The sequence below is a fragment of the Leptopilina boulardi genome, unplaced genomic scaffold (genome assembly GCF_019393585.1).
Source record: "Leptopilina boulardi isolate dan_hultmark-lab unplaced genomic scaffold, ZJU_Lbou_2.1 LbouV2_353, whole genome shotgun sequence".
NCBI classification, from domain to species: domain Eukaryota; kingdom Metazoa; phylum Arthropoda; class Insecta; order Hymenoptera; family Figitidae; genus Leptopilina; species Leptopilina boulardi.
In genome coordinates, this window is record NW_026137922.1 from 886402 (window position 1) to 958490 (window position 72089).

Below are 72089 nucleotides of genomic sequence, written 5' to 3' on the forward strand. Positions count from 1 at the left end.
CACTATTTGCTATTTGACATAATTCACAAAACACAGAAAATTCAAATGTCCTTAATTTTGTTTATCCGATATATAATTTTTCATAATCTCTATTTCTTACACTGAAATATAATACTACTGGAACAGGAACGCACGGTCTCGCCTGTAAGAAAAAATCGGTTCTGCGACAGACTCTATCGAAGGTCTAGCTTTCTCTCTCACTAGTATTGTGCGAACGCTCAGAACGCGTCATCACAGTGAAGTCCAAAAGTTTTAAATGCTTTTAAAGTGTCACTGTTTGTTGTAGTTTCGAACCGTTCGCCAACACAAATTTCGAAAAAAAAATAAAAATGGTAAGAGCTTGCTGTATAAAAAATTGTTACAGTGTGTGGAAGCCGGATGAAAATGTAACATATCACAAGTAAGTAAGTGTTGCATTTATTAAATAATATGTAAAAATTCCTTTTATTATATTTCATTAATATTATGTTAAATAAATCGATTTTAATTATAATAAATTAACTTGTAATATACGTTTAATAGTAATATATTATTAAAAATTTTATTAATATGTATTAATTTTTGTTTTTTATCGTTGTCAATGTTTTTAAATTTTATATATCTGTTTAAATTTTTCAAGTAAATGACTAACGTCATACTCATTATGACAAAGTTATTATTGCTCGGTTCTATTGTTTCGGAAAAGTAATGCCACGCATTTATTGAATAAGAAATTTTTATTTTGTAATAGTAATTTGATTCACTTACAAAAATTTGTTAAATTCAAAACTGAAATTTTATTTATATTGATTCAATTGAAAAATAAATAATTTAAAATTGTCAAAAAAATTATAAAAAGTAAGTTTCATATTGTAACGTATGGTCCTTGATTGAATTGAATCATGCGCGGAGAGACGTAGAGAAATTGTCGTCGAGGTTAAATGTAAGGTGGCGATAGAGATATCATGTAAATATTGAGAATTGGCGGGAGTTAAAGTTAACTTTGGGAGAGAGATTAAAAAGAGCATGGTATCATTGAAATTGTATATAGAAAGAACAAGTTCATGTGGAGTGATTTTCTTGTTTTTTATTGGAAATTTCAAATTGATTAAAATTGTTCTAATTGATCGCTACAGCAGCGTTTTTTTATATATATATACGTTTTTCTATATTATGATTTTTTCTTTGCATAGAATTACTCACGAAGATATTGTGGAGACTAAATAAAGAAAAATTTGTAACAATATTAATATTTAATTTATATTATATTCAAATTCGTTAATGCAATTTAGATTAATACTTTATCAATAGTTTTTTTGACACGATTTCAAATCAATTTAATCGAATTTTAACTTCTTTAAATTATTTAAATCAACTAAATTTAAATTCAGTGGTCTATTTATTTTTAAGGTTTCCTTTTCATGATAAAGATCGTTTGAACATTTGTTTAAGTTCTGTGGAAACCAAGAATCCTTTTGAAGTGGACTGTTCTGAGAGAGAAAGCAATACCTTCGTATAGTTTGTGCAGCGCCTGTTTCAGTAGTATTATATTTCAGTGATTTTTTATAATAGTCACTGTACATAAATTCCCTTTTTCGAATTTTCAAATAACATATGATCCTAACAACAGAAATTCCATTTTATCTAAAATATCACGTCTTTGTTTTTAAGCAGTTGTTTCCCATTTATGTGTTTTATATATTTTGATTAAAATTGTCGGTAAAGAAAATAAAGATATTTTTTTGTTTATGTAGAATCTACATCTACTTTACCGACTATTTTAATCACAAAATATAAAACACATAGATGGGAAACAACTGCTTAAAAACTAAGACGTGATATTTTAGGTAAAATGAAATTTCTGTTGATTGGATCATATGTTATTTGAAAATTCGAAAATGGGAACTTATGTACAGTGACTATTATAAGAAATAGAGATTATAAAAAATTATATATCGGCAAAACAAAATTTAGGACATTTAAATTTTCTATGTTTAAAAATTAGAATAAATGATTATTTGAAAAAATAAAAATTATGTTAAATGGTATTTCGCAATATAAAAATTATGTGGAATGACATTTCGATGATAAGAATTTCGATGTATTGAAAATTATGAAATTGAAGTTTTGGGAATAATCATGCGCCCCGATTGTTTCCAACAATAATGTCATCAATTCGGCGGGCGACTTTTCTGTTTCGAGTTGCTTTGCAAGTAACAGCTTCTGTTGTAGAAGTACGGCTAAGGTTCCTTTTACCTTATTGTTAGCATCTGAGAATACAGCGAGCCGTGTACTATTCCATCTCGAACAAAGGTTTAAATTCTTCCCAAGTGAGAGAGAGAGACATGTCTTTATAGATGACTCACTATTTTTGAGCTTATCCGCGGAGGCACTTGTTGACGAGTAGTGTTTTCTGACTGTCATCAGTTCGGGCTAGCGAGAAATAACGTTCACAATTATCTATGAATTCTTCCGCAGACATGTTAAGAGACACGGCTGTTGGTAGTTGTTGGCCCAGAGAGACGGCAGGAACGTTGTTTTGACCACTTGGCCTCCTTGTTCGTTGGCCATGACGGGATAACCTCGCGGGTGGAGAACTAGAAGTTGAATCAGAACTGCTTTCGTTTGCCGTAGGGATCGTTAGCTGTACTAGGCAGCGGCGAGACGGCAAGTCCTGGAGATTGTGATCCGCTTTTCCTATATTAAGGGATATTACTCATTAGAATTGTGCAAAATATGTCAAAAATCAAAATTTTTTTTGTCGCTTAGTTAATTATAAAATTTAAAAAGACTTTTTGCGTATTAAAAAGTATAATTAGTAGGTAGTATTAAAAACAATTCAAATTTTTTTAATTTTTGTATTGTGTTAGGCTGTAGAGGGCGTCATAGTCGACGCTTCGATTTTGAGGCGCTCTGCGGTTGCAGACCTAGCGCACTCCTCATTGATTTAAAACCAAAAATCAGAAAATAATCTTTAACCCTTTCATGGCCAGTGGGACACATACGTCCCACCTACTTCAAAAAATCATAACTTTCTTAAAACTTAATCGATTAACTCCACTAAGATCTCATTTTGAAGGGGAGGGATAGAGTAACAAATGTAAATACATGTATTTTTTTAAAAAACTACCCTCTTTGAAATACACCCCTTCAAAAAACCCGAAAAATGAGAAAAATGAAAAAACAGGTATAAATTTCAGAAGAAATTTTTTTTTCAGGCTTTCATAGTAACATATGTTTAAAAATATTGCAACCTTTGTAAAAAAAAATTAATATTAAAAATTCAACCCGAGGGTGCAGAAAAATAACTAAAACTACCCCTAAAAACCAAAACCTTTAAAAATTAATAAATTCGCTTGAAAATTGTTACTTGGGGGTTTTCGGGGTCGCTGATTACGAATCCGATGTCCGTTTTCAAAAATTCAAAATGGCGGATCCAAAATGGCGACCGATAATTATAAAAATTTACTAGATTCCCGTGAAACTTATTACTCGGGGGTTTTCGGGGTCGCTGATTACGAATCCGATGTCCGTTTTCAAAAATTCAAAATGGCGGAACCAAAATGGCGACCGATAATTATAAAAATTTACTACATTCGCGTGAAACTTATCACTCGGGGGTTTTCGGGGTCGCTGATTACGAATCCGATGTCCGTCTTTAAGAATTCAAAATGGCGGATCCAATATGGCGACCGATAAATATAAAAGTTCACTAGATTCATGTGAAACTTGTCACTTGGGGGTTTTCGGGGTCGCTGATTACGAATCCGATGTCCGTTTTTAAAAATTCAAAATGGCGGAACCAAAATGGCGACCGATAATTATAAAAATTTACTACATTCGCGTGAAACTTATCACTCGGGGGTTTTCGGGGTCGCTGATTACGAATCCGATGTCCGTCTTTAAGAATTCAAAATGGCGGATCCAATATGGCGACCGATAAATATAAAAATTCACTAGATTCATGTGAAACTTGTCACTTGGGGGGTTTTCGGGGTCGCTGATTACGAATCCGATATCAGATTTAGAAAATTGAAAATGGCGGATCCAATATGGCGGACGAAATGATTAACTTTCATTAGATTCATCTGAAACTTATTACTCAGGGGTTTTCGGGGTCGATAATTACGAATATGATGTCAGTTTTTAAAATTGCAAAATAATGCTGGTGTCATTATTGCCTATTAATTTTGTAGCTTTTAGTGCCTGTTGTTAGGAGTTTAGTATGAAAATGAAAATTACAGACCCAGGCTCAATCGGTGAGGTAGTGGGAGAACGCTACACAGAGAAAACGAAACGACGCGCTGATTGCCTTATAACAGCAGTTCCACATGGGAGCTTCTTTGCTACTGTCGTACCCCCCCCCTTTTCATTTACCCAATGCACTCCCCTCTACGCCATCGTGGAGGGGAGTGCATTGAGTATGCACTCAATGCATTTCTCAATATGATAATAATCAGTGAAAATTATTTTTTTGATTGTTGAAAACTGAATTCAGTGTCTTATAACTTATGAATTAGGGGTGGATTTCAAGGGTAGGGGGTGAGTTTATTATTATTATCCATATCTGTGAAACATTGAAATATTTTTTTACAATTCAGAAGCACTTAGAATCCATATAATTTTTTTCATTTATTCACAAAAACATTTATCATTAAGGGGTGGTTATTTGACTTAAGGGTTGTTTTTCAGGGGTTGTTTATATTCAGTATTAATACTTAGTTATCATAGAAAATTTTTTTTTTCATATTTTCGAAAATCAGTGAAAATTATTTTTTTGATTGTTCCAAACTGAGAATAGTTATGAATTAGGGGTGGGCTTCAAGGGTAGGGGGTGAGTTTATTATTATTATTATTATTATTATCTATGTCTGTGTAACTTTCAAATAATTGTTTATAATTTAGAAGCAATTAGAATCTATAGATTTTTTTTAATCATTTACAAAAACTTTCACCGTCAAGGAATGATTATTTGACTTTAAGGGTGTTTTCAAGAGGTTATTGATCCTTTTCAATTTTTAAGCAACCAGGCAATGTTTATAAATAAATAAAAAGTAGATAAGAGCTGAAAAATATTTAATTCATCAATTTGGTTAAATATCAGTTTTTTGGGGTAGTAATGTACCGTGGGGGTGGTTTTAAGGGGTGAGACATGTTAAAAAAATTTTTTTTCTCATACTGAATACTTTAGTAATTAAATCTAATATACATTATAAGCCTAAAGTAACGACAAAAAACTCGGCCATTAAAGGGTTAAGTTAAGGTACTAATGTAGTGGTTATACCTAAAATTACCTTAAAAAATTAAAAATTTTAAAAATGGCACTACTTTAAACAAAAAAGTTTGAAAATGACGTTTTTCCCGACATTTTATTGTTTAAAAACGTATTAAAAATTTTTTCATTAATTTTTAGGTTAACGCAGTTAAAGTTTAAGTTCGCTTTTTTGGCTATAGTGTTAAATCCTTCATATCTTTAAATTTAAACAAAATCAATATTTTTAAGTCAACTTTGATGAGTTTTCTTCCGGAAGTGTAGGACTATTAAATTATGTAGACTAGATCGTAATCACCGACCCCGAAAACATTAAGATACTAAATTTCATAAAAATGCAGTAACATTTTTTTCATAACATATGTACATAAATTGTACAATAACTTTTAATAGGAGTTAACCTTCGTCATAACATTTTTAATGTGTACTATAGAGATATTAAGAATTGTAAAAAAGCAAAATAAAAAATCGAAAAAATTTTTTTTCCTCATGAGTAATTCCTCTTAATCAAAATCAAGCAATCTTGTCATCCTATACTAGGGGCTTTTCATAAACCACGTGGTCCTCTTTTTGCAAATTTTTGACCCCTCCGTCTCCCAACGTGGCCAAGAGTGACTTTACACTGAACCCCCCACCCTATTGTGACACGTGACTTAAACCATTAATTTTATTCTATTTCACCAAGGCACTGTACATATACGAATGTTAGCATTTAATGATTTATTGTACTATTGTGAAAAAGAAGGATACTAAAAATTAGATTTCATAAAGCTTAAAAGACTGTTTTTATAATTATATTTAGGGTAAGTGCATCAATTACGGCGCGTTCATAAAAATTACTATTATTACTATTATATTTAATATAACTGTTGCAAAATTATTTTAAAAAATTTTTTTAATCTTTTTTTGATACAATTACTAATAAAGATGAAACATTTAAACAATTATTAATTTAATTATTTGAGATCAAATTTTTTTCCTCGCCATAATTGAAACATTTTGAAGATTTCCATTGGCTCCAATTACGGTGGGCAAAGAATCTTTAAAATATACGTAATTTTGGTCAGCGTAATTGATACACCGAAACTAGTAACAAACGCGTCGTAATAGAAAATTACAGTATTAGTTTTAATTTCACATATTTGTTTAAATAATCGAAATACCATACCATGAAGTATTTTTTAAAGTTAACAAGATGTATAAATTGCTATATTGTTTATTTTGAAAGGGAAAATAAAGCCACGTGCCCCGAAGTGAAACCCCTCCCTCCCACCTCGTGGTCAAGAGTAGCATTTTACTGACACCCCCCTCCCCCTAAATGGGCCACATGGTTTAAATCTAATGCATATCCATTTTAAAAAACATTTGTGCCTGTTTTCCAGCAGGGGTCCGAAGCGTCTTTTATAGTTTTATGGCTTTTTATAGTAAAATCAAAAGTAGTGAAGAATTAAAAAAATTATTATTTAATATGATTTTTATGGTATAAGTTGTTATTTTGTATTTAGTTTTTAAGAAAATGCATATGGATCCTCGAACCCTGCACTTGACAGGGAGAGTAAATAAACTTTATATTTACTGTTAATCCTTGCTTATTGTAATACTTATTTAGAAAGAGCATGCTCAAATAGATAAAATTTTGGATGTTTAAGAAAAATAGTGACGTTTTTTCGATAAATATCTAATCTTGAAATCAGTCTAATATTTAACACATTTGGGATTTACTGGGTTACACAGGTCAACACAGGATTCCAAAATTGCGTATCACGTCAGGATTTTAAGTAAAGTTGGGGTAAAGTCTCCAAAAACCGTGTTTTTGAGGGTATTTTTTTCTTAACCTGACGTTATAGAGACTTCTACATAAGCTTAAATTATAGCTTAGATCGTACACATTAAGACTCATATCCTCAAAATAAAAAGAAATTGGAATTTTGAAAAAAATTGGGTTCAAGACACCCAAATAGTTTATTTAGGTCATTACCACCATTTTTCAAAATTTCAAAAAAAATTTATCTTGCGTCCATGGGTTTTAAAGTGTACGTTTTAAGCTTTGATATAAACCTATATAAAAGCCTCTAGCACGTCAGGTTAAGAAAAAAAATACTGAAAGCATTCAAACACACATTTTTTGGGGTTTTCACCCCAATATTTTCCAAAATTTCTTTTATCGTGCGCCTATGGGTCTCACAGTGTACTATTTAAAGTTAAATTTAGGCCTATATAGAATGTCGGGTTTAGGCGAAAAAAATACTGAAAAATCTCAAAAACTCTTTTTTTGCAGACTTTACCCCCATAAAGTAAAGAGATATATAAGCAACAATACAAACATCAGATCTGCTCTTAAGCGACGGAATATCTTTCATATATTTAAGAAAAATATATTTATTATTTTATATAAAAAAAATGAAAATGATTAGATGAGCGTTAGCAAGCGAGAATAATTTCAGTAATCGTAGTAATTACCCATGTAGCAAACAAAAAAAGTAGCTCTGTTTCACACATTTAAATTATACTTGTATAGGTGAAGATTTAGGATGAACAGTAACACGATTTACATATTCTGCCAATTTCAGAATCACCCGCATTTATCTTCAAAACTTCGCTTACTTCTTTTTACCATCTCCAATGCAAATTACAATATTCCTGAACCTTTCTTTCGTGTACGAAAATTTATGCATCTTTCGATCAAAATAAAAGTTCCTCTCATATTTTTCTCTTCAACTGGAGTAATAACAAGACAAATACTTTGAAGTGTAAATCAATAATTCAAAATAATTTTTGCTTGAAAAACATATGAAACCTGAACTTAAAGAATTATTATAAATAACGTTTAATGTAAATAAAACAGTAACAATAAAACAATCGAGTTTTATATGAATTGACATTTATATCAAATGAAATATATGTAAAATGAGTTTTATATCAAATGAAATTTATGTCAAATGAGATATATAGGATGAATTGAGATTTATGTAAATGTAAAATTAAAAACATTAAGTTAAACTATTATAACTATTCACTATTAAACTTATAATTGACAACACATAAAACCCCTAGTATTATACTGAAAAATAAGAATAGAGAATGAGTCACCAATTTATTATTCAAGTGGAATATTGACATTTATATTCAAATATAATAAATAAATAAATATATTAATTATGTCAAATAAAATTTTTTTTAAATTACTAAAAGCATATAACATATTTCATGTTTTTAACATAACTTTTTAGAAATAAAATAATTCCCGTTTATACACGTTATCAGAAATATTAATCAAATCACTTTTTCATTAATAATTAAAAAAGCAACTTTGTCTGCCGTAAGCGGCTGACTACGTTCCTAGTGTGCATTATGCATATCTTTTATTCAATTCTTTTATTTTCAAAAAAATTTAATATTAGAAATTTTAAAAAAAGTTTTCTTCATATTGGATCTACCGTTTTTCATTAACAAAAATTTTTAAATTTGTCTTGAAATTCGTAATCAGAGATCTTTACAATACCCTAGTAATAAGTTTGAAGGAAATATTATAAATTTCATAAAACTTTTTGTCCATCTTTGATCCGCTATATTCTATCCACCATTTAGAATGTGAAAATTTTTTAAAATACAGCTCTCAAGTTGTTCTGAATTAAATGGTGTAACTTTTTTTGTTCATTATAAACAAATTGCTTCCTCCTAAAGATTACTTAATTTCTAATTTTACGTATTTCAAAATATTTAATTACCATACTTTAGCCCTAGGGATGAGTAATTTAACCACGAAGTACTGTAAGGTTTTTTCAAAAACTGTCGGAGAGGGAGGGGGTTGAATCCAATGAGCCCTATATGGACTATTTTGGATTTTTATAAACAATTGCCATGTTAACTAATTGTTTATTAACAATCTACTTATCCAAAATACTTCATATAGGGCTCGTTGGATGCGGAATTACGTTAACTTTCAATTACTAACTTCAGAATTACGGTAACTTTATTCGTTTGTAAAATATTTCATTTGTTATAAACATTAATTAATTAATTAATTAATATCTCAAAAACTTTAAAAGATCCCACTCTGAAAATTACATGTTTTGTAGGAAATTAGTCAAGCTTTCCATTGAGATAGTTAAAATAATTTTAAAAAATCCGATTTTGAGATAAACGTAAATTAACATTTTGACCTGGAATTTCAAGCTCAAATGTTATTTAAAAAAAAAAATTTATTAACAGCGTGTAGCCCGTCAAAAAAGCTTTAAAAATCATTATATATATGTTATTTTTATGCATTCTACTTATAAATATTGTACATTGTAAAAATTTTTTTTTTCTAAAGTCAAAAATTAAAAACGTTGTAATTCAAAAACTATTTTATTAAATTCAATAATAATTGATTTTTAGACTTTCACCAACAATAACAACATTTTAGAAAAGTATGGATTAAATTCGAGAACTTTTAATTTTTTTTCGGATATTTCAGGAATTTTGCCTCATATGGGGAAATCTCACGAGCTGGTTACGAATTGCGTACTGCGATATCGGTGCCGCAAAAAACCTCCAAATTGTCAATTCACATTTAATTTACATTTGTTAATACTACTCACGAGTGTGAAAAATAAAAAATGGTCTTGATAGGCAAAATTAGATATTTAAACAACATATTTCTTCACTGAAATCGAAGAAATAGAGAAAATCCTGATGTAACTCGCATTAAATCTAATTTTCATTTAACGATAACTTTTTGAGCAATCGTTTTTAATGCTTGGGGTTTTTTGACATTCATTTATGGATTCTGAAGGATTAAAAAATCTGTATTAGACAAGTGTGCCACTTGTGATATGCGAGATAATGAGCTATTCATAAGTGTAACTACATTTTTGCTGATTTTTGAAAATCATCAATTTTCTTATAATACTTTTGGAGCGATCATTATTTAACATTTGCCCATATGAAATTTACATTTTCAGCTATCCAAGAAAAGAAATAGGGTGGTATAAAATTGTGCCACTTAACATTTCTATGTAATCCTTCTGGGAAAACGAGCAACGAGTGTTAACTCGTCCCAAAAAATGGTTTTTCGACGAGCACAACAAATTATACGTAAAAAAATGTACATATCCTTTTGTAATTTGTTGTTTTAGTATAAATAAATATGTGTGAAAAATGCTCACCCCTAAAATTAACATTAAGGGTTGATATTGGACAATTTTTGACGAGAAAATTGGTACATTAGTCTGTTTAATGTGCCCTTGAAGAAAAAAATATATTTGAACGATCTCGGGTGTAATTTTGATGAATGTAGGTTTAGGCAAATGTAAGGGGGTGTTTTTTAAAGGGTTGTAAAGTATTTGTAAATTTTCGAAAATGAAAGAGATAAGTGAAATTGCCCTAAAATATCAAAAAAATGGAAAATTTGTTTGGTCTTAAGAAAGTATTATTTAAAAATGAATTATCTACAAAATTACCGATGGGGTGATATCTACCCCTATTTAGAAAAATTATATCAAATCCATGAAGTTTCATTATTATTATAATTATAGTTTACATCTTGTCAGGTACTTATAAAAATTTTGAAATTTATATGAAATTGTTAATTTCGACATTTTTTCCAATTACGAATTTCGTCATTCTTTCGCCACAGAGATGATTTCTTTCTTGGAGTAGCTTTTCTGAGTATAAAACGATTGATATGAATAAGGATATCATCACAGTAAAAATAAAATCTTCTATAAAGATTACTCGTAAGATTAATCAGTCTTAAAAATCAAGATAATTTAAATTTAATTGGAAATTAGTGTGTATCTTAAAATAAAACTCATTTTCCTCCTCGAAATAAAATTCTATTTTAATTGTAAATATGTTTTTACGTTTAAGATTAAGGAAAATGGAGTTAGGAACTTTGTTTGAAAACATTTTCTCTTAAAAATACGTTTTACCTGCACTCATAACCACAAAAATGAAAAATATGATTTAAATCGAGTAGCTATTAAGAAATATGAATTACGCGGTTAAAAATTTACTTATATTTGGTCGAAAAATAATAATTTATGGTACGACTAAATTGAAAATAATTTTTTTTTTAAACAAAAAGAACCCAGCTCGTGAGATTTGCCCATATTTACCATAGTTTTTGTAAATTTCATAATTCAGTTCAGAAATATAAATCCATAATTATTATATTACTCTTTCCAAATTAAGAATACTCACTTAGTATAATATTTAAATAGTAATTTTCACAAAGGTAACGCTATATCCTTGTTTACTATTGGCTTTTTGTAAAATTTACTATTATAATATCAAATTTTATAAACTAAAGTTTCTCCCTGTACCTGTGTGCGAAGGAAAGACATGCGTTATCAATACCAAAAAAATAAAATAAATTTTGTTTCACAAATGCTTTGTTTTTCACAATTCTGTTAACGTCAATAATAAGAAAAAATAAATTGTTTTTATATTCATTACTATATTTTACTAAAAATGACATTTTTTAATAAAAGTGGTATTGGGGACAAGTCATACCATGACGCTTTGGCACCTTGAAATACATATTAAAGCTAAATTATAAACTTTTAAATAAAACCGACTATGGGCTTTTGTTGGTAAACATAGAAATTACTTTTTCCCGATGGATTCATTGCAATATGTGCAATTGATTTTTTAAAAAGTACAAGGGACATTAAATTGTACGCTACGTGAAAATCACCCATTTATATATCATAATGGGTGGTTGGAGAAAAGGAGTAAAGCCACAATTTCATTGTTTTACAGAAAGTCAAAATACGCATTTAAAAATTCTCCTGATCATTTAAGAAAAACCAAAAAAAAGTTTAGAGATAGTATTATGTTTTATTAGTGGAAATACAATTTGTTGAGATAAACCTACAAGTTGGTTAGAAACTTTCTTACATTGAAAGCAAGTAGTACCCACGTTATCAAATGCAAACTATATTCAGGAATGTATAAAAATTAATATAACAATAATATTTATAAATTTTTTAAAACTAAAACTATGAAAAAATGGGGGAAAAAATTCCGGGAAAATTCAAAAACAATATCTAGATTTTTTACATTACACATTTATATTATTATATTATATGGGTGAATCTCTCGAAAAGGACAAATGCTGAATTAGGAAAAAAAAGTTCATAACCACTGTTATGACTATTGCTATGTGCATTGAAAGACCTCAATAAGTTTCTAAAATACGTTGTTACGATCTTTATAAACATTATTGTTTAAAAAATAATTGTTTAATGTAAAATAATTGTTTAATATTTTTTTTTGCCGATACAATGACCGAAACCGTTTAAATCTTGTTACTTGAGGGTTTTTGGGGTCGCTGAAAAAGAAACTGTCATGGTTGAATATTGTGTGCAATAGGGGGATTAATCCCTTTTTTCGAAATTTTGTTTATTTTTCTTTGACAACACTTTGTAAATCGATCTGAATTAACCCTTTTAGTCCAAGTGGTCGATATATCAATCACCTTGAAAGCCATCAATTTATTAAAAATAATTTAAAGTAAAATTTTAAACAATTGCATATTTTTCATTTTCATGTTTCTACAATTAGTATTTAGTAATTTTGTAACAAATTAATCTATATTTGTTCCGGGATTGCGAGTTTTCAAATAAAGTTGACACATTTATTATTATTAACAAACTAAATAACTATTTACTTAAATTCAACTGAATAATAATTCTTACATTAATAATTTGCATACCGGAATTTATACAAATTAAAGTAGAAGTCACGATATTGTCGAAATGTGATGCTAATCTTTATACGGTGAGCGATAGACTGACTATGATTCACAATCTTATGAAAGACGAGAGAAATGTCCTGATTATAGGCAAAACATACTACATTCAAGCAAAACTAAAGTTTGATTCCGAAACATTCCGCCCGCCTCGTTTTATACAATTCAATAAAGCGAAATAAACTGAGAGTGTATAGAAAGTTAAACTGCAGTAAAGACCTTATAATTATTGAGATTAACTGAGTTGAGAATTGAGATTATTACCTTATTAATTATTGACAATATTATTTTACTTATGTCTACATTAGTTCCAGATTTTAATCTTAAGTTAGACCTCCATTTTACTCAACAAGTGGCCGATAATTATTATCATGAGTTGGTAGCAAACATAATTTAGTAATAGGTCGTTTATAAACTGAGGATGCCGTCCTGACCTTGACGACACGCACCAGACCATCATCGCCCGGATGTATATCAACAATTCTACACAATGGCCATTTTGATGGAGGTAATGTCTCATTTTTTAGAACAGCAAGATCACCAACTCTGACTGATGATTTTGGTCGTTGCCATTTTGGCAAGGCTTGCAAGGAATGAAGGTATTCCTTTGACCAACGAAGCCAAAAGTCTTGGTACATTCTTTGCACCAGGGACCAGCGAGTCAATCTATTAATGTTTATTTCCAACAGAGAAGGTTCGGGAACTGTTGTCAAGGCCGTCCCAATAAGAAAATACCCTGGGGTTAAGGCCGAAAGATCTTCAGGATCATCCGAAAGAGCTTGCAGGGGTCTCGAATTTAAACAAGCTTCAATCTGAATTAACAAGGTTGAAATTTCTTCGTAAGTCAAGGTCGCATCTCCGATAACACGTTTAAGATGGAACTTTACAGACTTGACTGCTGCCTCCCAAAGACCTCCCTGATGAGGAGCACTAGGGGGGTTGAATAGCCAAGTAGTACCATCGTTTGCAAGGGTTTCGGCAACAGTAGTTGAGAACTTGGAAGCAGAAGAAAATAGCTTACGCAACTCTGAGTCCGCACCTACAAAATTGGTAGCACAATCACTACGCATAGTCAAGGGAAAACCCCTGCGACCACTAAAGCGATTAAATGCTGATAAGAACTTTGCGGTGGTGTATTCTGATACTGCTTCCAAGTTAACTGCTCGCGTAGTAAGGCAGACAGACACCGAAATGTATCCCTTTTTGGACTGTCGGCCTCGACCCGAACTGGTTCTAATTGGACTGGGTCCACAATAGTCGACGCCTGTATTTAAAAAGGCTCGTTTTGGTTGCACGCAATCGGCTGGAAGATTAGCCATCTGTTGTACGGCAGTTGAGGCTCGATAGCGTACGCAAGTCATGCAGTTTGAAATTCTAGATTTTACAGCCTGACGACCTTGCGTTATCCAATACTGGCGTCTGAGGGTAGCCAGGGTCAATTGAGTACCTCCATGCAGCACTCGCCGATGACAATGGTCAATAACGAGATCTGTAAGTGGAGATTTTCTCGGTAGGATTAACGGATGTTTCTCATCAGGGTCCGGAATAGAATGCTTTAGTCTTCCTCCAACACGCAACAAGTTGCTCTCATCTAGATATGGATTTAGTCGCATCAATGAGGTTTTCTTAGGGAGTGTTGGTTTGGGACGTGACAAGGTTTCTATTTCAGGACGATATGCCGTTTTTTGAACCGTACTAATCCATAGGAGTCGTGCATTATTGATTTCTGTCGGTGTGAGGTTTTTGGGCAATTGAACTAGTTTATTGACGATGGCGTTTCGAAATCTTGTTAAAGAAAAAAGCCAACGTTTACACCAGGCAGTAATACGAAGTAGTTTTAAGAAAGAAGATGCATAGGGAAAAAATAGATCCCAGGCTCCTTCATCTTTAGTTGGAATTGTCGTTTGATGTGCAACAACATTCTGTTCTAGTAATTCGGTTGGTTCGGGAGAGTGGTGATCTTCACTCCAAGGTTCATTCGAAAGAGTAAGACGATGGGGACCGAACCACCAAAGGTCATGTTGTGCAAGTTGTTCAGGTGATAGACCACGTGTTGCACAATCGGCGGGATTGTCAACACCTTCAATGTGATGCCAAAAGGTATTCGGTAGGGCTGTTTGTATGTAACTCACCCTATTAGCAACGAAGGTTTTCCACGTTGATGAGTGAGCTCGAATCCAGAACAGTACATTTTTGCTATCACTCCACAAGTGAATAGGAACGTCTGTCAAATGAAGAGCCCTGGTAACATGACTTGTCAAACGAACTAAAAGGTGAGCACCACAAAGCTCGAGTCTCGGGATACTCAATTGTTTGACTGGGGCTACTTTCGTTTTAGCACAAATGAGTCTGCATGCCATTTCTTTAGTAGATGAACATACTCTAGCGTAGACAGCGGCTGAATAGGCAAGCATGGATGAATCGGAGAATCCGTGGATTTCGAAAAACAATGAATCACCAGATGTTTCGATCCATCGAGGAATTTGAATGATATGTACATTTCTTAATGAATTATACATCTCAGCCTATTTCTTAAGAAGTTGAGATGGTAGGGTGGTATCCCAATCTATTCCCTCCTCCCACAAGGTCCTCATGAAGACCTTGTAGACTATCGTGAAAGGCGCTATCCAACCCAAGGGATCGTATAGTTTCGATATGCTCGAAAGTACACTTCGTTTACAACTAGCCTCAGGTAAGTCGGGCAAAGTTGAGCGAAAGACGAAGGTATCAGACACGGGTTTCCAATGCAATCCTATTAGAATATACTCTTCCTCGGACTTCCAACTCAGTGTTTGTGAAGATTCTACCCAATCTGTGGGGAGATGATCTAATAGAGACAAGTTATTGGAAGTCCATTTGCGGAGTGGAAGTCCGCCCGCCATGAGCAGATCAATGTACTCCTTTTGTAACTCAAGAGCGGAATCAATGTAATCGGAACCATCAAAAAGGTCGTCTACATATATCTGCTCTAGCAGCCTCGGTGTCGCTTTTGGAAAACGGACAGCTTTATCTTTTGCTAGTTGCTTGAGGACACGAATGGCCAAATAAGGCGAACTAGCCAACCCATAGGTGACAGTTGAGAGTTTAAATGTATGAGGGATGTCTGTGGGGCATGCTCTCCAAAGAATCCTTTGAAAGTCTCTATCATCGGGATGTATTAAAATCTAACGAAACATTTTCTCAATGTCCGCTGAGAAAACGAATCGAAACGTACGCCAGCGCAGAAGAATTTCTGACATGTCAATTTGGAGTTTCTGCCCTGTGTGTAGGAGCTCATTCAATGAGACTCCCGTTGAAGAACGTTGAGAACCATTATAGACTACACGTAACTTGGTGGTCGTGCTACTTTCTTTAAAGACTCCATGAAGTGGCAGGTAATAGCAATCTGTTTCAAGGAGGGCAGGAGCAGGCTCCATGTGTTTAAGGTCGGAATACTGGACAAAAAATTTATTATAAGCATCATACAACAAGGGATTTCGCTCAAACTTTCGCTCCATGCCTTTGAGTGTACGTAGGGCTTGCGTTCGGGAGTCACCCAGAGACTCAGGGTTGCCTTTAAATGGCAGGCGAACCATATACCTTCCTGTCTCTGTGCGTGAATGGGTATCGGTAAATATTTTCTCACAATCCTGCTCTTCTTCTGTTAAGAAGAATGAGCAAGAGGGCGAGACCTCTTCTTGTTCCCAAAATCGTTGTAGCAGCTGGGGTAGATTATTTTGAATTATACAGGGCAGGCTGATGACAGAATGAGATGGAATTGCAGCCTCATTAGACGGAATGGTCTTAGTAGAGCCATTAAAAATCCAACCCAAGGTTGTCTGTTGAGCAATAATCGGGGTGTAAGAGCCAGTTTTCAGTCCTGGTCTTAACATGGTGGCATAAGCTTCACAACCAAGTAAAAGCTCAATAGGTTGCCCTGAATTCAGGTCAGGATCAGCTAATTCAACTTCAGAGAGTTGATGTCAACTAGTTGATAAGGAACAAGTGGGAGGTAAATATTCTGTCAGCCGTGTTAATATCAAGGCAGTAGTTTGAAGTTGAAATGAGGCGTTCGTATGACGAGGCGAAACTATGAAGTCCACAGAACCTTTCGAGTTTCCAGATGGGGTTGCTCCTATTCCTGAAATACTTAGGTTTGTAGGTTTTCTGGGTAGTTTCAGACGTTGTGCGAGAGACTCTGAAATAAAGTTACATTCTGAACAGGGATCTAGCAAGGCTCTAGGTAGGGCAGAAGTCCCATCTTTTGATGAGATCCGAACCATAGCAGTGCTCAAGAGCATAGGAGTATGCTTGGTCATCGAAGTATCGATAATGTGTCCAGTAACCTTGCCATCTGATGACTCTAGCTTCGGTTCTGGGGATGTATCAAAACTATTCTGATTTGCTGTCGGAATAAAGCTATGTTTTACTTTATTTGGGTCATGAAGCAGAGAGTGATGTCGTTGGAAACAGGTACGACATACCTTCTGGGACTTACAGTCCTTAGTGTGATGTGTTCCCAAACAATTAGAACAAATTTTGATAGAGCGAGCGAATTCAAATCTTTGTGTGGTGGATTTAGACTTGAAGTCTGGACATGCTCCCAGGTAATTGTCTTGTTTACAACAAGGACATTGTTGCGGTTTCCGTTGTGGCTTCGAAGTGGATTGAGTTATAGGGTGAGCCATGACGGACTTATTAGGTTTATCATTCTTGTTGTGAGGATTAGCAGACCGAGAATTTGCATTTGATATAATAGAGGTGTTAGCTAAGGACTCTAAAGTACGAATGCGGGTGGATAGAAAGACTTTAAGTGATTCATAATCTGGTGGATTCGTGGTGGCTCCTAGAGAATTTTCCCAATCTCTACGGGTTTGAAGATCTAACCTTTGAACGGTAATATAGACCAACCAATCATCCCATTGATCAACTGCACGATTTAAAATTTTGAGAGTACCAATTGCGTCATTGGTACTATTAAAGAGTTCTTTTAACTCACTGACCGAGTCTTTTGTCATGGATTTCAATTTGCAAAGATTGTCAATTTGAACATTTACCAAGATTCGCAAATTTTGATACTGGTCGGTCAGAGTTTCCCAAGCTCGTGTGAAATTAGTAGCAGTAGGGGGGATATTCTGTAAAAGCAATGCTGCTTCTCCTGTTAACGCGTTTTTAAGATAATGAATGCGTTCAACGTTGGATAAAGAGCGATTATCATGGATCATGGATTTAAACAAATCTCGAAAGTTAGCCCACTCTTGATATTCTCCCGAGAATTTAGGAATATCAATGCGAGGTAGGTGATGGCGAATCTGAGTTTCAACAGTAGGTCCTGAATTTTGGGCGGACTCTTGAGTGTTTGGAGATAGAACCTGATTATAGGATTTTATTTTATCAAGAAAAATACTCTTTTGTATTAGGTACTCCTCTTCAGTTGCTGAAATCCAATCATTCTTAATATAATCTAGTTCTGCAAGGGCTTCTTCAGTACCAAAAGTCAAAATTGTCTCATGCTGTCCCTGAAATGTGGCCTATTTTTTATCTAAATTTTCCAACCTAGCTTCGCATGCCCCCAAGGTCATGCCAGCAGCCCCCACTTTTTGAAAATTTGAATATGCTCTATTAATACGCCCGGCAAGTGTAATCTGAGCTGTAAGAAGTGTTTTTAGATTAGGTGCCATCTTGAAGACAAATGAGGTCCAATTCAAGAACTAAGTTAAATCAAATTAAATTCATTTAATTTAATAGAATCAATTAGAGAATATCAATAGGTTACTTATTGCATGAAGTATAATTCAAATACACCTGATTGATAGGCTATGGCGTACTCTCTTACATTCATAATTTCAATTAACTTTTAAAATTACATAGATTCTCAAGGTCAATTGAATTTAAATATCAAGAAAATCTCAATAAATGATAATTCGCGAGCAAATTTAAAAATTTAACTAAATTTATTTTCTATTTCAAAATTTTAAAGTTAAGATTGTTACATCCCAGTAACAAAAATTTTAAAAATATATTAAAATATATTTCATTTATATAGGCATATAATAAGTAGTTAAAATAATAGTAAACAAAGCTTTACTCTCAATCTTTCAAAATTGATAATCTAAAATTATAATTATTTCTAATATTATATTGAAGCATTGACTCATATATATCATTACATGTGTCTATATCTATATATATGCATATCTCTGCCTGCATGCTATGACTCGACGCGAGCAAACAATGTATATAGATATAGTGCGTACAGGCATGGATATGTGAGTATGGATGTGGCACGTAGATGCATCACCGAAGGTGACCTCCCGCTACAGAAGGGCTATGCTGAGGAATCGCGTGTGGTTGTTGAACAAGAGCGAAAACTATCTATACTAGTTTTCGCCCTAATTCTTCAAAATTAATTATTTCTTTTTGCAATATTATATAAAATTCAATTACCTATTATTATCAAAATAACAAACCTCATATTTTCAATATTTTAAGATTACAAAACGCTATTATTCAAAAGTATGAATAATGCTCAATATAAAAACTTTCCTAATATGATTTCCACGCAATTCTTTGGCTAATTCTTAGGAATTGTTTTTGCAGCTGCATAAAGTATAAAATTCTATGCAATGTTCAATTTCTCACTTGTATCAAATAGCATAGGCTAACCTTTGACTTGAATATCGAAAGCCTGTTGGTAGGCAATTCCTAGAAATTATACCTATGCCATTTGACACTATTACGCACAATACTCTCTAGCAACGAATGGACTTATGACTCATGTATGCTTTAGCGAGGCGCAAGCACAGTTTTCGAGCGTAGTACTATTGGAAGATGCTTGTAGACGATGTAATAGCGATACTTGCGCTATGCGATACAGGATGCAGGTGTCCATCTAAGTTCTGAGAATTGTCTTAATTCTATGATCTAAGAATCAAGCTTGGAGATGGGGTGATCTTTGAAATTATTTCCTCCCACTGAGGATGATTTTCTAGTATAAAAACCCATGCAAATGCATTGTCATTTGTCATTTGCTCCGGAATCATTTCATAGTTCGTTTCATAACGTGAAATTACCATCGTGAGTTTGACCCTTCGGTTACTTTAAAATTATTACGACTGTAACTCTTGCATCTCAAACAGTATATGTTTACTCGTTGTTCGGTATTAGAGTAAGTAATCATCATCGCCAGATTTGTAAGCTTGTCATTTATTAAATTTTATTGTTAATCGTCGTATTAGTGTATTCTCAATTTAACGATTTTGCAAACGTGACGTTTGTGCATTTCGGAGTTTACGAACTAAAAAACTGTGAGGAAGTCTCAACCGTTCCTTTTCAGGAGTTGTAAAAACTCACAGCGTCAAGGACAAGTGCCAACTTGTCAATTTATATTTGTTTCTGCCCTCTGAACAGAGGTAATTGTAAGTACTATATTTTAAAATTCACAATTCTTGTAACAACATCTTTTAACATAAAACATTATTGTAACATTTTGATTTAATTCATTTATATTAATAAATTATACAACATTTATATCAATAAAATTCTTCACTGAGTTTCTCATATACCTAAATTCATATTTAAATTAACAACTATAAGTGTCAAGGCAATTATTTAATAGTAAAATAAATTAAAAGACGACCCCCGTAGGATCGATAGGAACAAACGTTCTCACATAAAAATAAATGGTCAAGCTTTACCAACTTGACTTAATCAGCCTACCATTCCTCCAAAATTTTAAAATTGATTTTATTAATTAAAATTAAATTCAACCTCGCCTTTCGCTCGGGATGTAACAAGATCTTGAATCTTTGAAAGTAAATTAGATACAGTAAAATTCAACAATTTCAAAACTAGATTAACTATCCATAATACGATAAAATTAGTTAAAGAACAAATTATTGAACCAATGAATTACAATAATGGAACGAACTCACATAGCAGTAAAGAGTCTTAACCGTTGACCGTAGAATCCTGAAGAGTGTGGTAATTGAAGAGTACTGACTCAAGAAGACAGTAGGTAAGGACAGCAACTTCATTAATTCGATGTACTTTTTTGGATGTTAGATGGTCATTTTGCAGGTCAATTCCAATACTGTTTATATTTGAGCTCAACCGGGAATCTGACATCAAAATTGAAGAAACCAGGAAGTGTGGTTGGAGTTGATTTTAATGTATTTCAATTAAATTGCAATATGAGAACAAAAATAGCCTTATGAGAACAGCAAGACTATAGTATATCGCTCGTATATATAATTACGTGTATTGGAGAGTGTGCAGGTGGAAAAGTACATGCAGGCTGGCAGTGGCAGTGGTAGCAGTTGACAGTGATCAGGCGGCTCCACAGTAGTATAAGGGTCAAATTGTCATCCTTCAACGGTGAGACTAGATGATACTTGTGTGCGAGTTGAATCACACAAGCTTAGAAAAAATCACCAAGGAATCCATAGATACTTGGACACCTGTACCAAGGCCAAACAAAGATAACAGCTCTGGATGATGACAATTGTCGTTTCTAAGAGAATTTTGGTATTCTTAGAAATCCCATAAATATATAATCCACAATTGAATTGTCAATTAAAAATCAACAATTGTTATAAAAATTAAACTTTAAAATGTTTATAATTCTGGAGAATTTTCTTTTTCAGATGATGTGATCATGGAAGAGATAGGATTATCCTGAAGAATAGTTATAAAGTTCACAACTGCACTGCACCTTCCATTGCACTAGAGTTTACCGCAATTTAGTAAATAATGCACCACAAATCCGGCTCTTAGGACCAAATGTTCCGGGATTGCGAGTTTTCAAATAAAGTTGACACATTTATTATTATTAACAAACTAAATAACTATTTATTTAAATTCAACTGAATAATAATTCTTACATTAATAATTTGCATACCGGAATTTATACAAATTAAAGTAGAAGTCACGATATTGTCGAAATGTGATGCTAATCTTTATACGGTGAGCGATAGACTGACTATTATTCACAATCTTATGAAAGACGAGAGGAATGTCCTGATTATAGGCAAAACATACTATATTCAAGCAAAACTAAAGTTTGATTCCGAAACAATATTATTTATACTTTTTTGTTATTAACATATTTATATATGGCAACATATTAGTTTAAGTTAACCTTTATTGAAATAAAATTAAGTTACTAACATATAATTGAAATCAGGGGTGTTTTTTTATATTTTTGAGTATGCTAATTACGAATCTCAAATCATATATCCAAATTCAAAATGTCGAATCAAATATGACGGACAAGAAAAAGTAAAAAACTATCAACTTTGCTTAAAAGTTGTCACTCGTGGGTTTTTGGGGTCGCTGAATACGAATCTAAGGTCCGTTTTTTAAAATTCAAAATGGCGGGTCCAATATAGCGGACGACTATCTTTTAAATTTATTTAATTGGCTTCAAAATCGTTAATTAGAGGTTTTCAAATTCGGTGAACACAAATCTGAAGGTAACCCGAGTAACCATTTTCAAGTAAATTGGATGGATTTTTAAAATTGTCGTCCGACATATTAGATCCGACATTTTGAATTTTTAAAAACAGACCTTAGATTCGTAATCAGCGATCCCAGAAACCCCCGAGTAACCATTTTTAAGTAAATTAGATTGGTTTTTGATATTGTCGTCAGCCATTTTGAATTTTCAAAAAACAGACCATAGATTCGTAATCAGCGACCCCAGAAATCCCCGAGTAATCATTTTCAAGTAAATTGGATGGATTTTTAAAATTGTCGACTGCCATATTGGATCCGCTATTTTGAATTTTTAAAAACAGGCCTTAGATTTGTAATCAGCGACCCCAAAAACCCACCGAGTAACCAGTTGTAGGTCAATTGAATCGATTTTTAAAATTGTTGTCCGCCATATTGGATCCGCCATTTTGAATTTTTCAAAAACGTCACTCGGCATTCAAAAGTATAGGAATGCACGAATTTTTTAATCCTTAGAACATTAAAATCAGTTATAAACATTTTTGTTTAGAAGACTGTCCTTGTTGACATGGAAGGTCCCATTTGTATTTCACAAGTTTTGAGATCTTTAAGATTTCTTAGGTAATATTAAATTACAACCTAATCTAAATTTATAGATAATTAAGATTAAAAATAATAAGTTCCAATATTGTTATTTTAAACATTTATCTAGTGAAGTAAAAAAAATTATTATTTCTTAGGTTTATTAATAAAAAGTAATTTGTTTAATATTATTAAAGTTTATTACTTCTTATTTAATTAAATATAAATAATTTTAGTCAAATAATCTGTTTTTCATAAAAATATTAGAAAACATCTAAAATTGATTCAAATTGTCTTAAACGCTTGCTTAAAATTGTTATCTATTTTTTCTTACAGATTAAACGTTCTTTTATTTTTTTAATCCTAAAATATAATTTTACACAGTACTCAGAGCTGTGAGGAAAGAAATTGAACCTACATTTATTTTAAATATTGCAATAGATACTCTAAATGCAGATCAAAAAGCCGCATTTAAAGTTGCTAATATTTGCCATATTTGTAGGAAAACTATCAAGCATGGAGAATTATAAGTTTGAGATCATTGCCATCTAACTAAGATGTATCGAGGTGCAGCCAATCAAGATTGTAATGTCAATTATCCAGATTCTAGAATAGTTCCTGTAATCTTCTATAATATAAGTGGTTATGATGCGCATTTTATTATTAAAGTAATCGCGAATGAGTTTAAAGGTAAATTTAACGTTCTTCCCATTAATAAGGAAAAATATATTAGTTTTACAAAACATGTTGAAGCAAGTCTCGTTTTTAGATTTATTAATTCATTTAGATTTACGGCATCATCTTTAGACAAATTAGCATCTTATTTGATCAAATACAACATTGTTAAATCGAAATTTTCAACCTTTAGTGACGATAAAGTTCATTTGTTAACCCGAAAAGAAGTATTTCCTTACGAGTATCTCGATTCTAAGGAAAAACTCGAAGAAACCCAGTTACCCCAAAAAGAACATTTTTATGATACATTAAATGATTCAAATATATGATCAAGAATATTTACATGCTCAGCAAGTATGGTCAGAATTCAATTGTAAAAGTCTTAGTGATTATGTTTATTTATATATGAAAACTGACATCTTGCTGCTTGCTGATGTATTTGAAAATTTCCGTGAACAATGCTTAATAGCATACGGGTTAGATACTGCACACTATTACACGACACCTGGTTTTACTTGGCATGCTATGTTAAAATATGCAAATGTAAAACTAGAACTGCTCACTGACATTGATATGATAATGTTTATTAAACGTGGTATAAGAGGGGGCATAAGCCAATGTACAAATCGTTATGCCAAAGCAAATAATGAAATAATGAATGAATGAATTCGAGAAAAACATGTTTAAATTAATGAACAATGCAGTGTATGATAAGACAATGGATAATGTACGTAATCACGTAAACGTGAAACTTGTGACAAAGTGGGAGGGTAGGTACTGGGCAGATGCTTAAATTTTTAAACCTAACTTCTACACGAGAGCTATCTTTAGTGAAAATTTGATAGCCGTGGAACTTAGGAAGACTGAGGTGTACCTGAATAAACCGATTTATTAGGGTCTTAGCGTTTTAGATATATCTAAAACTCTGATGTACGATTTCCATTATAATTATACGAGGAAAAAGTATGGGTAACAACTGTAAACTACATTATACTGACACTGACAGCCTTATATATAATATTAAATGTGAGGATGTCTATTCTGATATGAAAGCAGACATTTTCAAATTTGATACTTCTGATTATCAAATGAATAATGTTTTTTACAGGAATAGCCCATGCATACTTACAATTAGAAAATATATCTATAACTGTAAGCATATATTTAAAACTTTTATTAACTTTAGAATAAGGTATCATTTCAACTAAATCTGCTTGCCAGGTTTCATCAATTCCACGCATTTCTACTTTTCGACGTGGATATTTTCTCCCAGCTTGCCTATGTAACTCTGTCGGAACTGTTAACTTTTAATCATGTTGTGATGCGACAAGTTACCGTAGACGTTCAACAATCTCGTTTGGATGATCCCAATAGACATAGTCAGGATATGATTGTTTCTTCATCATCATAAATTGTGGTAATTGAGTTTTTCTTTTCAAATAAGAATCTCCAGATTTAAGCAAAAATTTTGAAATAACATTAGTATATTTAAAAGTCTTATTACTACGAATAGGTTTATTTGGGCTATAATTCATTCTATGTGCATTCGTACTACGCAGGATTTTTTTATAGTTTACGAAATCATTAGCATTTGTTAACTTCTGATCAGGTTTTTTCGGAATATGAGTCTCAATAATCCACCCGTTTTAGAATATTCTTTCTTCCCAACTAGGTTAATGTAAGAACTTTCAAAATTAATTCGCGTATCACCAATCATATATGTACCGCCAGGAAGTTTACGTACTCCATAAACCGTATCTAAATATAGTTTCCTATTTTTGTCCAACATTTGTAGAAATTTCTTTGTTAATTTATCAGAATCCTCTTCCACAGTATTAACCACATTACTTTTATCTTTAATATCGTACATGCCTTGCTCATGAAAGTCATCATTAAGTATATTATTAAGTATACAATTATCAATAATTTTTTCTTTTGTTAAAGTTTGCATGTCTTCTTCTGCTTCTTCTTCTTCATAAATAGGATCATAAAACGCTACATTATCATTATAAATAGATGTGTTGAAAGGTGTATCTTTACTAATGTTAGTTTTCAAAGATGATTCAAAGTCTTCTTCTTCTTTCTTTTCATGTTTTTTAAAAAATTTTCAATCTTTTTAGGATTTTTAGTTATATTTTCTAATTTTTCCAACGTAGTAACTAATGGTTAAAAAGTTTCTTTCAACATATTTTCAATTGACTCTCTACCACTTTTAAGAGTACGATGTTTTCGTCGTATAGCATTACTTGCTGCAGCTATTTGATGCAGTGTTTCTCGCTCTTTTCGAAACATGTTTATTTAAGGTACATTCAGACCTCGGCAGGATGCCTGGATGGGCAGGCAGCCGTTTGTTCACACGTCGATTTTTCCGGCTGCCTGCGCAAAAGAAAATTGGCGGGCGGTTTAAATTTTGTAAAAATAAATATTTATATTTTTATGTGGATTGAGAATAAAAATCAATAAAAGTAGGATAAAAATACTAGGATATTCGTATTTGACAGTGATATAAAGTGTTAATCATAAATAAAGTATAAATGAGTTATTCAATTATTTGACGAGGATTCCTAACCTCAAAAAGTGTGTTGACACACATGGTGGCGTGTTCGACTGGTGCGGTTAAGTTCCCTACAAAAATTCTTGTTTTGATAATCTTATTTCATCGTTTTGAGGTTTGTATAATTTTTTATTCCTTAGTTATAGAAATATTATCAGTATTGTATCTATTTTTTTATTTTTTTTATTATGTTTAAATTATTTTTTATTCAGTTTTCAACAACGAAAACGAATGGTGAATGTGACAACCTTAAACTAAAACAATAAAACCATACAGAAATTTGCTTCTGCCCACATAGCACATTATCTTGCCCTTGAGTTTACTAGCGATATTCGTGAAGTTCGACAGTAAACTCAAGGTAAGCTTGAAGCAATTATTATATGTCCGCATCACAGTAAGCTTACATTGTAGGACCACTGTAAGCTTACACCGTAAGGTTGGGGTAAGCTTACATGGAAGATTACCGTGAGCTTCCATCGGAAGCTCACTTGAAGCTTACACTGTAAGCTCACTGTAACCTTACCGCGTAAGCTTATCTCAAAGTTACAGTGTAAGTTCACTGCAATCTTACGGTGTAAGCTTACGCTGACCTTACAGTGTAAGCTTATAGTGAGATAATTGTAGAATGGCTGTAAGCTTATTTTAAGGTTACACAAAATAATTAAATAATTAATTTGAAAAATAACATGTGCGCAGTAGTTTTCTGTAACTTTTATGTATGCGCAATATATTTTTTTGAACTTAATTTTTGGTCTGCATGGTAACTAACAAAAATACAACACTTTTTGATAAAATATAAATTACTTGATTGCAAAATGAAAAATTTATGATAAATAATATAAGAAAGCTACTTGTAAATTTGCAGTGAGCTCACAGTAATCTTACATCAAGATCACAATAAGCTTACACTGTAAGGCTGAGATAAGCTTACGCGGTAAGTTTACAGTGTGCTTACAGTGTAAGCTTCAAGTGAGCCTCCGATGGAAGGTCACGGTAATCTTCCAAGTAAGCTTACGTCAAACTTACGATGTAAGCTTACAGTGGTTTTACAATGTAAGCTTACTGTGATGCGGACATATAATGATTGCTTCAAGCTTACCTTGAATTTACTGTCGAACTTCACGAATATCGCTAGTAAACTCAAGGGAAGCTTACAGCAAGATAATGTGCTATGTGGGTGATTAATTTTCTATTCTATTTTTATTCTTGATATGGATCATTCATCGTCAGATTCTGATGCAGAAGAAATACTTCTAGCACTGGTAGTGCTGCGTAGGAAAAGAAAAAAAAGAAAATACCATGTTCACCCTCTGTGGAGGGAAAGAAAACAAAAAGGTATAATTTATTTATTTATTACATAAAAGTAGTTAATATAAATCATTCTCGTTTAATTCCTTTTGTTTTTTTAAATGTTAATATTTAAAAAATTTGTATATATTATTTTTATAACAAATTTATCATATCACTAATTCCTGTCGATTATTAAACAAATTTGATCGGTTGACATTGTTTTTGTTCAATTTATTTATTTATTTATTTTGTATGTTTTAGAAGTTTATATCATTTTAAGCAAGCATTTTCAACTCGTATCTTTCACAATATATTATTGTACATATGTATACGGTTTCAACATTTTTGTCTATTATTAAAATATTTTTTTCAATTTTCATTATTTCTATCTACTTTTTTTCTCCATTTTCTAACAATCTTTATATTTTTTCAATGATTTTCAGCTTTTTGAAAATTATATCTTGGTATAATATTATTTTTCTTAATTTTATTTTGTCAATTGTTTCTTTCTCATTATCGGGTAATAATTTGGTTTATAATATGTTTTTGTAATAATTTTTTCTAAGTTTTGTTGAATTTTTCTTTAGTTGTAATACAAAACTGTTTACTTTTTGCAGGGGCCCATGACAACTTGGTCAAGGATCTGGCCCTTCACAATGATGTTTTATTCAAAGAATACACGAGAATGTCTGTGGTACAATATGAACAACTGCTGCAAATAGTTGGCCCTGATTTAATAAGTAATCGAACTAGAACAGATACGCTTAATCCATCTATGAAATTAATGTTAACGTTAAGGTAATGTGAATTCAGTATTATTATTTTATCTTGATTGCCACAACTGTTTTTAATTTAAAATATACAAACGTATGATTTTTCGCTTGAGTATTTTCACCTGGTATTCTGGTGTTACTCAAATATTTTGTGTATTCATTTCTATCTTTATAATTAATTTCAGATTTCTAGCCACTGGGGAGAGCATATCTTCACTTCACTTTCAGTTTAGGATGGGGAAATCTACCGTGCAGACCTGCATCTGTAAAACTTTAGAAGTTTTATGGAATAAACTGCAACCTAGGTATGTACATGTCTTTTCCTAAAACTCCTGAAGAATTCCTATTGGTAGCGGATGGTTTTGAGAACCAATGGCAATTTCCACATTGTTGGGGAGCAATGGATGGAAAGCATATCATCATGCAGGCATGTATTTTTTTAAACAATATTACAGTAATGTCAATTCAAGGTGTTTAGCGACATAAAATTCCTAGAAAATTCTTGCTTTCAAAATCTGTATGAGTGAACTTTCACGTATTAGAAGTTTTTCATAAAAATAGAACAAATTTTCAAAATTTAGAGAAAACTTTTCCACTTTTTCATATAATAAATAAGGCAAATTGTAATAATTTAAAACTTTTTAACGGTTATAATTATTATAACCATTAAAAAGTTTGACGTTCAAAAAAATTGAATTGAAAGATAACAATAATCCAAAAAAATTGTAATTAAAAAAAAAAATTGAAGGCAGGAAGTTTGCTAACGGAACATGAAACTTTTAATTATTATATAGTTTATATAGTATTTTTTTTAATGTACAGGCTCAACCGCACAGCGGCTCCATTAATTTCTACTATAAGCAACACCACAGTCTCAATTTAATGGCAGTCTGCGATGCGAAGTATCAATTCCTAATGGTGAAGATTGGTGCAAGAGGCAGAGAGAGTGATGGCGGCGTATTAAAAGGAAGCAACTTCGGAAAGAAGCTGTTCGCAGGACAACTAAACCTGCCTCCTCTATCGGAAGTTTATCCTGGTGGTCCGCAGTTGCCATACTTCCTCGTCGCAGACGAAGCTTTCCCTCTTGGACCACACACAATGCGGCCTTTTCCTGGAAGAAGAACTGGGCGGTTGCCGAATTGCCAAAGAATTTTCAATTATCGGTTAAGCCGAGCTAGAAGAGTAATAGAAAATACGTTTGGCATTATGTGCTCACAATGGCGAATATTTCGCCTACCGATAATTGCTAAAGAAAATAACATTAAGAAAATTTGTTTTTTTGGTGATGACCGTATTAAAAATTAAAATTTCGGAAAAGAAAAGGCCTAGATACGGTTTGTAAAGATATATATATATATATTTTCAAAGATCCCAACTAGTTTCGAACATTATAGTTCCTCTTCAGGGGATAAATAATAGTTTGAGTTTTTTATACAAACATTGTCCTTTAGTTGGACAGGTTATAAGAAGATTTCAAGTAGGATAATAAAAATTTTTATTAGAAATCTGAAAAAGGATGAAAAATAAAATTAAGATATTTTAAGGTTATGTTTTAAGGTTGATCAGTTTTAGGAGTTATATTTAAAAAAATTTTTTTTCCAAAAAAGGAAAAATTAATTTTGAAATTAATATTTTATTTCTCAAGAGGTAAGAAAATTTTCTTACTCCTAAAACTGATCAACCTTAAAACATAACCTTAAAATATCTTAATTTCATTTTTCATCCTTTTTCAGATTTCTAATAAAAATTTTTATTATCCTTCTTGAAATCTTCTTATAACCTGTCCAACTAAAGGACAATGTTTGTATAAAAAACTCAAACTATTATTTATCCCCTGAAGAGGAACTATAATGTTCGAAACTAGTTGGGATCTTTGAAAATATATATATATATCTTTACAAACCGTATCTAGGCCTTTTCATTTCCGAAATTTTAATTAAGAAAATTGTTCTTGCGGCAACCTGCCTTCATAATTTTCTTCGAAAAGAGGAAGAGGACTGCCCAGAGAATGAGAGGCATTATTGTCCGAACAATTTTGTGGATAGAATTGTTGATGGAATCGAAGTTGAAGGAGAGTGGAGACGCGATTTCAGAATGGACGCATTTGCTCCTTTTCTTCCAGTTTATGAAGAAAATTTTAGCGCTATTCAAATTCGACAAGTTTTGATGGAGTTCTTTTTAAATGCAGGCAGTGTACCATGGCAGCAAAGCAGGGTGAACGACGGATATATTTAAATTTTTATAAGACGACTTTTACTATAATTTGGTAACAATTTTTTTAAAGAGACATTGTATTTAAAACGCTGTAAGATTTATATAATAATTTCAAATGTATGGGAGTAAATGAAATTAAAAAACAATTACAATTTGCATGATATTTTATTATATTTTTATAATACCAGCGTACACATAGCGAAATAAATTTTTACATTTTTGAATGAATACAGTAAGAAACATTATATTAATTAAAATTTTTAAACTTATTAAAAGTGATTCACACATTACAAAATATTAAACTAAGTATTAAATAATTAACGACGGAACAGTCTTTAAATTTCTTATAAATATCTTAATACGTTACTTTAAACATCTTTTTTCTTCACAGACTCGCCATTGATAATTTAACACTTTACTAAGTGTAACACTTAATTTATAATATCACTTTGTTATTTTTCACTTCAGTCTTTGCTTAAAATTAACTTTTGTGTTAACACAAAACGAAATACATAACTGGCATATATACTTTTAAGGTTTAATTACCTTGAGCAAATCTGCTTTTTAAAGCTAGAAAAAAATAGATTGTGCAGAAAAACTTTTAAGGTTTAATTACTTTGAGAAAATCTGCTTTTTAAAACAAAAAAAAGTTGATTGTGCAGAAAAACTTTCAAGGTTTAATCACCTTGAGAAAATCTGCTTTTTAAAACAAGAAATAAAGTAGATTGTGTAGAAAATTCTTCTTACGATATAGAAGTACTCTAAGGCATTTAAAATACCAAGTACAATTTTTTGCCAAAAAAAAAATATTAAAAATTTTAAACAATTTTGCTTTTAAAAGAAAGTTGACTTATACAGATAAAAGCACAGATAAAAAAGGAACAAATTCTCAAATTTCAGTTTCGGTACGCTTCTTCATTATCTAATTTGTTAGGTAAGTTTGGATTTTCAGTCTGTCACAGGCTGCTGGAAAGCTGGAAATCTCACCTGCGAGCCACAAGCTCCATTGTTGTAGCGGGTTTAACTCCGTCTTTTGTGACTTCGCAAGTTTCTGACCAACCAACTGTGCGACTGCCGCCTCCAGAGGATCATCTCTAGATTTTCGCTTCATTCCTAAAATAAAGAATTTTTTTATTGTATAGAAATATAACGTATTTTCTTATATGACATTTTATGTTAGTGTTTTTATGATCAGAGAATTTAAAATTCAATGAAAAGTTGATTCATTGCCCTTTGTTCTTGATAAAAACAGAGAAAACTACACTAAAGTGTAGAAAATCAAGTTTTGACGATAAAAAATTGAAATATTATATTTTCTCATTTAAAAATATTTTATCTTACTTTATTTATGAAATAAGGATTTAAAATTAAAGTTAAAATTGCCTATTATTTTTTAAAATCTAAAGAAATACCCTAAAGTATATAAATTTAATGTTTTGGAGGTAGTAAAAACTGAAAAACGAATTTTCACCTAGTACCAAATTTTATCTTGCTGTGTGCTTGATTAGGGAACTCAAAATCAAAGTCAGAGGTAATCCATCACCCTTTCTTTTTATTAAAAATCGAAAAAAGTACCCTTACTTGAAGAGAATCAAGCTTTAGGGATAGAAAATTACATTAAAGAAATTTTTAGGTATAAAAAATTAAAAATTATTGTATCTTTGATTTGAAAGTCCAAATTCAATGTCAAAATTGCTCGATAAATATCTGCTTTTGTTAAAAATGAAAAAAATACCTTAAAAAGTAGAAAACAAGCTTTGGTGGTAGAAATTGAAATAACGTATTTTCTCGTATAACAACATTTTATTTTATTATATTTATAATCAGAGATGTGTCCGTAAACAGTCTACTTCACTATAAAAGTTTGTTCTATAGTGAGGCAGACTATACATGAACACATCCTTGTTTAAAATTAAAGAATTAAAAATTAAAATGAAAATTGCTCGATTCTCTACATCTCAGAATACTTTTTTTCGATGTTTAACGAAACAAAAGGGTGATAGAGCCTTCCTGATATAGATTTTGAGTTCTCCATTTGAGAATACCGAAAAGTATAAAATATAAAGTTTTCAAATATACCCAAAGACGGACCTGATGAAAAACCGAGGTTTTTTTTATTCTTTCCTTCAGCGGTTAAATCACTGTCAGAGCACTCTGGAGCTGTGAAATACTCCTGCGATGATTCATCTTTTTCTCGGACTGGAGACACATTACTCCTGGTGCTACAATGATCAAAATTAAATAAGTTTTACATAAAAACAAATTACATTAAAAAATAAATTATGACTTTTCAATACCCACTTTCTGGATTCATCCTCTTCCAAGTCCCCTAAAAACTCATGTAAGGTTCTAAAACCCACTTTCTCTTATAAGCAGCCCCAGAACCATTTGGTGGTTGTTTCTTGCGTCTAAAGTATGACCCTTTTAAATTTGAAAATCGTCTTTTCAGCGAATCAGAATTCCAGCCTATATAAAATAAAGTTAATTATACATGTGTCGAGAAATTTTTTTTCCCAATTACAGCAATTTAAATATTATATTACGAACGATATAAATTTGAAATGAGACAACTTAAAATCCTGCATTTAAACAATGAAATAATATTAATTACAACACAAGTTGTTTTGGAGTTGTAGAGAATAAAAACAACTGTTTAATAATTGTAAAAGTAAATTAACTACACCTGATAAAAGTAATTTAAAAATATTAAGAATTGCACTAAAAACTTTTAAAAAATCAGTAGATGAATAAAATATTATAAAACTGTTAAACATTCAGTCTAACAAGATTAAAATCAAACAATAAAAACATACAAAAAATTACTAACAAATAATAGAAACTTAGAGATTATTTTAAGAAACATTTTAAAAATGAATGATAATTTAGGAAAATCAATTTAAAACGAAGAAAACCAAAGAGAAGTAAAAGAAACAAAACAAATGTATATTCCTGAAAATTCTATTTTTGAATTGCAAGAATCATTACCTTTAAAAAACTTAGCGATATCTAACCATGCGTCTGCTATTATTACAGGATTCCGCTTTCGTAAAGGTAACGTGTGGTCCCAAATGCAGGTTTTTTTCAATTAGCTCCAATAAGGCTTCCTCTTCAGCGCTTAATGCACTTTTAGAATGTTCTTGATCAGTCTGTATTGGAAGGCAAAGAAAAATAATATAATAAACAAGAAATGGAATAGGATATTTAGTTTAAGAAGCCACAAAGAAAACAAGTAAATTAGTACACAAATATTTTATTTAATAATTTTTTAAAACTTTTAAAAAACCACTGCAAGATTGTACCTTAACGTTCATGTGAAATGTTTACATGTTTTTGTTTTGTATTCATTTATACACAATACTTCCTCATAAAGAAAATAAAAATCAATGTGTTGTAGATAATAAGAATGAATTAACAGTAAGAAAAAGTTATGTTTAAAAATTTTCTTGATTTTTAAAATGCTTGTAACTTTAAATACAATTGCACAATTGGTCAATCAAAGTACTTTTAAAACGAAAGAAACAAATATTTAGGTTTTAACTACCTACAGAAGCACAAAAAATGTACTCGAAATTTGAAATTTTCGGAGAAAACGAAGTTTTCTCTATGAGGAAACAATACTAGAAGAGAAGTACTAAAATAAAGAAGAAAAGAAAACTACTAAAGTAAAAAAGAAAGAAAACTGATACCACCTATATTAAAAGCTAGAAAATGCTACTACAAAGAAATAAAAATTCTGTGGAAAAAAGTTAAATATTCTTTTAAAAAATTGAAAAAATTATTAACAAAACGAAAGTTATACTAAATGTACTAAAGCTCTAAAACTGATTGACAATTCCCTGAAAATTTGGGAGATTACAGTGAAGAACAAGGAGAACGATTCCATCAAGATCTGAAAGAATTTGAGCGTCGTTATCAAGGAAGATGGGATGTAAATATGATGGCTGACTACTGTTGGAAGCTGAAAAGGGATATTGTACCTGGAGGCACCAATTTGAAAAGAAAACCATTACACAGATCCTTTGAGGACAAAAGAGTGCGCTACCATAAAAACACGTAAATTCCTAACTTATGTATATAAGAATTTCCATTTCTAGTTTTGAAAATCTAACTTCAGATTCGTAATCAGCCACCCAAAAAACCCCTAGATACCAAGTTTGAAGTAAATCCATCAATTTTTACAAAATTCGTCCGCCATATTGGAGCCGCCATTTTGAATTTTGAAAAAATCCTGACGTGATGGAGCAAAACGGACTTCGAATTCGTCTTCAGCGCGTCAAAATACACAGGAAATGACTAGTCTGGTCTGCCGCGCACGACACTTTTTTTTGTGGGGCTGTGTTATTATTTGAAACTTTATTTATTGCAATTCTTGCATAAATTAACTCTCCAACTATCCATTTGACTTTTTTAAAACTATTTTTCACAATATTTCATCTTTTAAATGATTTTTTTTACTTTTACCCAATGTCCACTGAGCTATTTGTTTAACTTTTATCTGTTAATTGTGCGATGATGGAATTCAAGTCGAAAAACAGAACTTTTGGGCGTTAAGGGGTTAAATATATATTTTAAAATGTATAATTATTTATTTTAAAAAATTATATTATATGTTTAAATTTGATCTTTTACCTATTAGGTACTTTGTCCGAGAATTTATATTGACAGTAGTCAAAATATACAACATTTTTCATTAGATCAATGTAAAATAATACAAATTATATCACATTTGAATGTGGTTTATTTATTTTACGCTGTTGTTAAATGTAGGGGGCTTAAAAATTGCATTTTGCGAAGAATCACACATATGAGGCAAAATTCCTGAAATGTCCGAACAAAAAATTAAAAGTTCTCGAATTTAATCCATACTTTTCTAAAATGTTGTTATTGTTGGTGAAAGTCTAAAAATCAATTATTATTGAATTTAATAAAATAGTTTTTGAATTACAACGTTTTTAATTTTTGACTTTTGAAAAAAAAATTTTTTTTCAATGTACAATATTTATAAGTAGAATGCATAAAAGTTAACATATATATAATGATTTTTAAAGCTTTTTTGACGGGCTACACGCTGTTAATAAAATTTTTTTTTTTTAATAACATTTGACCTTGAAATTCAAGGTCAAAATGTTAATTTACGTTTATCTCAAAATCGGATTTTTTAAAATTATTTTTAACTATCTCAATGGAAAGCTTGACTAATTTCCTACAAAACATGTAATTTTCAGAGTGGGATCTTTTAAAGTTTTTGAGATATTAATTAATTAATTAATTAATGTTTATAACAAATGAAATATTTTACAAACGAATAAAGTTGTGGTAATTCTGAACTTACCAATTGAAAGTTAAGGTAATTCCGCATCCAACGAGCCCTGTATGAAGTATTTTGGATAAGTAGATTGTTAATAAACAATTAATTAACATTGCAATTGTTTATTAACAATCTACTTATCCAAAATACTTCATATAGGGCTCGTTGGATGCGGAATTACCTTAACTTTCAATTGGTAAGTTCAGAATTACCATAACTTTATTTGTTTGTAAAATATTTTATTTTTTACTAACAACAAGCATCCAAAAGCCCTATATGAAGTATTTTTGTTCAATTTTAGTTAAATAACAATAAAAAATGAAATATCTTACAAACAAATAAAGTTATCGTAAATCTAAATTAACCAATTGAAAGTTAAGCTAATTCCGCTTGTATGTATGGATTAAATTCGAGAACTTTTAATTTTTTGTTCGGACATTTCAGGAATTTTGCCTCATATTCAGATTCTTCTTTGTTTCCTGGGTCCGTTATAGTATTTATTGCTTTTAAAACTAACTTTTACAATACCTAAAATGCTTTATGCAGTCAAAGAATTAACCCCTGATTTGTGCGTATTACTCTTCACTAATGGCCTTAAGATAAAGGGGTTGTTTCTTCCTATCTTGCACACATAATGGATAAAGAAGACAGAACACTTGCTGGAAATGTATAACGAATTCCCTTCCTTAAATTTTAGTAAGATAACAAATTTATGATTTCAAATGTTTTATGAAATTAATAAAAGAATTTTTATTACATTCTAAGCTTCAAAATCAAAATTTTGAAATAAATTGAAAACTAATAATATTTATACATTATTGTAAGGTTATAAATTTTCGATAATCTGTTAAAATGAATAGATTAAGAAGTCTATACATCTTAATTTTTGTTCAAAAATATTAACGCATTTAGAGCCGAATTCACTAAGTAAAATTAAATGAATAATCCCTGATTATCGTGATTTAACTATGAAACCTAGGCAGAAATTGACGATAGGCGTATTACTGGTTCAGAACGGAAAAATAAAAACCAGTACTCACTTTAATACTGGCTCCCTACGTGCCCAACATCGGTAGGTAACAGAATAAAATGCATGGGAAATATTCTTAAATAGGCGCCAAGAAGATATTCTTAAACTTAGAGTATAGTTTTTTCAGTGAACATTTCTTTCCTTTCATATATGAGGCAAAATTCCTGAAATGTCCGAACAAAAAATTAAAAGTTCTCGAATTTAATCCATACTTTTCTAAAATGTTGTTATTGTTGGTGAAAGTCTAAAAATCAATTATTATTGAATTTAATAAAATAGTTTTTGAATTACAACGTTTTTAATTTTTGACTTTTGAAAAAAAAAATTTTTTTCAATGTACAATATTTATAAGTAGAATGCATAAAAGTTAACATATATATAATGATTTTTGAAGCTTTTTTGACGAGCTACACGCTGTTAATAAAATTTTTTTTTTTTAAATAACATTTGACCTTGAAATTCAAGGTCAAAATGTTAATTTACGTTTATCTCAAAATCGGATTTTTTAAAATTATTTTTAACTATCTCAATGGAAAGCTTGACTAATTTCCTACAAAACATGTAATTTTCAGAGTGGGATCTTTTAAAGTTTTTGAGATATTAATTAATTAATTAATTAATGTTTATAACAAATGAAATATTTTACAAACGAATAAAGTTACCGTAATTCTGAAGTTAGTAATTGAAAGTTAACGTAATTCCGCATCCAACGAGCCCTATATGAAGTATTTTGGATAAGTAGATTGTTAATAAACAATTAGTTAACATTGCAATTGTTTATTAACAATCTACTTATTCAAAATACTTCATATAGGGCTCGTTGGATGCGGAATTACCTTAACTTTCAATTGGTTAGTTTAGATTTACATTAACTTTATTTGTTTGTAAGATATTTCATTTTTTACTAACAACAAGCATCCAAAAGCCCTACATGAAGTATTTTTGTTCAATTTTAGTTAAATAACAATAAAAAATGAAATATCTTACAAACAAATAAAGTTAATGTAAATCTAAACTAACCAATTGAAAGTTAAGGTAATTCCGCATCCAACGAGCCCTATATGAAGTATTTTGAATGAGTAGATTGTTAATAAACAATTGCAATGTTAACTAATTGTTTATTAACAATCTACTTATCCAAAATACTTCATATAGGGCTCGTTGGATGCGGAATTACGTTAACTTTCAATTACTAACTTCAGAATTACGGTAACTTTATTCGTTTGTAAAATATTTCATTTGTTATAAACATTAATTAATTAATTAATTAATATCTCAAAAACTTTAAAAGATCCCACTCTGAAAATTACATGTTTTGTAGGAAATTAGTCAAGCTTTCCATTGAGATAGTTAAAAATAATTTTAAAAAATCCGATTTTGAGATAAACGTAAATTAACATTTTGACCTTGAATTTCAAGGTCAAATGTTATTTAAAAAAAAAAAATTTTATTAACAGCGTGTAGCTCGTCAAAAAAGCTTCAAAAATCATTATATATATGTTAACTTTTATGCATTCTACTTATAAATATTGTACATTGAAAAAAATTTTTTTTTTCAAAAGTCAAAAATTAAAAACGTTGTAATTCAAAAACTATTTTATTAAATTCAATAATAATTGATTTTTAGACTTTCACCAACAATAACAACATTTTAGAAAAGTATGGATTAAATTCGAGAACTTTTAATTTTTTGTTCGGACATTTCAGGAATTTTGCCTCATATATCTTTTTATTAAATGCATAATTCTAATATTATTATACCGATGTTGCTATTATTCTATATGTTTTCATACTTTAAAAAATTTATAAAAAAATTAATGATAGGAGAAAAACTTGATAGGAAAACACAATCTCTTTTTTCTCTTTTCATTTATCTCTTTTTTCAATTTTCTTATGTTTTTCAATATAATAATAATTAATATAATGATTTTCAATATAATAATTAAGGATCCTGATCAAATAACTCGTTTATAATAAATATTTTTAATTTCGTTTGTTTCATTGTGTATTAAACTTGCACTAGTGACGGTCGAAATTCTGTAGCGGGTGGAGACGCTGGGGTCGGTGGAAGCGGAGGAACTGGCGTTAATAATTTTTTTTGAGAAAATTATCATTTATTTTTAATCAGTTTCATATGTTTCACATATATATAGACTAAAATAATATAACTACACTTTATTTAAAGTTTATTATTTAATGATATTCTATTTTTTTAAAAATATTGAAGGGTCGGTGGATGCCGGTGGAGACGATTTTGTGATGCCCTGTACAAATTTGAATCTTGAAATGTGTAGAAAAAGGATAAATCAATTAGAAAATTGATTACTTTCTTCATGAATCAACTTAAGGAATATAATTTTTGCTGTTACTAAAGTAGAACTATATTAAAATTTGACTTTTATTTAAAAAATTCAATGTTTAATAATAAAACGCAGAATAACATATATAATAATATATAATAATAAATAGCAAAAAAAAAAGAAAATAATTATTTTGTTGATCAAACGTTTTTTATTCCATTCCACTACAATACTAAAATAGCAACAAAAATTGTATTTATTAGTGTAGCTAAAAATATTAACTTTTTTTGTTCACTATTTATAATTAATTATTATTAAAAAATAAATAATTCTTTAATTTTTTATTATGCTATCGTCTTCTATGTACCCTAATAAGTGTGTATACAAAATAACAAGTGATTTCATTAACATTTATCAAAGATACGACGATTTAAGTTTAAAAATTTAATGAAATTCGTGAAAGTATTTTTTTCAGTTTTTTGCATTTAATATCCACGGATTTTTTCCTATGAAAAAGGTCAAAGAAAAAAAAGATGCGCCTTTTTATATCAAACAGGGTAATACGTTTTAAATATCAAAATTTCGAACATTTTGTGTCCTTTGACTGGCTTTAGACCATCCAGCCGAGCGCTCGGCGAGTTGTTCCTCCCGGCTCCTCAATTAAATTTTCGTGTGTTTTTCAATTTTTTCCATAGTCTATATAATTAAAGAAAGAAAAAAAATAATAGAATAAAAGCTCCGCTCTACAATCACACTTTTTGTCTTAATTTTTATTATCTTAATTGAACTGTTTGTCTGAGCGATACACCGCAAATAGACATTATTACCGTTTTTTGAAATTCTGATGAATTAAACTAAAAATTTTTTTGATTTAACTCTCAAATTCATAATAATCTGCGCGCAAAAACGCATCTAGAAAAGAAGAAAAGAAAAATTTGAAACTTCACAATTTATGTACAGCGATCAAATACAAACTTATATATTATTAATGTAACATACCAGCGTACACGGAGAGAAAAAAAAAGTTCTAACTACTTTCCTTCAAGTCGTCATTCCGATCATATGAAGTCAAGTAGTTACAACCGGGGAGCCAGGCCGTTTTGACTTGGCTCTTTCATTGCTACTACTGTGTTCTCAGGCAATACCGACCAAGCGATTGGCCTATTGCTTTGACTTGCCGCTTGGCGTTTGCTTCTACCGGTCTTCACACATGTGTAAAGCAAAGTAGAAGCAAACGCCAAGCGGCAAGACAAAGCAATAGGCCAATCGCTTGGTCGGTATTGCCTGAGAACACAGTAGTAGCAATGAAAGAGCCAAGTCAAAACGGCCTGGCTCCCCGGTTGTAACTACTTGACTTCATATGATCAGAATGACGACTTGAAGGAAAGTAGTTAGAACTTTTTTTTTCTCTCCGTGTAGAAATGGCAACCCTGGGAAAAGGCTAAAAAAAGGCATCAAAGAGGCATTCTAAACCTTGGCAAAATCCTAGCACAAGGAATATATGAACCCTGGTATCCCTTCGGCTTATGAACGATTCCCAGGGACTGGGAATACCCTGGCATCACTTTTTGCAGACCTTTTCGCGGTCAAAAGCGGTTTGCGATCTTTGCAATTTTTGTAGTAAAATTAAGACTATTTCAACTCCAGGACAACCCCGGCATCATTTCTTCACGACCTTTTCACGGTCAAAACCGCGGATTGCGATTTTATGCATTTTTTGTGGGAAAAGTAAGACTATTTCAACCCCTGTATAACCCTAGCATCAATTTTTGCAGACCTTTTTACGGTCAAATCCGCTATTTCTGATTTGTGTCATTTTTGTGGAATAATTAAGACTATTTTTTATTTTGAAATATATAAGTTGTGGACATTTTTGGTGCTTACAAAAATAAATTATTACATCAATCTGATAAATTTGTACATTTCTATGAAATAAAAATTACTTCACGTTAATAAATTCAAGAAAAAATATGTTTTATTATATGTTTTTCATACACATAGTTGTATAGGAAAAGCAATCTAGAGAGTGTCCCACTTCAAATCAGGCATATTCCATATAATCGATGCGGGTACGATTTACATATATTTAGTGTAATTTTTTTTATATTTGGTATTGCAGTTAAATACAGTATAATTTCATATACTTTCAACTATTTTTAGTTTAGGACGACATGAATAGAAAGAGTGATTTTTAATTCTTCTTTGTTAGCCTAGAAAACAGAAAATGATTTAATAAGCAGAGAATTACGTTTATTAAATAATAATTTGATTTAAAAATACTTACTCATTTTCAGTTTTCCTACTGTCTATCTTTATCCACTGTAATTCATTATTTGTATGATAATAATGATTTACAATTTTTCATTTTATTCAGCCCAAAATCTCGGAAATCTACTGCTTTGTCAGACAAAATTGTGGCTAATGTATTTATTTAACTGTAATGAAAGGTAAATTTAGCCAAAAATCTCGAAAGTCTGCCCATTGTCAGCCAAAATTGTGGCTAATTTATTTATATAACTGTTAACAAAATTAATAAAGGGGTCACTTTTTATTCATGTTTAATAAAATTTACTGGTTGTGAAACAAACGTGGATGTAATATTTTCTTTTTGAACTTTTATGAATAAGCAAACACTTTGTAAATTTTCTACATTTACAACATCCATATGGTTCGGAATTTCATAAACTCTGTGAATAAAATTTAAACCTATTTCCGAAAGAATTGTTGTTGGAAATGAGAGTTCTTTTCGGTACCTTCTAATAACTACATAATAAGTTGCTTGACAATAACAGTTATTTCGACTTTCGCAAGATAACACTTTTAGGAATAGACGAATAATGTCAAAACTGTAATTATTGTTTGCAATATATTGCGCACATTTAGAATTTGTAACTTTCGCTTGGGTATATATCTCGGAAGTATATATTATTTTATTCTTCATATATTTTTTGAAGACTATGTATTTTACAACTTGAACTCCACGATATAAAAATAATTGATGAACATCATTCTGAATTCACATTCTTGAATAGGCGCCAACATGTATTGTAATTTTAACAGTTTAGTGCAACATATCTATTTTTTGCAAAAAGTGTGCGCTTTAGATTCTTCAACAAGTTGATCTTGACTTAATGTGAATGTGTTCATATTTAAAGATGCGAGTCAAAGTATAAAGTGATCATTTATTTGTAGAGTACAGTGTGTCAAAAAAAAAGTTTAAGTCCCACAAGGACGAAAATTTCTAAGGGCAAAAATCAACGTTCGCGTTTCTTACTCTCGACGCAATCCGAATGCGCGTACGGTTCACGCGTTTCGCCTGTGTCAAGGGTCAAGTCGCGCGTCTCTTCGCGAGACCTGCTCTATCTTCAAAGATTCTGTCACATCCCTGCTTAACCATTCCTAATTAACATAATTAATTACTAATCTTAATTAATAAGTGTGATATATGATAATAATATTATTATATTAAAATATAGTTTGTTCATATAATATGTTACAAATACACATATGTATATGTAACATATTAAATATTTACTATAACATTATAAATTATAAATCATTATAACAATAATATTTACAATTAACAATTAAGAAAATATAATTATTGTAATCACAATTATAATTAATAATAAGTCAATAATAATTTATTATGCTACAGTAATTATTTATAATAAATTATGCTATAAATGATATACAAGGTTTAAAAAAACTTTGATCTAACTTCGAACATAACCTTTTATTTAAATAAATAATTGGAAATGTTTGGAAAAGTATAGAGAAAACACGTCACCAATGACTCGGCTAAGGACAAGAATTCATGAAGATGTAGCAAAGTTATTGCATTCTTCATAAATTCTCGTTACTCCCATCAGAAGCGTGTATCAAAGTTTTAGGTCATTGTTAAATAATATTCAGGGAAATTACTTTTTTAGCACTGCTGTTGAAAAAACGTTTCTTTTGCAGCCAATTGTTGACAAGTTTTAGGCCATTGTTAAATTATATTTAGTGGATTTAATTCTATAGCTCGAATATTCAGAGAAACATTGTAATTAATGGCTATTGTTAACAAGTTTTAGGTCATTGTATAATAATATTCAGCGAAATTACTTTTTTAAGCTTTGCTGTTGAAAAAACATTTCTTTTGCAGCCCATTGTTGACAAGTTTTTAGCCATTGTTAAATTATATTCACGGAATTTAATTATATAGCTCGGATGTTCACAGAAACATTGTAATAATTAAAGGGCATTGTTGACAAGTTTTAGGTTATTTTTAAATAATACACAAAGAAAATAATTTTTTCAGCACTGTTGTTGAAAAGAACATTTCTTTTGCAGCATATTGTTGACAAGTTTTAGGCTATTGTTAAATAATACGCAATGAAATTAATTTTTTCAGCATTGGTGATGAAAAGATCATTTCGTTGCAGCCCATTGTTGACAAGTTTTCAGCCATTGTTAAATAATATATAATACAAGGAAAGTGATCAGTTATTTGTAGAGTACAGTGTGTCAAAAAAAAGTTATGTCCCACAAGGGCGAAAATTTCTAAGTATCAATATCGAAGAAATATTCTAAGTCGGAGATTCGGAAAAATTTTTAAGTTTGATGACTTGAAATTTTTTTAAGTCCAACAACTCGGAATTTTTCTGAGTATTGTGTAGTGTGTAGTGTGTCCAAAATGTTCTTCCAATTCAACAAGTCTTTGTGTAAGAATACGACAATGGATCACACACCTGTTATTTGTATTTAACACCGAAAAATCTAAATTATTCCGATAAAACGGAGACCCAAGAGAACTAAGATTGTTCTGCTTTGACATCAAATTAACACCTGATCGATCATTATAAACTTGCTGGCTACCACTCGCAAAATTTTCAGCCATGAGTAATAATAGTAAAATACAACAGGCAGGACGAACCACGCAATTAAAATAAGGAATTAAAACTGACTGAAAACTAACATTCAACCACAGTTCTATCATTATCAAGAATCATCTTCCAACACCGTCAATCTGAAGATTCAATGACCACCAAAGTCCGGAAAGACACTGACCTATGTCTCAATCTAAGGAGTAAGATAGATCATAGTATCTCATTCAATTGAAATTTATAATCTTCGTTGTGGACTAGTAGCAAAATCAGATCAACTTACCTCTTATCACCTGTGTCACTCTCACAAGCAGTATCTCATTTAGACTTTTGAACTTTATAAATACCTGCGTCCGTATGTATCTTCTTACTTTATTAATTTAATAATGCACATAAATCACAATAACTAAAAATTGTCAAATTTATATACACTTTTATCGAGGACGATAAAAACACTAAGGGGGGAGGACTGTTACATCCCGACCACTTCAAAATAATTTTTACATAATTATGGATATATATATATGTATTTATGTGCATATATATACACATAATATACATAATAATTAGACTTATAGATAACTATTATTATAATGTAATTAACACATGTTTACAAATTTCAAATTTTTTTTTGTCACTCGAACAAAACATATTTTTTTCGATTAATATGTGTTTTTTGAGTAAGAAAATCATATTTGAAATTTTTTTTCCTCGTGCAATTTCTTTGTAACAGCAAATTATGCATTTTCCAGGTGTGACGTCACTTAAAGTCACTGGTAGAGAAAGCAGTTATTCCAAATGTAAAAAATAAATCACCATTTAAAAGATAATTAAATTACCTCTCAAACCATTGGTCAACCAATAAAATCCATTCAAAATTGTCAGAGTTACAGTCGATCAAAGTTAAAATTTCAAGCAAATTTTAATGATTTTTAGACATTCGTTTAACTTTCGCTAATTTTTGCAAAGTCAAACAATCAGAAAAAGGCAAGTTTTAAATTTTTTTCAAAAATATATTTAATTATGAAACTTTTAAGCCTTTATAGACCTCGATCGGATAAAAAATGACAATTCTACACTAGATTTAGTGAACAAAGTACTTTTTCACTTTTAGTATATTTGCAATTGATTTTGATCTATATCAGTTTTGTATAAAACTAAGTTAAGCGAAGCTCATCAAAACGAGCACTCGAAGGTTTTCGTTGTCGCTGATTACGAATCTGAGGTCTGTTTTTCAAAATTCAAAATGGCGGATCCAATATGGCCGACAAAATTTTAATAATTAGAAATGAATTTTGAAAAACAGACCTCAGATTCGTAATCAGCGACAACGAAAACCTTCGAGTACTCGTTTTGATGAGCTTCGCTTAACTTAGTTTTATACAAAACTGATATAGATCAAAATCAATTGCAAATATACTAAAAGTGAAAAAGTACTTTGTTCAATAAATCTAGTGTAGAATTGTCATTTTCTATCCGATCGAGGTCTATAAAGGCTTAAAAGTTTCGTTATTAAATATATTATTAACAAAAAATTTAAAACTTGACTTTTTTTGATTCTTTGACTTTCAAAAACTTAGCGAAAGTTAGACGAATGTCTAAAAATCATTCTTCTTACTCAAAAAACACATATTAATCGAAAAAAATATGTTTTGTTCGAGTGACAATTTCACTGTAAACCTGTGTAATATATAGTTTTTAAAATTAATTATCTCATAAAAGAAAAGTATATAGATATGTATATGATGTGTGTATGTATGTGTATGTGATTGTTTATGTGTATGTGTATGTGTGTATACATCTTTTAAAGAAATGATTCACATGCGTTGTTCAATATTATCGACCATAATTAGCATTGCTCTTCTTCACTGCAGTCGATGCGTTATCAACCCGTATGATAATTGATCAACTTAGAATTAATTATGAGGCGTCGATATTAAAGAATATCACATTCTCAGTAAAGTAAATTATATACAAATAATTAAATAGTAGCTTAACGTTTGCGCAATAACTAATGGAAAGATTTAAATAATAATGGACAAACATATTTTTCGTACCTTTCTGAGAAGGCACATATTTATAATACACCGTCCGACACGATTTTTCACACACGAAAAAATTATGATTTTCAGAAACTAGGACCAAAAAAAGATACCCGTGTCTGGCTGTTTTGCTAGATCAGGTCATTTTTTGCTTTTAGGGGTAAAAACAACCCTTAAATGAAAAAGTGATAGGAAATCTTGTACAAAAAAATAATTTTTTATGAAACCTGGTATCTCGGGGTTTTCCGGGTCGCTGATTACGAATCTGATGTCAGATTTTCAAAATTCAAAATGGCGGATCCAATATGGCTGTCGAAAATTATAAAAATTCATCGAATTCACTTGAAACTTGTTACTTGAAGGTTTTTGGGGTCGCTGATAACGAATATGATGTCCGATTTTCATAATTCAAAATGGCGGATTCAATATGGCAGTCGAAATTTATAAATATTAATTATTTTTTATAAAACTTGGTGTCTAGGGGTTTTTGGGGGCGCTGATAATAACATAACAATAATAATAATAATAATAATAATAACATTTATAAATTTCGACCACCATATTGGATCCGCCATTTTGAATTTTGAAAAGCCGACATCATATTCGTTATCATCGACCCCAAAAACCTTCAAGTAACAAGTTTCAAGTGAATTCGATGAACTGTTATAAATTTCAACCGCTATATTGAATCCGCCATTTTGAATTTTGAAAATCTGACATCATATTCGTAATCAGCGACCCCAAAAACCCCTAAGTAACAACTTTCAAATGAATTGGTGAATTTTTATAAATTTCGACCGCCATATTGGATCCGCCATTTTGAATTTTGAAAATCTGACATCAGATTCGTAATCAGCGACCCGGAAAACCCCGAGATACCAGGTTTCATAAAAAATTATTCTTTTGTACAAGATTTCCTATCACCTTTTCATTTAAGGGTTGTTTTTACTCCTAAAAGCAAAAATCGCTCTGAATAAATCTTTTTGATTTTTTTATTTAATAAAAAGATAATTATATATTAATTTTTATTTTTTCCTTCTTCCTTCCTCATCTCAAATTTATTTTCCTACCTTTTTTTTCTCTTACTACTTTCTTTTGTTCATTCTTCCCTTTTTTTGAGAATTTTTGGAAACTCTTCGGAGGATCTAAAGTTCTCCTTTTTTTCTTTCTTTTTCAGAATTTTTGGAAACTCTTCGGAGATTCAGGTTTTTTTTCATTCATTTATTTTATTTTTGTCCATTTCAACCTAGGTATAAGTATAAAAGAGCTGTTTTTCATGTAAATAGTATTTTTTATTTTTTTTAATTTTTAGTTATTTTTAGTTCTCTTGTGCTTGTTGTTTGTAAGAAACCCTTAATTTGTTCGATATTTGATTTTATTATGGCTTCTACAAAGCAAAAATCTTCAGGAAATTACCATCATTTGGATAGATGTGCAAATTCTTTTGAAATTGAGGGACATAAAGGATAATATTTACGGAATATGTCTAAAAGTATGTTACGAAAGTTTAGAATTAGTAATTAAAGTACAAAAATTTGTACTGAATGTCTAAAGAGATATTATGCAAATAATAAATCACTTAGCATCAACAATATAAGTGTCGATAAATCATATTTTTCTAAAGAAAACAATTGTGGCACTGAACCTTCTACGTCGGAAAATTCTCACCTTTCAAGGGCAGATGAGTTAGAGGAGCTTTTAAATAGTCTGAAGAAGGTATTTCATGGATTACTAATCAATGATCCTCAACGTATAACCATTCTTACAATAGCTCCAGAATGTTGGTAAGTACGTAAAGTAGCCAAAGAATTCGGTTGTTCAAAAAGCATGGCTGAAAAAGCAAAAACACTCATAGAATGGTACGAAAGTGATGTTAATAGTCGCATAATGGCAAATAAAAAAGATGCAGTTTCAGTGAAAGTAAACGGAAAGAAAGAAGACAGAAGAGTTTGTTACTTTCTGATGTTAGTAATCTCCATAGTCAGTTTAGCAGTTCAAATCCTGATATAAAGATAAGTTTGAGTAAGTTTTCTGAACTAAAACCTAAATGGTGCCTATTAGCTCGTTGCAAAGGTACCTATAGTGTCTGTATCTGTACAATCCACGAAAATTTCTAGTCAATGATAGATGCTTCTGACTTAGAAAGGCTCACAGTGGAATCTGAAATACCAATACACAATTATAATGAATGGTTCAAACTAGAGATTTGTGAGTAACTGCTTCCTGAATGTTACTTAAGTAAGTGTGCAGCATATCCCCATTTTGACAGGTCGCACAGGACGCTACACAGGCATTTCATTATAATAACAGTCAATATACAATCCATCCAGCAGTTGTTCATTACAAATCTAGAACGGAGTTAAAACATTGTAGTTTTATTGGGTTATCAGATTCCACTACATATGACACAGTCGCTGTATATGTTCTTCAAGAATTCCTAATTCCTCAAATGAAGAAACTAGTTCCAAACGTGAAAAAAGTCATTTACGTGACAGATGGTGCTAAACAGCACTATAAAAACACAGAAAAAGAAACAAAGACACCTGAACAAACGATTCACAGATGCTTCTGCTGTTCAAAACATTCAAAGCAGCATTACAAATAAATTACACTACAATCAGTCCTTTTTAGGACTACCAGTTTGCATAATTCTAAAATCTTTAATTTAAACTACAATCAGTTCTTTTCAGGACTACCAGTTTGCATAATTCTAAAATCTTTAATTTAAACTACAAACAGTCCTTTTCAGGAGTACCAGTTTACATAATTCTAAATTAGTGGCCAGATAAATCACTTAGAATAGAGTTTCAATCAATTTCGGTCGTTTTTAAAAAATTAGGTACATTTTGGATCCGTTATTTAGGAATTTAATTTATTTTTGCTTTTTTCTAAAAAAGAACTTTAAATTCGTAATCAGCGAACAGGAAACCCCCTAGAATAGAGTTTTAATCATTTTCAGGCGTTTTTTAAATTTTTGTCCGACATTTTGGATCTGCCATTTTGGAATTTATTTTATTTGTGCCTATACCTATAAACACGTGAAAACGATTGTGAGTGAGTAGTAATACGAAAATTTATGATAAAATTAGTAAAGCACTCTGCCGCAGCTAGATTTTAAATATATCAAAATGAATAAATTATATGAAACAGATTATAAGAAAAAATTGTTAAAGCTGAAATTTTTTCAGTATAATGTTTTTTGTATAATATTTTCGCGATTATAGGTAATTTATTATAAGAAATTCATTATAAAATTTGTTTTTAAAAATAATTATAAAAATATAATTATTAGAGACTCTGTAATGAAATCATTACAATTTTATAATTATAAAAATGTAATTATAGAAAATAAAATTTTTCACGTGCAAAAATTAAAATTTTATAAAATTAAAAATATAAAAATTTAATTACAGAAATTAATTAATTTTGTATTTTACTGATAACTATATATAGTTATCAATGAAATAATAAAAAAATAAGGAAAACAATTTTTTCGCCATTGACATGAAAAAGTGTCTTTTTTGTGCCTGTTTTGGGCAGATAAAGTAGCACTTTTTAAGGCAGTTTGGGCCAACTGCCTAAAAAATACTTTTTTAGGCAGAAAACTGTCCTATACAGTCTTTTTTAGGCAGTTGTTAATTTTTGGATAATTTTTGTTTTGCTTTTATTTTATTTATCAATTTTTATTATTTTATTTTATATACTATTTTATATATATTATATTATATATTATATAATATAAATATATATATATATGTATATTTATAATATATAATATAACGTTAATATTGGATTAATCAGAAATTTATGAATTAACCTCCCCTTTTTATATGTTATAAAAAGAAACCCAAACGTGAATAGTCAGACGCCAGTCAATCTTTTTTGGAATTGACAAACCAATCACAATTATCAAACTTTATTAATTTTTAATACACAAACCTCATTACATTCCCCCAAAAAAAAATCTCAAAGGAGATTCCGCCAAGACCAGTCAAAAAAAATGGAAAAGACCTTCTGAGACACGACAGAAAACAACAAATTTCACACTTACCCACAGCTCTCGTCACAAATCGATCAACTCAAAGATGTTCGACAAGTCAAATCAATAAATTGGTCGATATTCTCGTCACTTTTCTTTATTCTCCAACAATTGTTACAAAATTGAGCTACTCTTGGTCACTCGACCAATTGCTCAGCAACAAATCCAACTCCTTACACAAAATTAAACTGTCGAACTCTCGACCAACAAATCTTACTTTACAAAACTATTCTCAAATCTACACAACTCGTACTCTCACTACAGTCTCTATATAACTCTCGACGCGAACATGTGATTTCGGCGTCCCGGCGGCTAGTCACACCTTCTTCCGATCGGCGGCGCCACCTCCTGGGCCCGACAATCAAGCGCATCATTTTGAACGGGGGATGTTTGACGACCGCTTCGTCACAATATATATATATTTATAATATATAATATATGTATATATTTATTTCTTTAAAATTGTTTCACTTTTTCATAACAATGGCGAAAAAAATAGCGTATGTGGCTCGCACGTAATAATTTTTAGGTTCGGATGATTTCAATACTCGCTGTCTGTGCAACTTCGGTTCGACTTGGCTCGCTTTCGTCTCACCTACGTCGCACTTACGACAGCTCGTACTGAAAATTACATGCTCATCTAAAAAGTACTACTTTACGTGCTTGGCACATAATATACTATTTCCTTATAACAAATAAAGATTTTAGGAAAAAAAATCGTCTTGTTAGGCAAAATTAGATATTTAAACAACATATTTCTTCACTGAAATCGAAGAAATAGAGAAAATCCTGATGTAACTCGCAATAAATCTAATTTTCATTTAACGATAACTTTTTGAGCAATCGTTTTTAATACTTGGGGTTTTTTGACATTCATTTATGGATTCTGAAGGATTAAAAAATGTGTATAAAATTGTGCCACTTAACATTTCTATCTAATCGTTTTGGTAAAACGCGCAACGAGAGCGTAACTCGTTCCCAAAAAATGGTTTTTCGACGAGCACAACAAATTATACGTAAAAAAATGTACATATCCTTTTGTAATTTGTTGTTTTAGTATAAATAAATATGTGTGGAAAATGCTCACCCCTAAAATTAACATTAAGGGTTGATATTGGACAATTTTTGACGAGAAAATTGGTACATTAGTCTGTTTAATGTGCCCTTGAAGAAAAAAATATATTTGAACGATCCCGGGTGTAATTTTGATGAATGTAGATTTAGGCAAATGTAAAGGGGTGTTTTTTAAAGGGTTGTAAAGTATTTGTAAATTTTCGAAAATGAAAAAGATAAGTGAAATTGCCCTAAAATATCAAAAAAATGGAAATTTTCATAAGGGAAATTAATGCTAAATATAAATAAGAAGCGTATAATAGAAACCTTTAATTTTAAAAAGATTTTCCACTTTGATAAATAAGTGTGAATGGAGTTTCGATTTAACTATTTTTGTGAAAAGCAATTCTAATACGGTAAAAAATTGGCAAAAAAAATTACTTCTTTTTTATGAATAAATTAAAAATTTAAATGTATTGTAAATATTTTATTGACTTGTCTCTAGAAGTAATTGTAGAGCAAAAGTAATAATATTGATCGATATTGTAGAAAAAGCAAAGTTAATTTAATTAAAATACTAGTATATCGTGCCAGATGGCCTACCCAGAAATACAACATGGTATTGAAGAAGGGCGTTCAATATTTTGCAGTATAATATGTAACTCATTTAGGATTGCAGGTTGACAAAAAATAAAAGTGGTTCTGACGCTTAATCTTAAATGACTGAAGTGTTTAAGGGTTCTTTTTTTCACTTCTTTCTTTTTTTAAATTGAGTATATAAAATTCCAAAAATTAAAGGTACAATATTCTACCTATATAATTAAGAAACTAATAAATTAAATAATAATAAATAATCGTTTACTGTAAATATTAATTTGGTTAATCAACAATGTTTATGCTAATAAATGTGAAATTTATGAATTTAAAAATGATTTAATATTAAATAATTAAGTAAATTATAAGTAAATAAAATAAAAAACATGATATTTTTAAAATATAATATAAATTTTCTACCATATCACATTTAATAAATAATAATTTTGATGCTGTTGGTAAAAAAATATTGATTCAATTGGGATAGGCGGTCTAGTGACTTTTTCCTACTTCGTCAGACATATTAATTTTTATTTCTCTTTCATCGTGTTAATTAAAGAAAGACGAAAAAGGAAAATGGTTTTTAGAAGTAGGTAAACACCAGATGGCGCATTGTAGTTTAACTAAACCTAATACCATATTTTTGTTAATTTAAATAAAACATTATAATTTCGATATCAAAGAGTAAAAAATTGATTCATAAATTTTTAATCTTAATTTTAAGTTTCTAAAATATAAAGCTAAAGTAAGAATAAACAACTTTGATATTAAATGTAATATAACAAATTCTCTATTAAAGCTATTAATAATTATAATATATTAATAATAAAACTTGATTAGATGTAAAAAATATACATATGATTTGCGGTTAATCAATTTCATAGGGTGAGAAATGAACCACAGTTTAGCATTTCAGATGACTAAATCCGGTCGTTAACGGCGTTGTCGTAACATATGTGCTGGGCAGTCTCCATATGGGCCATCTTCATCATCCAAAATGTGGGGTAACTTTGAAGAGAGATTGATACTACTCCTTGACTACTCTGTGATTAACTGACTAGTTTTGTAATTCAATGACTTAATTTTAGAATATATTTTTTCTTATTTCAAATATTGTTAGGTAATTAATGAGAAATATGAATTTATTATAAAATTCATTGTTCATTCATATAATTTTTAAAAAATTCATATTGATGAATTAATTATTCGATCGAGAATTATATAGATGAAAGGAAATTCCGAATGATTTGTTTTTTATCTATATTTTTTAAATTATTTCCATTAAATATTACTATATATATATTGATTTTTAATGTTGTGGAGAGTAGGGAGTTGTGCCTCATGGGGAGTCGTGGTCCACGTTAATTTTTTTATTATGGCAATTAATATGACAAATTTCAACTATTGGCATATTCTTTTCTCGTTAAGAACTAACTTTTTAAGTAGTACCTGTCAACTTTGTAAGCATTTTTCGTGTCTTTCCAGATAGTGAATTAAAATTTTTTTCTTAAAGTTTTTTTGACTTTTTATGTTTAGGTCATTTCCACTAATTTTTTCAGTGATCACAATGTTTGAATAAAAATTAGCTGCATTAATAACTTTTCGACGTACAAAAAAAATTCGCATAAACATTCGATGTATCAATTATTCTATGACTATTTTGAAAATGTAGAAAATGGGGAGTTATGCTCCAGCGTTAGTGGGCAGTTGTGCCTCGCATCATATTAAACAGTTCTTAATACTAATAAGCACTTTTAACTTTTATTTCGCATTATTTATCAATTAGTTAGCCAAAAGTTGTGTTTGTACGTGTACTAAAAATTATATATAATAGAATCTTTTTACAAAAAAAGTAGGAAAGTTTATTAAACTGAAATAAAGCATAGCTTAAAGTGTACAATATAAGCTATGTATGACAATTTTTTTAATTAAAAATATTGAAAAATGGCGGCGTTACAGGCGTTTGAAGTTCGATCTTTGGTTTTGCGCCGTGCAGCCTACTGATCTCAAATCTTAACCAAATTCAAAAAATAAAAATTTTGTCGTTAAAATACACAAATACGCTTTGCATGACGAAGAGAAAATTAAAAAAAATTTTTTTTGAAAATTTGGGACCATTGTGAAAAAAATCAATTCTTCTTATAAACAATTCTTCTTATAAACAATTTTGGTAAATCATGACATGGATGTTTGAAATACGTTATTCAATCGCCCAGATAGCACGTAAGCTTGTGACAAGCTTGCCGCGCAATATTGACAACCTTTCACGGCAAACCTGCCGCAAGCTTCAAATGTCCCACCTGACCCAAGCTTGCATGGTAAGCTTAACGAAAGATTGCAGTGTAAGCAATCTTGCAATAATCTTATTGTGCAATATTGCAGTTACCTTACACTGCAATTTTTCAGTAATCTTACACTGCAATCTTTCGGTAAGCTTATCATAAAAGCTTGGGTCAGGTGGGACATTTGAAGCTTGTGGCAAGTTTGCCGTGCAAGGTTATCAATATTGCGCGGCAAGCTTGCCGCAAGGTTGCTGCAAACTTACATGCTATCCGGGTGGATTTGTCATAAAAAAACTTAATTAGAGCTGTAGAATCATGTTTTCAAAACTATTTAGTGAAAATGTGAAATCAATATTTGTATAAAAACACATATACACGAAGCATTGTATGTAGACATACAGAATAACGATTACCGACCGGTTATTTTTTAACGATTTTATTTACAATTTGTGATTACAAAAGTTCGAAATATTTAGCGTCAGTGAAAAAACAATTTGTGAACTGTGTGGATATATGGTGATTTAATTACAGGTGAATAAAATTATTACTTTTAATGTTATATCAAGTTGTAGTTGATTGCGAATTGTAGGTTAATATAGCGTCATTTGCAAGTTTCCTATTTCTTTATTTGTTTTTTGCTTCCTCGTGGAGGAAGCTTTGTAGTCCTTTCGTTTATAAAACTTTTCAAAGTGGGGGAAACAAATTTTTTTCTTTATAGAAACATGTTATATGAGATCCTGATCAATTGTCCGGATGTATGTATTTGTTTGTATGTGTGTGTGTGTGGATCCCTTTTTTGTTTAGAAAATAACTTTAACAGGTTTTAATGGATTTAGATAAAATTTGGTAGGATCATTTATCATATTAATATCTCAAATCTGACTAAAGGATTTTGAAAAATACCAAAAAAAAAATTTTTTATCGTCTTTTTTCCAAAAATTTTTTTTTAATCGAAAAAATTTTTAAATAGAAAAATTTAAGGTTATATATAATAAAATCGTATTCCTTACGTCAAGACGAATCGATCGATATATATGAAGTATACATTTGAGGTAAATTTAAAGAATTAATGAAAGTTAAAAAATCAAAAATTCACATTTTGGCTATAAAATTTTGTGATTTTTTAAATTGAAGTTTATATATGAAATAATTGTATTCCTTACGTCAAGACGAATGGATCGATATATATAAAGTATACATTTGAGGTAAATTTAAAGAATTAATGAAAGTTAAAAAATCAAAAATTCACATTTTGGCAATAAAATTTTGCTTTCTCCACGAGGAAGCAAATTTTTTTGCTGATCGTAAAGAGGAAGCAAAATGTTCATGTGATGAACATCTTTATTTACAACTTGTTTTAAATATTTATGTGAATAATAGGTATAAAATGTCTATTATTTTTAATATTTTTTGTATTTCCCTAACATTTTGGTTTTATTTTTATCAACGTGAATTATATTTAAAAAATGGTAATAAATGAAAATTCCATGAAAAGAGACAATTTCTCCATTGTTTACTTCATATAGTTTTACAATTTTTTTTTCGCAAGCTTAAGGGGAGAAACTCGTGAAAACGAGCATTAAAAATGAGTTTACTATCTGTAGAATATGATCCTACATTACTTATCTATAATTAGATTTATAAATGTCCATAGTATAAATAAGTTCAGCACTTTAAATGCTACCAAATGCAGTTAACGATGATCACGAGATCTATCTATTCCTTCGGTTTCTTGACAATATAATTTTATAAATTGTCATTAGCAAGCACCATAAGCAAGTAATAGTAAATCTTAATTTTAGTGTAATAGTTATTTTCAAATACAAATTTAAACATATCTTAACAACGATAAAAAATTTCTTGTCATGTGATGTATGAAGGTTGAAACACGTTCGTACATGCAGGTTGAGACGTGGAGAGTCACTAGTCTTTATTTCGACAACTTGACAGTTATTCTAAAACAAAATGTTTTAATAAATTCCATAGATACTAGAAATCTCGTAGAATATATATTTCAATTACTATCAACCCCAAAAGGATCAAAATCAACCCTTAACGATCATTCCCCACAAAAAATTTCAATAAATTGGCGGTAACTGTGAAACAAATAACTAAAAAAAATTTTATAAGCTCCAAGGATATTAGAAATTTTCAAAACAAAATTGCAAATAAGATGCTAATTCTGACAAAAATTAATAAATTTTTAAATTTAAACTTTTTTTATTCTTCAATTGGCGATTCAAACAGCTACACTAGCGCCACAGTTGAACTAATTTAGGCGTGACTCGCTCTGTAGCACTCCATGTGTTTTAAATTATTTTTTTTTATTTAACGCTTAAAAATAATTTTACAAACGCAATAAAAATATCAGAATAATTAAATAATTTGAAATAAACTGTCAAAACAGAGACTGCTTAGAGCGAGTCACGCCTAAATTAGTTCAACTGTGGCGCTAGTGTAGCTGTTTGAATCGCCAATACCTTCAATACAAATAAATAAATAAGAAACTTTTAAAAAATGAGGTGGTTATTTATTTTCTTTTAATCATTTAACAATTGAGCAGCTGGATCGAAGAACTGACACTTCGCTCGGACCGCACGCGCTCATACCGGTGCGGTCAGGTAGTAGTGTGTGGCCCAGAGGCGCTCACTACTACCTGACCGGTATGAGCGCGTGTGGTCCGAGCGAAGAGTCGGTTCTTCGATGCAGCTCATCAATTACTAGGTGTGTCTCAACCTGCATGTCAAATTATTTTTTTGACAGAAATACCATATTCGGAAAATCACAGGTAAATTTCTTCTTTTTGAAAGAAATTTCTACTTTTTTTCGTAGCCCTGGACAGTACTTTTTGAACGGCATTTAAAACTTTTTGTTAAATGTTTTTTGTTTAAAATTTTTCCCAAAATACAAAACCCGCATACATCTCCTCTATATATTATGTATATATTAGGGTGGTCCTTATAGTCAAAATTTTCAAATTTTTATCATTCAAGGACAAAATTTTGTTCTGAATGGAAAAAAAGAGGTACGTATTTTTTTATTTTGATTTTAATAAATATTTAATGGTATCTAAAAGCCATAGAATTTTTCCATGTATTTTAAATGGGAAAAAACCCCTTTTCCTAAATTTGCTATAAAACCGTTAAAAATCAATATTTTTCGACCGGATATTTTTGTTTCTCTTCTTAAAATTTCAAAGAATGACATTAAAAAAAATTGTTTATAAAATTTTTATTGCTTAACCCCTTCTTCACTATTTGAGGAAAATACAACATCAATGACTAAAAATGCCCAGCAAAAGCAGGCACAGTAAATTTATATGTATCAAAGTTGATTGCAATGTTTTGATATCAAATTTGATATTAAAGTGAGACAGATTTGTGTATCATTTTTAGAAATGATGAGGTAAACGGTATCATTTTTTTATACCAACCTTGGTATCAAAGTGTATCTGTCATGGCCGCAAAGAATGCATTCGACGATTAATGCATTAATTTCTCGATTTTATGCAGCATTTAATTAGTTACAATGAAATAATATTAAATTTTAAAGGGGAGGAAACACATAAACAATTAATAATAAGGAATTGCATGAAAATAAACAAAATTGACAATAAACCACAGTACACACATTTTAATATCCACTGATCACAATAAGTAGGTTGTAAAATATGTATCAAAACTGTATGGTAAGGGGCATACATAGAACGCAAGACAAAAAGTTTCTCGCACAGGCCGCAGACAACCACTGAAATCGGGGTGTGGCAGTAATCGAAGTGCATATAGCTTAATTGTAAACGAACCCTGTTCCTAACCTGCAAGTGTCAAAGTAGACAAATGTAAACAAATGTTCTGCTGCTATTATTCCTGCATATATATGTTATAAAAAGTTATTTGTATTATATGTATGAAGATAACACTAAACAGATAAGTCTAATAATCTAATACATCTTATTTTAAGAAATTTATTGTTATATAGTTTTCAATTTCTGATATATAAAATTGTAAGGATAGATATTATTTGTTTTATTTTTACATTAATAAATACTTATTTTACGATAAAATAGTTTTTCTGAGAATACTTTTTTCGTTGAAAAATAAATTTTAATAATTTTTAAAATAATTTCTGTTGCAGAATGATTAAGTTGTGCTACTTTATCACGTCAGAGTCAATTCGAAATATTAAGTCAAATCTGCTGAAACAATATCAAGTATCATACGACACGTTGTAATTTAATAAAAAAAATAAATTTTAAATATCTGGATTTATGATTAAATGAAGGGTGAAATGACAAACGGGATTAAGCGCTAATTTTTCGAAATGATTTTTCTGTACAAAGGATTTTTTCGTTAATTGCGTTTATAAGTAAGTTTTGAATAAACATTTGATGCATAAGGTAACCTATTATGGAGTTGTATCATATCATTATATTATAATATTTTTTAAATATTTGTATTTATAACATTTAAATTTGAAATAAGAATACTGCTCGGTTTCAAAGCAAGCACTTAATTCATAATTTTATTTTTTTGTTTAAGTTGCATATTTTTCCACAACTAATGTTTAAAGAGGTTGTGATCCTCAAACTGGCAAAGTTTTTTTTATTTTCCCCGTTAATAGGTAGATTTATCTGAATAACTTATTTCTTTTCTAATGAAACATAAAATCTCGAAACGTTTTTCTCAGTTTTTTTAAATTGTCAGCAGAATTTTTAAATATGTATTTTTCGCTTCCTGTAAAAGAATGAAATTAGCACTTGACTCCTTTTGTCATTCTAACCTTCTAATATTTATTAGTGGAATTGTATTAGTATTCATTTAAAATATAATTTTTATGTTTTTTATAGAATAAATATATATAAATACGGAATATTCTGTTATTATATTGATTAATAAGTAAAATGATTTTATTAATTTAATAGTTCAAACCTCATATTTTTTTACCTACCATGAAGCAATATGTCTTAGATTAATCTATTTAAATAGACTAATAAATGTATGAAACTTTGAAAGTATTGAAAAAAATAAAATTAAGAAATTTAATATAAATACACAACAAATGTTGGAATTAAAACACATATTTTAGGATTAACTTACATTTAATGTTTTAAAAGTCAGAAATGATTTTTTAAAAATATTTATTTTACTTGGAGTGTCACATCGAATAATATATTTATGTAAAAAAATTTTTGAATGTATAACATCAAAATTAAAAAGAAATTCATTCAGTAAAGGAAAAAATAACTAACGTCGAGGGATTTACGTTTGAATTTAAAGGTTTTTCGTATAACAAAAATGCAGAAATGTCTTTTAATACCATATACATTAGCCTAAATTTCAGTAAAAAAATATTTTTTTAATATTGAATAAATGTTCGAAGAAACCTATGAAAGTATTCAATATTACAAGTTAAGTTACAATAAAAAAGAGAAAATTATATGTATATAGTAAAAATTATTTAAATTAACATAAATATTTTATTAAAAACTGGTGGAAAAAGAAATATTTTACATCTAGTATAGGTTACCAAAGCAACAAGTCAACAACAAGTCTGAGTTGTATTGCTGAGTTCGAACTTTTTTACATATAAAAACAAATCCGTTGTTCTTTTTCAAAATTTTGTAAACTGCTGCAAATTGTGGCAAGCACAAATTATTGCAGTATCCAATTGCAATTAGGCATTTTTTACTTATATACTTTACATCATTGTAGACAACCCAGTTTGTGGTGCATTGTAATGCTTTATCAAGAAATAAATTATGAAATGCTAGTGTTTCAGTTGCCTCAATTTTTACAGGTCCTATCATAATATTTTTTGTTAGTGGTTGAAGGAGTTGTAAAGATTGCCAATACTGGTGTCTAACTGCCAATGTATAAGGTAAATTCTTATAGTTCCTCATCCCCTGAACTCTATGTTTCGATTGCTGATGTTTGCCTTCAGCACGTAAACACATGTAGTTTCGCAACGGTCCAAATATAGTTATTAATCGAGGATAATGAGTTAAAAAGTGCTGTTTAGGTACTAGCTTTGCATTTTCGTCTTCATCTCCATATAATGATGCATAATCGTGAAGGTATTCTGCTATGCTGTCACGTAAGTATTCGACCATTTCAGAAGCAGTTCTAAATTTTCTTCCGTCATTGTTTGAATATCAGGAAGGGCTGCAAGACAGAAACGACACGGGTGTAAAGTTCTTCCAAATGTATGTTTAAATCCACCTATCCAGTTCTGAGCTATATTATCGCCTTGACTAGCAAATAACCTTCCTTTGATATACGTATCACGTGGACCACCAATGCCTGCCTCTAATTTTTTCATATCATCTACAAATGATTTTAATATTTTATTTAAACCATAACGATTCAAATCTTCAGATCTTGCTATTCCAACTAAAAAGTAAAAGAATAATGATGACTGAAAAATTGGATCAACATCTGTTAAAGAACAGTAAATCATTAACAATTTCTGTTCTCCACTTGACATTGAACCCAGTCCATCACACATTTCAACTTCATCTGTATATAATCTTACGTGCATTGAATCATCATTATCTTTCCACCAGTTGTCAGTTTAGTATTTACTTCCATCTTCAAATGAAGAAAAGATGCCACGTTCTAAACCATGATATTTTAAAGTTGAATGAAAAGAATCATTTTCTGCAAAATTTCGTAGAATTTTACTTAACGGAATGAACATCATCTCGTCTTTTTTCCGTTTTGTAGGACGATCTTGTCCTGTAATGGCACTTCCATATTTTATAAATCGTCTACCAAGGGTGTATCTGGTAGGCATTAAAACGTTAAATTCACGTTTTAAATATTTTGCACGTTGATTTTTACTACTTAAATCGAACACGCAATTTGTTGATTGCACTTCTGCTTGTATGTCCACATAATCTCTTAAATTTATTCCTCTCGCTTCTAAGCTTTGTTTCACTTTACGAAGAGAATCACCAACATAAATACTAACAACATCCTGCATCATGTGTAGTATTTCTGTTATATGTGGCTCAGAGATATTAGTACTTCCTCGTAAAAGTAAAAGAAAACGACCTACAGCACGTTTTCTTTCGTCGAATATTCCGGGATCGTCATTTACTGCTTCTTCATCGCCTTCATCCTCATCTTCATCCTCTCCAGATTCATCAGTTGAACTTAGTTCAGAATCGATATCTTCAATAATTTCATCCCCATTCTCTCCTTCTTCACTTAAATTGTCTTCCTCGAAAAGAAAAAAATTCAAGTATCCAAAAGCATAAAAATTATCTATGCAATGTTGAATCTGTAATAGAAACGACGTACACTACCGTCCGAAATTATGCGAACTCTGCTTTTTCAACAACTATAAAACTGTTCAAATCTTCAAAAATATTAAAAATAAAATTTTTTCCTCTTTATTTTATTAAAGTTAATAAAATTCTGAAAGAAATGACACCTTGACAAAGAGAATATGTTAATTTTTCAATTAGATATCTAAGAAAAACCCAATTTTCAATGTTTTTACTATTTTTTTTATTTCTCTGGCAAAAATTAATATTTTTAAACGTTCTTAGGCTCATTGAAGTCGTATTTTGTTATGCAATTCAAATTATATAAAATAATTCATGTACACATTCTTCCCTAGCGTATGCAAACCGTCAAAGTTGGCTCATAAAATGTCAAAAAATTTAAATTTAATTCTACAATAAAATATAATGTTTAAAAATCAAGTAAATATATCATTCTAAAGTTCTCTGATTTATGTAAGTAAATTTAAGATTTATACATTTTACTGATCATTTTTTGTCATATAAATATTAATCACAATTTTTTGACATTTTATGAGCCAACTTTGACGGTTTGCATACGCTAGGGAAGATTATGTACATGAATTGCTTTATATAATTTGAATTGCATAACAAAATACGATTTCAATGAGCCTAAGAACGTTTAAAAATATTAATTTTTGCCAGAGAAATAAAAAAAATAGTAAAAACATTGAAAATTGGGTTTTTCTTAGATATCTAATTGAAAAATTAACATATTCTCTTTGTCAAGGTGTCATTTCTTTCAGAATTTTATTAACTTTAATAAAATAAAGAGGAAAAAATTTTATTTTTAATATTTTTGAAGATTTGAACAGTTTTATAGTTGTTGAAAAAGCAGAGTTCGCACAATTTCGGACGGTAGTGTATGTAAGTTACTGGATTTTAGAGGATTGAAACGGTCAGTCCATGTAACCGTAACATATTTATTAAACTTACGTACTATCGACGATTAGCATAAATTGACGATTAAAATTTCAATAAATACTGAATCTAATGAGTTGTGTAAAATTTCCAAGATTATTGAAAAATAAATATTTTTGTGTCATCTCATTACACAAATTGTGTAAAAGTCAACCGCGGCATAAAACCTTTCAACGCCTTTTCGAAAGTTGTCGAATTTTGATAATTCTCCATCTTATTCTCCTGGGCTTCAACGCATAAGCTTTAAAAAAATATGTCCGGAATTTTTTCCAGACTGTGCAAAACTATAATATTTCATACAATATTTTATTAATTTTATCACTACAAAATAATCTATTAATTTTTCATGCATCTTAAGTACATTTAACTTTATTAATATTTTCCAAATTTGCTTAATGTGCAGAAAAACGGAAATAAAATTTAAAGTTATGTAACAAAAATTTAAAAATTATTAAATATAATTGGAATAACTTTGATTTTTAATATTGTCGTTTTCTAAATCTATAAATTATTAATTAATTTAATTTTAAATTAACTTACCAAAATTATTTAGGATTATGCGCATTATCGGTCAATTTCAGTGTATATAATTTAAAATTAAACTTTCATATTAATTTTCCTTTAAGAGCGAAATTTTAGATCTGAAAATACCGCCAAACTATGTCATGATGTCCCTTGATGTTTCTTCTTTGTTTACTAATGTTCCTGTTGAACTTATGGTTAAGGGAATTGAAGACAGATGGCCACACATTAAAAAAGTAACAAAAATCCCTGAAGATGAATTTAAAAATTGTATTTTTTTTATAATGAATAATATGTTCTTTCAATTCGATAATAAATTCTATAGACAAAAGATTGGTACACCTATGGGATCTTCCATTTCTCCAATATTAGCAGACATTGTTATGCAGGATTTGGAAGAACATGTTATTAAAAATTTGGACTTTGAAATTGTTTCTTATAAAAGATATGTGGATGACACATTTTTATGTGTTCCACGAAATAAAATCTTAGTGGTTGTTGCTGCCTTCAATTCCTTTCACAATAGATTACAATTTACCCATGAACTAGAGGAAAATAATGAATTAAATTTTCTGAATATAAAAATTATTAGAAATAAGAATAATTGTATTATTACAGACTGGTAAAGAAAAGATACTTTTTCTGGAAGGTTTTTAAATTATCACTCGAATCATCCGATACAACAAAAAATTGCAATAGTAAAAAATCTTATTGATACATCATTGTTACTTTCTGATAAATGTTTTCATAGTAAAAATATTAATTTGGTTAAATCATACTTAAAACTGAATAATTATCCAGATAATTTTATAGACAAACACATAAAAAGAAGATTAATTCAAATTAATAATAAAAAAGAATAGTATAGATAATGATAAAGATATTAAAAAAGATAAAAAGGCACTTCATATCAGTCAAGTGAAAAGGTTATGTTTTTGATAGCAATGTAAGAGCAGGCAAAACATATTGTTTATTAAATATAATATTTATATTTAATTAAATAGAAAATTAACAGGACCATGTAACGAATTTCGTTAGAAAATTGTTTGAATTAACTGTATTTTTAGTAGTATAATAATGGTTTTAAGGTTATATAAAAATGTCCCTACAGTTCTGAAAGTTCAAATAAACAAACTTTTTCGTTACTTTTTTTTATATTTCAATTTTAGTACAAAAAATTAACTTAACTTTTATATTATATTTAATATAAACTTAAATTATTATTTTAGGGAATCCATCTGATTTGCAGGATTTCAACAATCCTGATTGGGTTCCTTGCCAAAATCTTGGATATAAAGTTGGAGTTGCAGTTGAAGAGAAATGGACATTCGAAAGATATAAAAACTGTCAACAAAGGGTATTTGGTATCCGATGAAAGTTGTAATTTCTAAAAAAAAATTCATTTTAGGATCCGTTTATTATAATCTCCTCAAATTCATTACCACTATTATTAAAGTTTAATAGTTGAAGGAGAGAACATTTGTTTTTCTAATTAACATATTTTGTAATGATTTGTTTAAAAAATTAATAATTCTTATCGCGCAAGTACTTTTATAGTGTTCTAATCTCAGTGAATGGGAACTTATTTTTATAATAATTATTTATTTATAATTTTAATACTTTTTCACCCCTTTATATATCAATATACTGAAAAATTACAATATTTTGTTACAAACTATAATTGCAGGAATTAATCAGACTTCTTATAAAGAACATAATTTTTTAAAAATTACAGCTTTCTGCAAGAGAATTTTTAATTTTTTGCACACGATTTCGTCGCGTCGTTAGCAAAAGGTTAAATCTTTCTAAACTGCCCAACAATACCATAAGAATATTTTTTTTGTTCTACGTAAGAAGGTAATCTTTTACTTCTAATTAAAAAATTGTTTATACAAGAAAATAATGTTCTTTTATTATTATTATTATTCAATAATTAGGTTTTAAAAAAGGTAAATTCAGTTAATATTTAATTATAATTAATAATTATATATATTGTGACGTGGCATTTTGCCACACACAATAATTAATTTATTGTTGTTTAATTTATCACCCCATCAAAATGGGAATCTTCCTTTTTCCTAAAATAAATAAAATAAAAAAATTAGACAAAATAAGTAATTATTTGAATGTAATAATAAAATTAAAGTAAAATAATAGATTAAACCTGCCAACTCGTCGAATCATTCTCGCATTATTTTGATAAATAAAATTTGTATACTCCCGTTCCAAGTGTTTTCATGTTATCACGGGGAATTGTCGACAATATCCAAATCCATGGTAGCTCATCTGTTACGAAGTCAGCAGGGGAAGTACTTCCTGGTGCACATATTTGGCTGAGATTCCTGAATATTCAAGAGCACCAGGAAGCAGAAAGAATATTGATTGTTTTGATCCTGTCACAATAATGGGGGCAACCATTTTGAATAGAGGACACCACTATGCCCTCTGGTAGAGTTGCGATCTACCTTACCAGCGACATCGATGAAATTTATCGACGCGTGATATATTGATTATCGACAAATAGAAAGTTATTAATTACTTTCACTGGGACTCACCATCAAAAAGAAAGCATGAAAGGTGACGCTGACTAGAGTCAAAGGTCAGCCATTTAATTGAATTTCATTCTCGTTTTGATGGTGGATCAGGCAGCACGCAAAATTAGTTTAAAAAGTAAAAATTAATATTAAGTTGATCGTGTCTAGACGAGGTGCAATGCGTGGACGGCATCGAATTAACGGTGAGTCCCAGTGACTAATAATTTCCATTTCTCGCCAGATTGGCATAAAATAAAAATTAAAGTTTTGAAAATAATTTAAGTGATGTTTGCTCACCGCATGGCAAGCGGAATAATCTTTGTAAATTCGGCCATAGGTCGAATGCATTAAGTAAACTTGTTACATGTCATTTAAAAAAACAAAAAGTAATAAATTAATAATAAAATTGAATATTGAACTTTAATAAATATTACAATTAAATTAAATTCAGTGAAATAATTAATGTGTTTTTCTCCTTACCTTCCCCTCTCCGCGGTTTGCTAGGAAGTTTTCCTAACATTTTCTGAACTAGTCTGGTAAATATTTAAATTAAATAAATGATTAACTTTTGTATATTTTTTTATATAAAATATTCTGGCGCTAATAACTTATTCCCTTATAAAATTAAAATTATTCAAAACTAACCTGAAAGTGTAGATAACATTTTTCTAGTATAAATTATTTTATAATTATTATTATTATTTAATTATTAAGACTTAATAATAATAAATAAAAATATAATAAAAATAGGAAAAAATGTTATAATATATATTAATTAAAACATGTAAAAATCTTATTTTATCGTTTAATAGGCGCTTAGAAGAGAAACCCTTCTCATTGAGAAAATAGTGGAGGAACCTGAAATTCATTCCAGTTCCATGGAAATTGGAGACGTAGATCCTTGCTGTTTGAATTTTGTAGGTGAAAACGAAACTGGAGGAGCGGATAATAATTTTTCAAATGAAATACAAAAAATGGAATGTGAAGCTCAGTGTCAAACCAATTTACAAATGCATGAACTATCTATTTTATTTGAAAAATTAACCCTTTATTCATCTGAAATAGAAATGGATAAAATTCGGGTAAGAAAGTTCGATCTCTTAGAAGAATCTTTTGAGAAAAATGATCGAAAAACGAAATATCTGACAGGATTAGAAAATTTTAAAGTTTTAAGCCTTTTGCATGAACTGGTAAAACCTTTCCTTTTTACTGGAAGTAATGCAAAATTAACAACTTTTCATCAATTAATTGTTACTTTAATGATTTTAAGATTAAACTTGCCGTTCAAGTATTTAGCTTACAGATAACTTATTATTTTGTAAAATTTAATTATTCACAATATTTTCTTATGATCCAACTAGTGTTTTTCTATTTAGATTTGGTGTATCTCCTTTTTCCATTTCCAAATAGTTTCGCAAATGCTTGCATGTTTTATACTGCTTATTTAAAAAATTAATTGTGTGGCCTGATAAAGAAATTCTCCATTCAACAATGCCTCAATGTTTCAAATAAACTTTTGGCAAACAAGTCACCGCAATATTGGACTGTTTGGAAATTTTCATCGAGAGACCGAGAAACCTATATTCAAGAGCTGAATGCTGGTCACATTATAAACATCATCAAACAGTAAAATATTTAGTTGGAATTACACCACAAGGCACGATTTGTTATATATCTGAAGGATATGGTGGTCGTACCAGCGACAAGTTTATTACAAATCATTCAGGATTTTTAGATCTTTTAGTGCCTGGATCGGTTGTGCTGGCAGATGGAGGTTTTAGGATTTCCGATGAAGTCAATCAATTGGGTTCAAGTCTGAACATACCAGCTTTCACGAAAAGTATTTAAAAATTATTGTCTTATTCATTCTAATTGATAATAAATTTTAGAATTTTTTCATCATGGTCAGGGAAAAATTAATATTTTCTTTTGGAAATCAAAATTTAACTAACTATTTTTTTTATTATAGGAACTTTACAATTACATCCGAGAAAAATAGAAGAAACGCGAAATATAGCAAATGTGAGGATTCATGTTAAAAGGCTCTTTGCGACAGAAATATGGAATACTGTCAGGAACCGTGTCAATTGCTCTTTTACGCACAAAACAAAACAATGTACGTATTTTAGATGAAATCGTTTCTGTTTGCTGTGCTTTGATAAATCTTTGCCCGTCCATGGTTTCTGATTAGTAGAATTGCATGCATGCCCTGTTGAAGATTTACCAGGTTTCCTTTCATTTTGAGAGTTTATTATTATAATTTTATGTTTATTATTAGATTGTTTCATATAAAATTTCCAAATTTTGTCAGAAAAATTGTTAATAATTTTTCCTCAAAAAGTCTATTAAAGAGTTTAAAAGTTATTTTTAAAAGTAATTTTTTGTTGTTTCTTTGGGATTTAAAACTTGTAATATTAATTTGAAAATTCATAAACATCATTCACACTCGTTTTACGCATAACTGCAAAATTCTAAATTTTACTGAAACAATCCAATATAGTTCTTAGTTCATATTTAATCTTTAGAAATAATATTCACATGTTAAAAAGTTGTACAGAAAGTTATATTTGAGGACAAGTTATTTACATGTATAAATTAATATGCAAAATAATTATTAAGTACTTCTACATGTTCTTTTATGTTGCCATTTTTTATCAAATATCATTTAATGCTTTTTTCTAAATGGTTTAAGCAGAGGCTTTGTACTGGTTTATTTTTCTTTGTATGTTTATTTGATAATTTAATACTTTTTTTGAATGAAGGCTTTAATTTTTGTGTGCTTTTCGTTGAAATAATGTATTATTTAATAAATTTATTAAAGCAAAGTTGGACAAAGGTTAGGAAAAAGTCAGGGAAAAGGTAATGTAATAAATAATGTAACAAATCATTATATAATAATGAAAATATTTATTTTTAAAAAGGAATAATAAATAAATAATAATAAATAAAAAAGAGAAAGCAGTTTTGTTTTAAATTCTCCTATTATTTCCTGATCGCACATTCCTGAAGATTTCCACACTGCAAGTTTTGCAGAACCAATAAAGCGTCGAAATATTTATTAAGTTAGCGCACTCTAAGTGAAACCATTTAAATTTGCACTCATCGTTTGAACATAATAAATATTCACGTCCATCTTCCTCTTGTTGGCAGTAACAGTACAACTCAACTTCCATTTTACTGTTAGCATATGTATACCACCTTGACAAAAGTTCGGGAACAATAACACTTTCGTGAAATAAATTTGCTTTTTTAAACTTTCTTGTAAGAAATTTTCGTTTATATAAATTCTCTCCACATGTAAGTAATATTTTGACCAAACTATAAAATCACAGTATGAAGTTTTAGAAACAAACATTTGTAGTTGAATTTGATAATAATAATCGTGAGTTTCTTTTAAACGAAAATTTCCTTTATCATCTGTATCTGAAAAAGTATTTTTTAATTTTGCAAATTCTGATAAATCCATTTTGTCTTTTAAACAATAAGGACACTTTATTTCTTTGCACCCGATTCCACAACAATCACAATTTACAATTGCATCAGGAGATGCCCCTATTATGGGATTTCCTATGGATATTAAAAATCCTGTTTTCTTCAACGTAAAATTGTTGTGAGATTGTGAAATATTTGCCAAATATTCCTTTTCAGCAATAGGCTCGTGATCTAAACCGTAGTTTGTTGCTTTCGTTTTAAATAACATTTTTTTGGGGTAGCAAATAGACTTAATTAAAGATAAAGACGGTACTTCAATAAAAGTGTGACAAACTCTTCGAAACATTGACGACGAAATTCTGCCTGCCTTATATTCATACCATTCAAAGCTTTTGCATTGATCTAATGTAATAATTTGCACATTTCTTCTTTCTTCTTCAGATATACTACAATTTATTTGGACATTTTTTAATTCATCTAAAGAAAACGTTTTAAAACTCGCATCGAAAAAGTCAGTCAGTTTCATTGGAAATTGACCTTTCAGTTCTGACTTGGAGCGTTTTGAAGCGTGAGGTTCGATAATGGACAGTATTGCAGCAGAAGGACATATCTTATCCAGATTCTCCAAAAAAATTTTCATCATAGATTTCTCCAAAGTGGGCACTTCTTCCAACTTGGGATCTAAAAAAATTATTTTCACCGCTTAAATTATTAATACAATTCGCGTTAAAAAATTTGTGTTAAAAGAAAAGCTTAAATATAATCAGGGATGCCATTGAAATATTCATTTTTTATGAATTTATATAACAATTTTACAGAATTATTTGTAGAATTTGTATTTGACCCAAGTTTTATTTGTTTGAAATTTCATTTTTACGTCAAACCGAAAAATTTTTTACTTACGTTTAAATCAAGTTATATTATTTTAATAATGTATTAATTTCTTTTGAAAAAATTATTTTTTACTTAAATTAATAACAAGAAACAATTTCAAAAATACTGAATAAGTTGACATCGAGTGCACCAGTTTTCTTTATGAATATGAAATCTGGAAAAATAAGGAATATTTTTAACTTTAGGTCATTTCGTTTCGAGGTCAACATTAAAAGTATATAGGGTCAGTTGGGATAAATGGGGACAAAATCGCTATTTTTCACAAATTACGTAAGTTTCTTCCTTTAAAAGGTAATATTTGCGGGTTTATTTTTTTAAGTTGTTATATACGTTTCCAGGATTAATTTTATGCAGCAGAAAAAGTTTAGATAAGCTTTAAGCGCATGAAACTGACTGTCCCCATTTACCCCAAAATTTAGAAAATAGGTTAATAATGACAAGCTCTCCCCATTTACCCCAAAAATTTAAAAACTTAGGGTAAATGGGGACAGCTTGTCATTATTAACCAAATTGACAAAAATGAAAAATTCAAGTGAATTTCTGTTATAGGAGTCATAAGGAATAAGAAAAAAATTTGGTATGATTTTTAAGTCTGTTTTCTTTGAAATGCGAGACAAAATACTGAAACAGTTTGACTTTGATTTTCAAGTTTTTATGCATAGAGCGATAACTTTTTTTATCTTGCTGCCAATTGTCAAGATAAAAGATTGGCAATACTTTAAACCTGTTGCAGATGATCTGAGGTTAAAATATTAAAGTTGAACTTAATTTTAAAACTTTAAATTAAGCTCCAAAACCTCTTGTCCCCATTTACCCCCTGTCCCCATTTAACCCGACTGACCCTAGCTAGTCAAGAGGCAAAAAAAGACATTTTTAAAAAAACTGTTTTCAAAGAAAGTTGTTAATTTATTAAAATAGAATTTTTTGCATCGGATTATGTAACTTTTGATGTAAAAGTAATATTTTTAATTTTGCAAAAAATATCCATTTTAATGGCTGCTGCAACGACTTTTTCACGACTTCTCTAAAAAAGTGTCTTACGGCGAGCAAGATATTTTTCAACTGGATCATCTAAAATAAAAAACAGCAAAATATTTATTTAATATAAGATCAAATCTTATTTTTTTAAAGGAATGAAAAACATATTAGATTTATACAAAATGACAGCTTTAAAAAAAATTAAAACATTTTTTTAGAAGCTGCAACTTTGTTAACGTAATATTTTTTCTATTCCTTCAAAAAAAACAAGATTCGATCTTATATTACCTAAATACTTTTCATTTTTTAATTTCAGTTGATCCAGTTAGAAAATATGTTGCTCATCGTAAAACACTTTGTCCTTAGAGAAACCATTGGTAAATTTTTGCAGCAGTCACAGTAATGGATAATATTATAAAATTAGAATTTTTGTTTATACTTTAAAATTTACATAATGCGATGGAGAAAATTTCATTCTAATTTAACAAATTTCTTTGAAAAAAAATTTCTTAAAAACTGGTTATTTTTTGGTCTCCTGGTATCATACTACCAAGTTTTATTTAAATTCATTAGCTTACTCCGAGTTGTTATTTAAAAAACATCTCAATTGACAGATCTACAGTAAAAGAATAATCCAATAAAAACAAGTTGTAAATTCAGATGTTCATTACATGAACATTTCGCTTCCTCTTTACGAACAGCAAAAAAATTTGCTTCCTCGTGGAGAAAGCAAAATTTTATTGCCAAGATGTGAATTTTTGATTTTTTAACTTTCATTAATTCTTTAAATTTTCCTCAAATGTATACTTTATATATATCGATAGATTCGTCTTAACGTAAGGAATACGATTTTATTATATATAACCTTAAATTTTTCTATTTAAAAATTTTTTCGATTAAAAAAAAAAAATTTTGGAAAAAAGACGATAAAATTTTTTTTGGGGGTATTTTTTAAAATCCTGTGGTCAGATTTGTGATATTAATATGATAAATGAGCCTACCAAATTTTATCTAAATCCATTCCAACCTGTTAAAGTTATCTTCTAAACAAAAAAGGGATCCACACACACACACATACATACATCCGGACAATTGATCAGGATCTCATATAACATGTTTCTATAAAGAAAAAAAATTTGTTTCCGACACTTTGAGAAGTTTTATAAACGAAAGGACTAAAAAGCTTCCTCCACGAGGAAGCAAAAGTAAGTATATAAACTTAAAAAACAATTATTTTCATAAAATATAGTCAATTTTCATAGATATTTTTAGATTTATTCATGTTTACAACAAAAAATTTAATTTGAAAAGAAAAAATAAACCGGGAAAAATTAGGACATGACTGGGAATTTTGTGGGACGAAATTAGTAGACACCCTGGAAAACGAAAATGTCAGGGAAAAATACAATTTTTTGTCTGCACGGAGAAAATCTGAAAGCACTGAGTATTTTTTCTCACAGCACTGGCTACTGCGTAA

General features: G+C 29.8%; 2 protein-coding genes across 2 annotated transcripts; both read right to left on the reverse strand.

Annotated features, from left to right (window-relative positions):
* Positions 1-13330: 13330 nt before the first annotated feature.
* Positions 13331-15508, reverse strand: LOC127286374 (uncharacterized). Its single transcript, XM_051312774.1, has one exon. It carries the CDS (start codon positions 15506-15508, stop codon positions 13331-13333), a length of 2178 nt encoding a protein of 725 aa, XP_051168731.1.
* A 6-nt stretch (positions 15509-15514) lies between these two features.
* LOC127286375 (uncharacterized) lies at positions 15515-16861 on the reverse strand. Its single transcript, XM_051312775.1, has 2 exons — positions 16204-16861; positions 15515-16092 (listed from the first exon to the last, which is right to left on the reverse strand). Exons 1-2 carry the CDS (start codon positions 16859-16861, stop codon positions 15515-15517), a joined length of 1236 nt encoding a protein of 411 aa, XP_051168732.1.
* Between the last annotated feature and the right edge of the window lie 55228 nt (positions 16862-72089).

Coding starts and splice junctions, on each gene's coding strand:
- LOC127286374 (XM_051312774.1), bottom strand. CDS start 15,508: ATGTATAATTCATTAAGAAATGTACATATCATTCAAATTCCTCGATGG.
- LOC127286375 (XM_051312775.1), bottom strand. CDS start 16,861: ATGTTAAGACCAGGACTGAAAACTGGCTCTTACACCCCGATTATTGCT. Junction 16,093..16,203: donor AGAAATTCTTCTGCGCTGGC/GTACGTTTCGAT, acceptor CATGCCCCACAG/ACATCCCTCATACATTTAAA.